Here is a 72,089-nt window from a genome sequence, read left to right as displayed (position 1 = left end):
TTCTCAGTGCTCACCCTGCAGAATAGTCCTCAGCACAGCAGAGCTTCAGAGGCCTCCTCTTTGAAGGAAAGGGGCTGGGGCAATCTGGCAAAGGAGGACAGAAATGAAGCCAGGGCTGAGGACACAGGAATGGTTGAGCTCTCAATGCAGTTCTAACAGGTGGTCATGGATAGTTGATCTCAAATGCAAACGATCTGTACCAGAACAGGAGTCCCTGTCCCTTGTCTTCAGAAGCCACTCTTCTCTCTCTCCTTAGAGCATCTCATGGGAAGCCTACACTTTTAAGAGCAGCAATGGTGCAGTCTTTTTAAAGCCCTCTGGAGGGGAGTTTGTGTGTGTTTGATGGAAGGCACATCCCCACAGGATTTTTGGGTCCTCCCTGCCCCTCAGTTTTCCCTGCCATGTAACATTCCTATGTTCTGTTGACTTTGCCACTCTCTGCTCTCATCTGGGCTGCTGCATTTTCTCTCCTCTCCCCACTCCCTGTTACACAGTGTCTTAGTCTGTTCAGGTTGCTATAACCAAATACCTTAAATTGAGTGCTCATAAACAACAGAAATGTATTGTTCATAGTTCTGGAGGCTGGGAAGTCCAAGCTCAAGATGCCAGCTGATTCCGTCTGGTGAAGTTCCTCTTCCTCATAGACGGCACCTTCTCGCTGTGTCCTCACATGGTGGACGGGGCAAGCTACCTCTCTGCAGTCTCTTTGGTAAGGGCACTAATCCATTCTTGACGGCACCACCCCCATGACCTCATTACATCCTAGAGGCCCCGCCTCATAATACTATTGCATTGGGGATTAGGATCCAACATGAATTTGGGGAGACACAAACATGCAGATGATAGGACCCAGCCTTTACACAGATATCTGATATTTTATTTGGGCAGATTAGAGGATTCTCTTCTCTACACAAAGCTTTCAAATCTCCCCCTGCATGACTGAATCAGGCTCCAAGTCTGTTGCCTGATATTCAGAGCCGTCCCCTCTCTGCCCTCAAGCATCCAGCCTGACTTTGATCTCTCCCTTGCATACACCCTGTGTGCTCCACAGAAACGATCGTGCCTCTCCCAACCTGCTTCTCAGCCTCTTCTCCGTGCCTTTTCTTAGGCTGCTATTGGCAAGAACCTAACCAAATCCAAGGCTCAGCTTAGCTACCTTCCTCCTTTTTCTTCAATGTCTGCTTTTCTCACTGGGAGAGCACTTCCTTCCTTTAGATCATTGTAATAATTAACACCCATTGCACTAGAATTACTAAAATTCGCAGCTTCATGCATTTCTTCCCCCTTTCTCTTACATAATGGATCAGTGGATTTCAACCGGAGTGATTCCCACCTCTACCACAGGGCATACTGGGCAGTGTCTGGAGGCATTCTTGGTTGTCACACTACGGTGATGCTACTGATGGGTAGAGCCAGAGATGCTGCTGTAAACTCCCTGCAATGCCCAGGACAGCTCCCCACACCAAAGAAGCATCTAGCCCAAAATGTTAACAGATCCAAGGTTGAGAAATCCTGTATTAGATTATAAGCTTCCTGGAGGCAGAGACCACACTCCTATTCTTTTTATTCTCCATAGTACAGCTTGGCATAGAATGTTATTCAATTATTTAAAATGAATGACTATAAATGTTTAATACGCATTTATATACCTTGTTTTGAACCTGTAGGTAGAGGCCTACTCCCCAAATAGTGGTGCCTCACCCACATTACCCACATAATCTTCCCATTATCCAGCATGTGTAGCGTCTCTGAGGGCCGATGACTGGGTAACCCTTCATCATTGATATTCTCTAAGGCATTCTCTGCTCTGCTAGACTCCATAAAGCAAAGTCCCAGCTCATGTTCTCTCAGCTCCTTATAGAAATTCCTTCACTAAGCTGTGCTTTAGTATATTATGTCTTCTGTCTTTATAGAGGGTCCATAAAAGCAGCGCTCTGTTGAACGGTGTTTCTGACTCTTTTGCGGAACTTTCGTTAGCAGTATTTCATGCACTCACTGCACTAGAAGTTGACCTTAATGTGGCCCCCTTCTTTTACAAATGAGAGTAAGAGAGTAAGGTTCTCTGTGTCACTCAGTGTCCTTTATCCAAGGACCTACGTGATGAATTTCTACCTAAGTTTCCTACCAGGAAAACGTTTTGTCTCTGTAGATGAATATGTATGCTTTACCTTGTTGGAAAACAAAACTCTGTGCAATCCAATATGCTTCTCTTTTTGGCTTAGCTGTCAGAAAAGTTAGAACCAAATTAAATGCCCAAGTGTTAGAATCTGCTCCACTCAGGTGTCTAAAACCATCTATTTCTTTTGCATTCTTCAGCAAGAGTGTTATCCTTAAATGCCTTCTCTTGCACTGTATTTTAATCTTTAAGCTGCCTCAAGTCTTTTGGAAGTAAGTAGGATACAAATCTTAACTTAAAGAAAAAAAAAAAAACTTCTGAATGTTATTCAAAGCCATCTTCTGTTGTTGAGTGTGAAATGCTTTGGCTATGGAGTGGAGGCAGCCTGGATGGGACTTCTGACTCTCTTACTTCCCATCTCTATAACCTTGGGCTTGTTACTTAACCTCTCTTGAAATCATAATAGCGACATCATAGGCTTGTTGAAAGGATCAAATAGGAAATGATACATCAGTGAAAGCACCTTTCTGTGCCTGCCAGGTGCTTAATACATACATTTCCAATTTCAGTGTCCAGGCTTGTTTATGAAGTGCACAGTTTTGTATTTATTCTGGCTAGTCTCAGCATCAATCACTATTGGGTAGCAGTGACAAGTTTTCACTTTAACACAGATTCTTGGCTAGGTGCAGTGGCTCACGCCTGTAACCTCAGCACTTTGGGAGGCTGAGGCAGGAGGACTGCTTGAGCCCAGGAGTTCAAGACCAGCCTGGGCAATAAAGTGAGACCCCATCTCTACAAAAAAAGTTTTAAAAATTAGCAGGGTGTAGTGGTGCATGCCTGTAGTACCAGCTACTGGGAGACTAAGGTGGGAAGATCGCTTGAGCCCAGGGAGGGCTGCATTGAGCCAAGATCATGCCACTGCACTCCAGCCTGGGTGACAAAGCGAGGCTCTGTCTCAAAAAAAAATTTTTTTAATATGAAAACAAAAAAAACATAGATTCTTATATTTCTCATTAACCTTCCCATTTAAAGGTCATGTAACTGATATAAAATTATCACTCTGTTCCTGTGATTCTAATTATGAAGGTAAGTTACGTAAACGACAGCACAACACTCCACTTTGTGGAAATGGAACCGAGGTTCTTTGATTGGCTGTTTTGGTTGCTATTTTCAGGGCTTGGCAATGTTTCTGCTTCTGCCACTTAGGCTTATAGATGGCTTTGAGATTTCATATTGTAAATATAGGGAATATGGCCCAAAAAAGGCTACTTGCTTTTCTTCTTGCCTTAAGATGGGATGAATTTAGAAACGAATGAGGAATATAGAACATTCTACATATATTTGTCATTAAATGGTTTCCCATTTGTTTAGAAACCCCAGGACCCATAACAGAACAATCGCTTTATAAAACAATCTTAAATTTTTAGAGTGGCTTAATTCTCATAATTCCTTGTGAGGAAGTCAGTGAAGAAACAGGCTCAGAGAGACACCAGGGTGTGTGCCGGTCCTATAGCTGCTGGTTATTGTACCTGCCTCTGCAGGGCTAGTTCCAGTCCTCATCAGACCTTACCCCTCACGTAGGACTCTAGTGCCATGCTCCCTAGATTACTAAAAGGCTCCAATCCCAGAGACATTTACATTCTTTACTGAGTTCAAAGGACAGGAGTTGGGATTAAAGTTAGTAAACCTTCCAGAGCTGTGCTGTGCAATTCAGTAAACACTAGCCACATTTGGCTCTTTAATTTAACTTTTAGTTAAGATAAAATAAAATTTAAAAACCCAGTCTGTCATTTGCACTAGGCACATTTCAAATGCTCAACAGCCACATGTGGCCGGATGGTAATCATATTGGACAGCCCAGGCGTAGACCGTTTCCGTCATTGCAGAAAGAGCTACAGTGCTATTCTAGAGCCATTTCCTACCTGCATGGGGGCAGAGGCAAAACAGACATCATTGCATGTCAAGCATTTCTTACTCCCTAAAGAGATGAAAGGAGGAGGGGCTTTGCCACAAGGGCTCTTGACAGTGACTCACCCCAGGCCTATCTTTTCTGTTGCCTGTACATTTTACACTCAAATCCTCTTACACAGTTAGAGAGAGCTAGTTAGCGCAGGCAGTGACCAGGCCTGGGAGCAATTGGCAACCGCCAATGTGCTTGTGCATTTAGCGGAGTGACTTAGTAACGTTTGGAAAGTGGGGAGCAATCTTAAATACCTTATGGAGAGCTGCACGCAGTGGTTCATGCCTGTAATCCCGGCACTTTGGGAGGCCGAGGCGGGCGGATCACCAGGTCAGGAGTTCAAGACCAGCCTAGCCAACACGGTGAAACCCCGTCTCTGCTAAAAATACAAAAATTAGCTGGGCGAGGTGGCACATGCCTGTAATCTCAGCTACTTGGCAGGCTGAGGCAGGAGAATTGCTTGAACCCAGGAAGTGGAGGTTGCAGTGAACCGAGATCATGCCACTGCACTCCAGCCTGGGTGACGGAGCAAGACTCCATCTCAGAAAACAAAACAAAACAAACAAACAAAGAAAAAAACCTTATGGAAATATTGCCCTTAAAGCATTTACTTTCTCAGATAGAGTTCCCCTTCTTGCATGGCCATGGTGAAAGATTCAGTATCTACCCCTAAACAGGAAGGGCAAGGGATCATTAGGTTTCTGAAAGGCCAAACTTGGTTTCCATTTGCCCCTTTTTATATTGATTTAGATGAATTAAAGTGTTTCTGATATGGTATTTAGGTGCTTATGTGGTTTCTAGCTTCCATGTAGAAACCAGGGAGGTTTCTACATTATGTATCTTGGTATATAAAAACAAACAAACAAAATGCCCTCACTCTTGAGTCTCCTGTGTCTCTGAATCCAGATAGCCTCCTAGCTGACCTTGACTTTTCTTAATTCTCTGCTTCTCTGGAGGATTTGGCTCAGGGACAGATCCCTTGCTGTAGCACCCGCATGGTGCCTTTGAAGCTCAGAACAATCTTTTATTCTGGTCCCAAAATAGCACCTCTGAGATTACCCCTGATACCCAGGCTGTCGTTATCCTATGTTTCTGGCTCTGCCTTCTCTTTATTCAGATAATGTCTGGCACACTGAATGTTGTGGCTTTCTTTTGCCCCTGACTTCCCACTTCTCCCCATGTACTTTGTTAATAATAATAAGCACCATCACCACCCATTGGGCACTTATTCTGTGCCAGAAACAGTAGTGAGTGCTTCACTAGAATTAATCTCTCCACCTCCACCACCACCACCTTGCTCCAAGCTGCCTTCATCTTTCACCTGGAAAGATGCTTGCAGAAGCTTCCTGACAGGCTTCCTTTCTTTTGTCTTTGTTGCCTTCACTCTTCTCTCAACAGAGCACCAGAAAGATAGTGTTAAAATGTGAGTTAGAGCATATTCTTCCCTACTGCTCCAGCATCCTCTCTTTTGACTCAGAGTAAAATTCAGTCTTTGCAATGGCCTATAGTACCCTAAGCAATCTGCCTCTGCACCTGCTGGCATTGCTCTGACCCCACTTCCTACCACTTGCTTGCTTCGTGCTCTGATCCAGCCACATGGGCCTCAGGGCCTTTGCACATATGTTTTCTCTGTCAGATATCCCCAAGGCTTGCTCCCTCACCTCCTTTATGTCTTTATGTCTTTTTTTTACTCTGATATCTCTTTCTCAGTGAGGAATTCCCTGGTCATCCTATTTAAAATTAAACACACACACACACACATGCGCACACATACACACACATACACACAATCACCCATGCACACTATTTATCTTCATAGCACTTATCACCATTAACATGTCATATACTTTACTTATTTATTTATTGACAGTCTCTCTCAACTAAGAATCCAAGCTCCATGAGTATAGAATTTTGGTCTGTTTTGTTTATTGATATATTCCCAGCACCTAGCACAGTGCCTGGCACATAATGTGCTCAATATGTTTTTTTTTTAATAAGTTAATGAATTCTCATATACCCTTAGATTTCAGCTCATTCCTGCTGTATAGGTGGGGAAAGTGAAGGTGAACATTAAGCAATTTTCCTGAGATCACCGGTTCCTCGGACCTCAGAGCTGTGTGCTTCTCCCCAACACACGCTCCCCCCATGATGCTGACCCGGTGCGTGCCCCTCTAGCCACCACTCTGTGCATGCTCCACAGCCCACTCATCCTTCTGGTGGAGGACTTCAGAGTGTGCCAGCCTCCACAAAAGCAAGTTCAGCAAATTCCTAAGATACTAGGCTACCGTCAGGCAGAACTTCTGAAAACGGCAGCATCTCCTTCCCATCTGGTCCAGAAAACCTCAAAAACTACGGCCTTTCCAAAGACCCTGATGCAAACCCACTACAGTCATGGGTAGGTCAATAGCAGGGTAAGATACTTTCCTACCAGACAGAGTTGGGCAAAAACAAGTTAAATATTTTATTTTGATCTAGGATGGGGTAGTGAAGATGACAGCAAATAAAGACTGGACTTTAAGCATGTTTTCTGTTATGATCAGAAGGTTAAATTTTAATTCAATTGTAATTAGAGATGTAGAAAGGAAGAAAAGTGTTTTAAATGTTAGTGAACAGGTATAATGAAAAGTAACGTTTTATTCAAGAATGAGGAACCGTTGGTATTCATTTTTAAGTTTATTTGAAAAAAAAATGTTGGTAAAATATACATAGCATTGGCTGGGTGTGGTGGCTCACACCTATAATGCCAGCATTTTGGGATGCTGAGACGGGCGGATCACTTGAGGTCAGGAGTTTGAGACCAGCCTGGGCAACATGGTAAAACCTCTTCTCTACTAAAAATACAAAAATCAGCCAGATATGGTGGTGCACACTGGTAATCCTAGCTACTCGGGAGGCTGAGGCAGGAGAATCGTTTGAACTTGGTAGGCGGAGGTTGCAGTGAGCCAAGATTGTGCCACTACACTCCAGCCTAGGTGACAGCAAGACTCCATCTCAAATATATATGTAATAAAATGTACCATCTTAACCATGTTTAAGTGTATAGTTTAGTAGTGTGAAGTATTTACATTGTGGTGCAATTGATTTCCAGAACTTTCTTCATCTTGCAAAACTAAACTCTATGCCCACTAAGTAACTCCTCATTTTTCCACCCCTGGCAACATCAATTCTAGTTTCTGTTTCTATGCATTTGACCACTCTAGATACCTGGCATATGCAGACTCCTGTGACATTTGTCTTTTTGTGACTGGCTCATCTCGCTCAGCATAATGGCCTTGAGCGTCATGCATGCTGTAGCACGGGTACTCTTTGAAACCAGCTTCTGTGTGCGCTTCATTTTATTGAGCAGAGTGTAAAGTTCAGAGGCTATTTTTAGAGTTGTTTATTTTCTAATAAGTATTTTGTCTGCATTTATGATATGTAAAAAGTAAGGCTTTGTTTATAACCATCCGTTTCAAACAGAAAGGCTTGCCACAGAACAATGCTTTTCTATTTAATTAAACCTTTCCATTAGAATAAAATCAGTTATTAAAACAATTAATCATCAATAAATAGAGAACAGCACTTACATAAGACACACAATGCAATGCGTGTTTTAGAGCAGTGGTCATCAAACTGCCTCCAGGAGTCCTGGGTCCTCAGAGATGTGTCAGGGGCTGCCTGAGGAGGGGTCTCATGGTGGGGGTTGAATTCCAACCTCACCCTCTCCTCTCAGCTTGAATCAGAGCAGCTCCAGTAAACATATCTCATATTTTGGGTCCTGCATAATATTTTATTTGAATAAAAAAGTGCCACGGTGCCACATTGTTTTGTCATTAGTGCTGTCCACCAATAATTCTGGTTCTTCCCCCTTCCAGGTGCATGGTAGCATTGTCCTTCCTGGCCTCTAATGGTTGGGTGGAGCCATGTGACTGATCTGGGGCAATGAGCACATATCTCTGGTTTGGAACATTTCATTGCCAATGCGGGACCATCCAGATCACCCTCACCCCTCTCTTTTTTGTTTTGCCATGTTTACTGGCCTTGCTTCAAGTAGTAGCCACTCAGCCTGGGTCCCAGGATGAGGATGACAAACAAGGATGGCACAGAGCAGAGTGTTCAGACACCCTTAGATAGATATTCAGCATGAGTTAGAATAATCCTTTTCTGTTTTAACCTACTGAGATTAGGGGTTGATACATCGCTGCCGTATAATCTAGCCTATTGTGACTAATATACACAGCTTTTAAAAAGTGCGTGAAACACCCTTTTGGAGATGTATGAGTGTTTATGTAGATTTGGGTGCCTTTTCCCTAATCTTTGACTCGTCTTAAACCTTGCTTAACTCAGTCTTGTTTTCCGTGGTCTTAGATTAGACTCGAATTTATTTATCTTCTCCTCCTTTTACATGCCTACCCACCATGTTTGACTGGGACTCTTAGAAATTCTGGGAGTTTCACCAGGTAGTTAATTTGTGCAGCTTTTCCGGGGCTGTAGATTTAAACTTTTCCCAAGAAAGGAATCTTTTGATTGCCACAGGTTTTCTCATTTAGCAAATGATGCTGAGTAATCCTTCTTCCCAATCCTCTACCCCCACCTTGACTGTATACGTGAGGAAACCAATTACATTTCCATTTTTCCCCAGCATCATGGTTGAGCCAGAGCTGGGAGAGAGAGAGAGACAGAGAGACAGAGACAGACAGAGACAGAAAGGGGAGAAAGCACGAAGTGGAGGAGGAGAAGAAAGAGATGGGAAACATTGTTTTGCTGCTGGGTTATGCTGGGTTACGTCGCTGGTCTTTTCTTCTAATGATGGCCTCCTTTCTAAGTCAGGGTTTACCAAAGTTTAGTCCTGCTACATCAAAAACAACAACATCAACAACAACAACAACAAAACGTGGTGGGCTTGTTAAAATGCAGGTTACTATTCAGCACCCACTGTGAATATCCAGTGAATATTCAGGTGGTTTCCACATATGTTAGAGTTTGACAAACATGGTTAGAAATCATTCTGGGTTCTCTCTTTGATCACGGAGCATCAAAAACATTCTTTCCCTTTGTAATATTGAGTGAGATCTTGTTTTTTTTTCAGCTTAGTCTTGGTATCCAAATTACTTTCTGCTAAAAAAATTTTACAGTTACTTAATTCTCAGCCTGCTTCAGAATTTACCTTTTCTTATATGTAAGCAGAGTATATAAATATTTAGAAATATAAAATAAAGTGAAATGTTTGTATTTTGTGTGCTTATCCTTTATATCCATTAAACTGTTACATTCTTTCTTTGAAGACAAAAACAAAACAAAACAAAACAAAACAAAAAATACCCAATAACTGATTGTGATAAAGCCAAGTAAGGGTAGGGAACCTGGTCCTGGGCCCCAGGATTGTCAGTGAGGCAAGTCAGTGGCAATTGACATGGATTATCAATTATGTGTCTAAAACCTGACAAGTATTATCTCATGTAAGCCTTGGAACTGACTGCCCTTTGAGGGAGGAATTATTGTTTTTACACGGAAAAGATCTATGCTCAGAGAGGTAAAGTAACTTGCCCAAACCGGTAAGTATCAGTGCCTGACTTATACCCCAAGGCAACTGGCCTTCGAAATCCATATTCTCTGCACCAAGCTGTACTGCCTCTGTGAGGGACTATCTGAGACAGACAAGGAGGAGGACTAGAATGGTGGAGGGAAAATTCAGGCAGAATGGGGACAATGTCCCAGAGATCAACTCCACCAAACCAAATCATACTTAATTTGCAAGAAGGACCGCAGGTTATAGCATGAAAACCTTAGGAAGACTGCACTGCACGCCAGCATCTCCTCTGAAGATTTGCCTGGTCAGGGAAAAAAAAGCCACGTTCAATATAGATGTTATTTCATTTGGTCAAAATAGGTCAGAGGAATTGGGCAGAGTGATCAGTGGTTCTTTATCAGGAGTTGTGTTTGACTGAGGAAATTAAACTCTGATGGAAAGAACACAATGAAGCCACAGTGTTGATGTCAGCTGGGTAATATCAGGACTCTCTATTGAGGCAAGAACATTTACAGTTTCTATATGAAATGTCATCAGGACAGGTTGGCCAACGGAGACTATCTTAGAAATAACTGCCTACATGCAAAAAAAATCTATATGCAGCTGCATTTCTAATTCTATTCCTGCAGGAGTGGGACGGGAAGAAAATAAGCTAGGAGGGTACATTCTCTTGTTCACCGTCATTATAAACAGAAGGTGCACGTTCAGGTTTATTCTCCTGTTACCCACTGGAAATCTCCCTGGACTTTTCATGGCAAGTGCTGGCTTCATGTGCCCCCACAACCAGCCTGATGCATAATTTTTATTAATGCAATTGGCCTTGAATGACACAGGTTTGAACTCCGCGAGCCCACTGAAATGCTATTTTGTTTTTCAATAAAAGTTACATGAATGTGCCTGCCTCTCCTGCCTCCCCTTCCACCTTCTCCACTTCTTCCACCTCTGCCACCCCTGAGACAGCAAGAATCCCTCTTCTTCCCTCTCCTCCTCAGCCTACTCAACAAGGATAAAAACCTTTATGATGATCCACTTCCACATAGTGAATAGTAAATATATTTTCTCTTTCTTATGATTTTCTTAACAGTTTCCTTTCTCTAGCTTACTTTATGGAAAGAATACAATATATGATACATATAACACCTAAAAATGTGTGTTAATTGACTGTTTATGTTATGGGTAAGCCTTCCAGTTAGCGGTAGGCTATTAGTAAAGTTTTGAGGGAGTCAAAAGTTATACCTGGATTTCCAACTGCATTGGAGGTTGGCTCCCCAATCTCCATGTTGTTCAAGGGTCAACTCTTCCTTTCTTTGGATTTTAATTTAGTTGAGTGTAAAGTTCCTTTCTATGTCTATATCCTTTTCAGCAATGGCATGCTGTGGGGACATAATAAATGCTTATTAAACATGATCTTTCTCTGTTGTGACTTTTCTGTACTTATTATGAATTGTCATTGGAGGAGAAATGCTCTGCAATAATATGTGTCAACTTTTTAATAAAAACTGTTATATTGAGTGTCTGCAAAGAGCTATTCCAGTGTAAGTTATTAGGATACCACAGCACTAATTTTTAGGAATTGATATATACTTATGTCGAGTGGCTTAAGAGCACCTGAGCTCCTGGAGCAGGTTGAATTGTAACTTAGACGTTTTGCTACTTGACATGCAGGGATGCTTCTCCATTAGCTTCAAAAGCTTCTCATGGTGTGGTTGCTTTGCTGATTGAGTCATGTAGATCACTCAAATTCCTTGTGATGGTTTACACTTTAATCGTTCTCTCACGGTAATATGATGGTAATTGGTGTCGTTTAATCTACTGTGGTGTTTAATGCCCTGAGACTTCTGGGGATTTCACACAACCCATCAAACATTAACCTATACTACCTATTTACTCCATGAAAGAAAAATCTCCCTTTTCCTCAGGCACCCCAGCTTTTCAAGAAGCTGGCCGAGGTGGAATTCATCCCATTGGTTATGTCTCAAACTGGATAGAGGTTTCATGTGTCCCAATTCTTCTGAGCTTCATGGCTTTTTCACTTTTCCCAAGGAACCCTTAAAGTCACTGAGTTTATTCACTCATGGGCCTTCGCCCTCCCCTCCCCTCCCCCCCCTCCCCTCCCCTCCCCCTCCTCTCCTCTCCTCTCTTCTCCTCTCCTCTCCTCTCCTTTCTTCGAGAAGGAGTCTCTCTCTGTTGCCCAGGCTGGAGTGCAGTGGCACAATCTCGGCTCACTGCAACGTCTGCCTCCTGGGTTCAAGCGATTCTCCTGCCTCAGCCTCCCGGGTTTTTCTTTACTACTATAATTTCTCATTTTCCCTCACTTCAGACTCTACTACTGTTTGAAGGCTGAGATGAGCCAAGCGCAGAGATAAGAGGGCGTTCTGCCTTAAATTAGGGTACATTCTCTTGTTCACCGTCATCATAAACAGAAGTTACACATTCAGGTTTATTCTCCTGTTACCCACTGGAAAGCTCCCTGGACTTTTCATAGCAAGTGCTGGTTCCATGTGCCCCCAACACCAGCCTTACACATAATTTTGTTAATGCAATTGGCCTTGAACAACACAGGTTTGAATTCCGCAAGCCCACTGAAATGCTAATTGTTTTCAATAAAAGTTACACCCAATGTACCTGTCTCTCTTTCGTCCTCTTCCACAGGATCCCACTCCCAGGACCCCACTCTGTTTACGCAAATGATTTTTTAACCCATTGTTTAGAATTTGCCTACAAAACCAACTTAAGGTGCACCTATGGATAAAGGCCTGAGAGGCTCCTCAGCTCTGATGTGTTCCTAAGCTGGTTACCCTTGAACTTGGTCTGCCTCCCTAAGCCCCCATTCCTCCTGCAGTACAAAAATGTCAGTGCAGCACCTCATGAAAACCAATATTGTATGGTATCACCCTCCTGTGGAAATAAATGACCCTAGCAGAATGGGAGAATAAACTCGCCAAGAACATAAATAACCATTATGGGCATCTATGCATGACTGCAAGGTATTGGATCCAGAATCTGACAAAACATTAGAAAGATTTGTAAGTGGTTGTGGCTGTAAAGGTGGGAATCAGCAAACCACATATCCCCAGCATTTTCAAATTTATTTTATTTTTGTCAAAATAGCACACTTAACCTTGATCTTTGCTTTCTTGAATGAAAAAGAAACAAGATTCCAGTGGGTAGCTATACTATCCAGGTGCAGATAGGATGCTAGAGGGGCTGCGGTGGATCAAGGTCCTGTAGGATCATTGCCTTCAAAGTTATTCCCTTCAGATGGAGATATGGGAGAAAAGGGGAAGGAACGGCAAATACTTTAGCAGGCCAGGCTCTCAGTGACTATGCAGAACCTCAGGGAACAGGAAAAGCAAATTGGAAAACCAGCAGCCTTAGAGGTGGGAGTCGGGGGAAGGCAAAGGCCAGCTGTATTAGTCTGTTTTCATGCTGTTAATAAAGGCATATCTGAGACTGGGTAATTTATAAAGGAAAGAAGCACAGTTCCATGTGGCTGGGGAGGCCTCATAATCATAGTGGAAGGTGAAGCCACGTCTCACATGGTGGCAAACAAGAGAAGATAATAAGAGTCAAGTGAAAGGAGTTTCCCCTTATAAAACCATCAAATCTCATGAGACTTATTCCCTACCACAATAACAGTATGGGGGAAACGACCCCCATGATTCAATTATCTCCCACTCTGTCCTTCCCACAACACTTGGGAATTAGGTGAACTACAATCCAAGATGAGATTTGGATTGGGACACAGCCAAACCATATCACCAGCTTTCTCTTAGTCAAAGGCCGAGTATTTCTTACATAGGTTAATCACATTATTTCCTCTTATTTTGTTCCATTCCTGTGTTCCTTTTTTTCCCTGACCATAAACATCACCAAGGTTGGCCAATCTCCTATGCACCTGCCTCATTTCTTCTTCCTACAGCTATCGCAGAGCCTCCTAGTTGACCATGGCTTTCTTTCCCCCTGAGCCCACACATGGTCTCAGCACATTTTTTTCACATGCACTCCAGTGACCTTGACCCTCAGCAGAAACTAGATTTCAGGACGGAACTCATCATCCACTCTGAGTAGGCCCTAGAGAGACAGTGTCTCATAGCCACAGTTTCTCTCTAGCTCACCACGCATAGTAGATGCTCAAAAACTATTTGGTGAGTGAATGAAGAGACATGACTAGTAATAGAACCATAGTAAATTCATCTGGAAACTTACAAATAATCTTGGAAGAGGGAAGACAAGATTCTAAGATAGTTTGAATTATTTACGTGCCCTATCTGTTCCATTCTTTGTTGTGCTCATTAACAAAAACAATAGATAGCTAGCTATAGTTGGAAAACCCATGTATATGTTAATATTGTAAGAAACAACAATATAAGGTTTTTAGAAATGGTATGCAAGATTAATGTCAGCTAAAATAATACTTCTAATAATGTTTTACTGTTCATTATAGAAAATCTGGAAAATAGACAAAAGTAAGTAAAAGAAATCAGAAATCACAAATAATCCCACCCAAATAAATACCATAACAATTGTTAATATTTAACCTTTATGGTCTTTTTTGGATATACAGAATTATAACTTTAAAATGATTTTTCTTCCTTCCTCTTTCCTTCTTTCATTTCCTTTCTCTCTTTCTTTATTTAGACAAAATTAAGATCGTGCTGTGCATAGTCCTGCAACCCACCTTTTTTCACTTAAAAATTCATGCTGAACATCTTTCCAGATAAATGTCTACAATTTAGAGCTCAGAAATGAATTTCTAGTTTTCCATCAGAATGCAATTTTCTCTTTGGGGTCAAATGCTGGATAGCAACAAACCAACATCTTCCAGAAAATGCCTTCGTATAAGGCATGTTAAAAAGAACTATCAAATTTTCTGCTTCCCCACCTTTTCCCAGCCCCCAAATCACTAACAAGTGAAAAATTTCTGCTACCATTGAGATGACATTTAAGTATCAATAATTCTATTGGAAGGAAGTTCGTGGTTGTGTGAAAAAGAGAGCCTCTCAGCTGTTCTGTGAAGGAAATGAACATTTGATTTTCTGTGGGCCTTTTCTAAACTGGAACAATCCTGCAAGCAGGAAAGCAGAGAACAGTGCTCTCTCCTCATGGGGAGCAGCAGTAACTTGGGACCCACCACCTGCTGTGGATGGCAGTTGGCTCTGGGTTTTTTTAAGCACCCCAGGAGGGCTGAAATGGTGCTACCCAGAAACCACATCAAAACGGACCCAGGGCCTGCAGCAGCACAGTCAGTGTGGCCTTACCCAGCATCAACCTCCACCGCAGGTGGCAAGAGCAGTCAGATCTAAAAATCATATCCACTGCTTCAGTAAGTCAGGAAAGAAGAAATCTGCAACCAGAGGATTGCTATGAAGAAGATGCTTCAAAGAAACCAGAACTAATGAATAGGATGATTCCATTCTACACCATTAAGTACAGCCCTGAAGCCTGTGGACAGAGAATACCTGTAGAAGGGACCATGCCTGTGCTCCCTTTAGCTTGGCAATTTCTTCTTTGAAGCCTCACCAGAGTACAGACAGAGGGCCAGGAGTGCCTCTAGCTCTTTGCTTGAGCTGCATGTTTGACCATACAAAGAAACTGCATCTCCACATCTAAGATTACCTCTCTGATGTGCTTGTCTACAGGGAGGGCCATACCTAACTAACCCAGCCCCCAAAAACAGCTGCCCACCCTACTCAGATGATTTCCAAGGAAGGAGGTTGTTCAAAGACTCCTGGAAATCTTTCCAATGGCTCATAACCTGAGTAGGTCATAGCCCTAACCTCTTTGGCTGCTGAGAAATAGTCTCTGGCCTTGTCTTCAGTAAAAGAGAGCATCACCCTTGCAAAACTCTCCCTTTGTACCCTCAACTCAAGCTTCCTTGTCTTGGTGAGGGATTGCTTAATTAGTGGTAACAGAAACCTACTCAAGCTAGGTGAAGAAAATAATAAAAAGTATTAAGATACCGAGTTATCTCACAGAATCCAAGGGCTGAAATGCAGCTGAGTCTTGAATTGCAAATTCCAATGGGGCCTGGAATTTACAATATGTAAATTGGAAATGTGCTTGATGCGAGCAACCAAAACAAATAAAGAAAAAATAAAAAAGAAACAAAACAACGACTAAACCCCAACAACTAGTTATATTGGCTTAAACAATCAGAAGTCTTATTTTTCTCATGAAATAATTTCAAAAGTTGCAGTCATCCATGTCATTAGGAATTCAGGGGTGGAGCTTTTGTCCACCCTTGAATGGTTGCAAGGTGGCTGCTGCTCATCAAAGGAGGAGGTCTGCATCCTAATCTGGAAAAAGACACAGGGACATAAAATGAAAAGGAATGTTAGACACATCTAACCTTTTGGAAAGCTCTCTGAGAGTTTCCACCCAGTGATATCTCATTGGCTAGAATTTAGCCACTTGGTGATCCATGACTGAAAGAAAGATGAGAAAGCTTTTTTTTTCTTTTATTATACTTAAGTTCTGTGATACATGTGCAGAACGTGCAGGTTTGTTACATCGGTATACACATGCCATGGTGATTTGCCGCACCAATCAGCCTGTCATCTACATTAGGTATTTCTCCTAACGCTATCCCTCCCCTAGCCCCCTACCCCCCGAACAGGCCCCAGTGTATGATGTTCCCCTCCCTGTGTCCATGTGTTCTCATTGTTCAACTCTCACTTATGAGTGAGAACATGCAGTGTTTGGTTTTCTGTTCTTGTGTTAGTTTGCTGAGAATGATGATTTCCAGCTTCATCCAAGTCCCTGCAAAAGATACGAACTCATCCTTTTATGGCTGCATAGTATTCCATGGTGTATATGTGCCACATTTTCTTTATCCAGTCTATCATTGATGGGCATTTGGGTTGGTTTCCAGTCTTTGCTATTGTTAATGGTGCTGTAGTATATATACGTACGCATGTGTCTTTATAGTAGAATGATTTATAATCCTTTGGGTATATACCCAGTAATGGGATTGCTGGATTAAATGGTATCTCTGGTTCTAGATCCTTGAGGAATTTCCACACTGTCTTCCATAATGGTTGAACTAATTTACACTCCCACCAACAATGTAAAAGCATTCCTATTTCTCTACATGCTCTCCAGCATCTGTTGTTTCCTGACTCTTTAAAGATCGCCATTCTAACTGGCACGAGATGGTATCTCATTGCAATTTTGATTTGAGAAAGCATTTTTTTTTAGTAGGCCAATTGTGACTTCACATACAATCTGTTTCTGCTGGTAAAGAAGAAAAAGAAAGGGATATTGGGTAGCAGTTATCTCCTGCAGTGCAACAAATGACCTTAAAACCTAGTGGTTTAATGCAACAGCCACTTTTATTTTCTTGTGATTTTTATGGGTCAGGAACTAGGGCAGGGCTTAGGATGGATGGTTCATCTCTGCTCTACATGTCTGGGACTTCACATGCAATGGCTCAAACACCTTAGTCAAGCTGGTGTGGCTGGGTCTCTCCCCTCTGACGGTGTCAGTTAAGGTAGCTAGACTGGCCTGGGGCATCCAAAACAGACTCACTTGCATGTCTGGGGCTTGGTCTTTGCTGTGGGCTGGGACCTTTCAGTTTTCCTTCACATAAATTCTCTCTCAGTACATGGTCTTTATAGTTCGGAAACCAAGGCCATGCATTACTACATTTGATCGGCTTCCAAGAGGGTGAAAATGAAAACTGCAAGGTCTTTTAAGGCCTGCCCTGGAAATCACACAGCATTACTCTCAACACACTCTCTTGGTCAAAGTAAATCATAAGACCAGCTGAATTTAAGGGCAGGTGAACAGACGTCACCTCCTGATGGGGAGAGCAGCATGCACGCACCGGGTTGAGAGGACTGTTGGTGGGCATCCTTGCACAGAATCTCCTTAGCCAGCCACAGACACCAAGGTTGCTCACTCTTTCTTCCTGTCCACATGGCACTTTGCCTCTGCTTTTCTCTACAGGTCTATTCATTCTTTCCCTGCATTCTCTTTTTCTCTGAGCATCCAGCTTAAACATAGCTGCCCTAGAAAGGGCAAACAAACCAAATATCTTAGACTAGGTAGCTTATAAACACAAGTTTATTGCTCACAGTTCTGGAGGCTGGGAAGTCTGAGATCAAGACACTGGCAAATTCGGTGTCTGTCGAGGACCTGTTTCCTGGTTCATAGAAGGCCATTTTCTCGTAGAGTCCTCACATGGCAGAAGGGACCAGGGATCTCTCTGGGGCCTCTTTTATAAGAGCATTAATCTCATTTATAAGGGCTCCACCCTCATGATCTAATAACCTCCCAAATGCAATATCTCCTAATACCATCACCTTGGGAGTTAGGATTTCAATATATGAATTTGGGAGGGTGGTCACAAACAATAAAATCATGGCACCTTACCTTTATGAGTTCTGAATCTATAGCCAAAAAATGAGTTGCTGAATCCCTATTCCTCTAACAAGTGGTGTAGGGGTAGTTAAAAAATCACTAGGTGATCCTCTCCTCTAGATCAGAAATCTCAATGCCCTTAGGTATTTTTTCTACAGCTCACTTGGGAACTAACCTTCAAGAAAAAGGCATTACCCTATAGTAGGTATTCGACAGTGGGTGTGGATGTGGATAATGTTGAATAGCAGCATAAAACCATTTGGAGAGCTTTTAAGAAGCAGTCCATGAACATGTAGTTTATATTTTGATTTTTAAAGCTCTAAATCAAAAGAAAAACCAATTTCTATCAGAGTCCATTGTTATCTGATGGGTGAGGGGGCAATTTTTTATCTTGATGCCTTTCTCTGCACACACACACACACACACACACACACACACACTATGCTCTGTTACCAGGTAAAAGCACTGTTTCCATAAACAGCAAAGAGACAAGCATCAAAGAGGGCATTCACCTTGTTCAAGTGAAGAGGGCTGCATGTAGAGAATCAGTGCCTCTCTAATTCTATACAAACGTCCTTCTGGTCCAAGGATGGGTGACAGAGATCTAGGCACCTCCCTACTTTTGGAAACAACTGGAGTAGGGTTTCTTAATCTGAAGTTCGAGGAAAGTGTGAACTTCCTGAAATTATATACAACTTTTAGCATGTGTGTTCATTTTTCTCCCCTGGTATCTGTAGCTTTTATCAGATTTCCAAAGGGGTCTATGAAACCCCTTTTCCCTCTCTCTCCAATCACCTAAAGCCAAGACCTGTTGAGAATGAACAAATACCCCTCACGGTTTGTGGTGACTGAATGATACATGAGATTTATTGGGGTCACTTTTGAAAAATAAGGGCCTGCTTCTGCTGGGGTGCTTTTCATTCTGTTACGTGAGGGACAGATATAAAAACAGTCATCATCAAATGAGGGCAGTGCAAAGGGACCCAGAGCTCAGTGGAAGCACAAGGCCAGGGCTGATGGCTGAAGATTCTTTTGCTGTTGAAACACACAGAGGTTGGAGAGGTACAGCCTTTTTAAGTTTGGCAATCACAGCAAAGCTTGTCTGCTTCCCTGCTTCCCTGAGCAGGGACAGAGTGGTCCCTTATCTGAGACGCTTTATCTGAGATGCATGTGGATTCAGCCAGTCGGTCTCCAGGCAGAACCCAGCATCTCGCTGGGTCGTTGGGCTCTCCTTGTGTCCCAGAACGGGGTCTGTTAGAAGTGGGAAATTGCTGGACTGTTCCAAAGGCATTCCTCCACCCTGTGATGCCACTTCCTTCTCTTCCAAGTATAACTGGGACATATAACCTAAAACAAGCAAAGGGTATCTCCCCTGACAATAGTCACAGGCTTCCTCTCCTTGCAAAATCCTTCTGCTCAAGGCACACCCCCTGCTGTCCTCAAATCTCCATTTCTCAGTGAGAAACTTGTGTCTCTGTAGCGCATCCCTTGCCCTCCTTTGTTAATGCATCTGCTCCTTCATGCTCTGAAGTGGAGGCTGGATGGGATTCACAAAGCCATCGCCCACAAAGACCCATGAAGCAAACTACCAGCAGAGATGCACAGGACAGTGAAAGTAACAAAGGGGGAAACTCTTCTCAAGAGGATTCGCTTTCTTCCTCTGTCCACCTGCTCCTCTGTCCCTCTTGCTGAGGCTGATTTCCCAGAACTCATTTCTGCTAGGTAAATAGCAACCAGAACATCAATTTCCGTTCAATGCCGGCAGCCTCGACAGTTGCCGTCCTTCATTCAAACATGTGAATGCTCTGCCTAAATTGCACATTTCTCATTTAGCACACCTTGAAAGGCTGTGCTGTCACTCGCTCATAATCTTGGAGCAAGAGTGTTTGCATGAGCCGCGGATGGCACCGGGCAGCTCCGTGGAGGTGTCAAAGCAGCAAAAGGGGACACTTGAGCAGATCAGCTTACTTCACAGAGAGACATCAGCTTCAGCAATTAGATTTCTAAAAACCTGATGACGAGGAACACATATAGATGCTTGCTAACCACTATTGAAGAGAGTTCTGTATGTGTGTTTTAAGATGCTTAAAAAGAGTTTCTGTTGTTTCCTGCAGGAGAGGACTGAAAACAATGGTATATTTGTCATATACCATCTGTAGAGTGACCTTTACCTCTGGATGACTCTAGAGTTTTCAGTCAGCATCTGTTGCTGTTTCCTAGCTCTTAGGGAGGCTGAAGAAGTCTTAGTAAGCTACCTGCCCCTCTGAGGCCCCATTAGACTCTATGGGTACAAATATTTCAATGGCACTTTCACATATATTCTTATAGCTCATTCTTCCAGCAACCCTATGAAGTAGTTATTAAGAGCTCCATTCTTCAGATGCAGAAACTGAGGCTCAGAGAAACTGGGATGCTTGCCCAAATTCACACAGCTAGGAAGGGGCAGGGCCTGGTTCGTTTTGAGGTCTTCCAAAGTGAGTCCTGGGTATAGTCCACCTGACCCAAGGCAGCCCCATTCTCAGGCACCTCAATAAGACTTAAGGTGCTGAATAATATTAGGGTTGGAGAATTTCATTCCCTGCTGTCTTTTTCTTTGGACTTGGCTGGATGCACTGTATTCTTTAGTCTCTTGGCCTGAGAGGAAGTAGACAGTGATGACAGTATTCTGAGACTTAATTAACTAATGTCTTTAACATTCAGCTGCCTTGGGCAAAAAGTTCTATGCTACAATATTCTCAGAAAATTCTATGGACAGAGGATCTAGCTTTTCAATTGCAAAAGTCCTTTATTACAAGGGGGTTGGGGAGGCGGGGTGAGGAGGTCTTCTCTTATGCAGCCAGGCAGGGAAGAGAGTTCGGCATCAGAGAGCAGAAAGCCAGCTGCTGGCTGCCACCACCACGCAATCTCAGGAGCGAGGAATGAGAAGTGACTCAGACCAGCCCTCACTCCCACTCCCAAGGAGAAGTGGCTCTCAAGGTGCCATGTGACGGACAGGTGACCTTGATCAGGATGACTTGCTTCCTTATTGTGCAACAACGTCTCAGTGTGGTGTAGGGGAGCACTGTCCCCTGAGATTTGATGTCTCAGCCTTCATGATAAACACGGCTAAATGAATTAGCAAGAAAAAAATTAATCGAATTTGATAGAGATTGTTTTGCTTATCTTGTCTTTGCTAACAAAACCGAAACAATTCTGGAGTTGTCATGGGCTTTTCTCTTCCCCCTTCTTTTTGACAAATCTCCCACAATACTCAGTGCTGGGAGATGCCCAGGCAGGAGCTTGTACTGCAGATCACATTCCAAGCCTTGCCATTTCAAGGCCTCCTTGGAGACTGCTTTTTATTTGCCACTGAAGCCTGGGGATTACTTTGATATGGGGGCCACATGGCTTACCATTGTTTCTAAGCAGAATCATAATCCAGTCTCACTGATTAAAAAAAGAGGGATGGGGCAGGCGAGAGCTGGAGGTTACCAGGATCAGGTTCAGTAAATCATGCCCATGTCAAAGGGCTACCCTTGAGCACCTAAAATGCCACCTGCACTCTCAGCCTAGGGAAAGCATTCCTTTCAGAGGGGAGGAGAGCAGAAGGAGGCAGCTTCAGTGTGGAGTTTGGGGCTGTTGCTGTAAGGCTGAAATTTCATAGGAGGAAGATGAGCTGATGAGGTTGAAAACAGCTGTTTTCATTTCCTTTAGAAGAGCCCCACACTCTTGTCCCAACGCTCAGTAACCCTGTGACACGCTCACGGGCTGTCATCATCAACATACTTAATGATCCTGCCCCAACTGCGCAGGCCACAAATCACTCTGCGGAGACGCTGTCTGAAAGGCTGCCCAAGGTGTCTTCATTCCTCGACTTGAGACAGGGGAGGAAGACTGGGGCTCAGGTAAGGACTCTCCTCATGTAGTCACTGGATGAGACGACTGACCCTAATGCAAAAGTCGAAGCCGAGAGATAGAGAGAAAGAGAGAGGCGGGGGGAAAGGGAGATAGAGGCATCTGGAACAGCAGAAATGCTTGAAGTACTGCTCTCTCCCTTACGGCCCTGGTGCCTTCCTTTTCTGGAGGGTCACGGGAGTGACTGGAGTGGAGGCTTGATGGGCAGCTCACTGTTGGAGAAGAGGAGGTTAGGAAGTAGGGCTGAGGCAGGAGCAAGGAGAATTGGGGCCTGTGGTTTCCTCTTTGGGAACCTCCAGCCCAGTGCCCACTTGTGATTGCTTTAATGATTCGAGCAAGTTTGCTAAGACCCCTCCAATCTGCCTTTCCCAAGGATCACATTCAGTTCCCAGAGGTTTTCAGGGGCAAGGATGGGAATCTAATTGATGTGTCTTACCGTGAGAGTCCTTTCCTCTTCTCTCTATCAAATAGGGATTAACAGTGTTTGTGGGAGGATTTTTTCCCTCTCACCTCCAGTCACCCCACAGCCACCTTGTTCTCTGCAGCAAGGGAGGATTTTCTGCTGACAGGGAGTTCTGTGGACTCCATTGCAGGTTTTTGACTGCAGCACATTCCATCTGTGACAGTCACAGCAGCTTGAGGTCCTGGGAGTTCTAGTGTGGGATTCTGGGCCTGAGCTCACCAGGGGCATCCAAGCTTGGAAGTGTGAGGCCAGAGTTGTGTGGGGGGAGTGGCGTTCCTAGGAGTGGCCCCTGGCTCCCAAGCGGTGCTGTGTCACTGACTCAGCACACACCAGGGGACACGGGGCTCCATTTTCTCGTCCATTAGAAGTGACTGCTAAATCCTGGCTGGTCGCCCTCCTGAAGTGGTTTGAGATTGATTTTGTAAAGCTGCCAGGCAGGATTAGGCCATGCCACTCAGCAGAGCTGCTAGGGAACACTTACTAGAAATGCTAAAGACGATGAGGCTGATGGGTCAGCCCTGGCCCACGGAACACACCAAGTCAGCAGAGCTGGGGGCTAACGTGTCCTGAACTTTGCCCCATCTGAGAGGCAGGGGTGGCTCAGTGGAATAACATGGGCCTGGGTGGCCAGGCCTGGTTCCCACACTCAGACACAGTTCACTCTGTCCTCTTAATGCCCATCCTAGGCCGGGACAATTGTTCTCCCCACTTTGTAGTCAAGGTCACACTGGGGCACACTGAGGTTAAGGACCTTTCCTATGACTACAGTGTTGGGAATTGGCAGGACCAGGATTTGAACCCAGGGAGTCCAGTTTCAGAACCTGAGGGTTGTAGGAAAAGCCTACTGGAAGAGTGGGGAGGCAGGAAGGATATTGGAGGAGAAGCCTCGGTTCTAGGGCTGACTGCAGTGGAACCACTGAGAGACCAAAAGCATGTCTTTTCACAGCCCTAGACTGTAGGCCCTTTATTTTCCTTTACAATGAGGTTTTTGCGAAGATCATCCCTTCTATCTCTAAAATCAAGAAAACTGTAGTTCAGCATACTTGGGGGTCATGGTGTTCCTGTAGAAGAGCTGGACAATCACCAGAAACTCAGGAGCAGAAGAAACCAGATATTCTAATAACAACAACCACAAGCACAATTGCCACCACAATTGCTCACATTTACTGACACTTGTTAGGTGCCAGGCACTAAGCCTTTCGCAAGTATTGTTTCATTTAATCCTCATAACAGAACTAGGAGGTAGCTACTAATGCCATTCCTACTTTATGGATCCAGTAACTAAGGCCCAGAAAGGTTAATAAAGTCACCGGATATCACACAGCTTATAAGTGGTGGGAACCTGAAGCATTTCTCCCTGCCCTCTCTGCCCACCAAGTGTGTTCCCTCCTGCTACACCTGATGTGACAGCACACCCAAGAGCTCCAGAGAAGACAGTGTTTGGGGTTAACAGAAGAACAGCCTTCCCAAATGCAATTTCCACCAGCAGCTGCTGGTACGCATCTGGCCTCGGAGACTTCCTTTAAGCCCACCTGGGGGCTGAAGATGGATTCTGCGGATGACAGGGCAACCCTGAGGAGACTGTCAGCTTTCAGCTGCCTTCTACCTTTACGTACCTTGGGGCACCAGATGTTGGAAACTCACATCAGAGGACTTTGCCCTTTGCTTTCTTCCCTTTTGATTATATATTGAACTAAAATGTCAGCAGAGGAGTAGAGGACAAATAGGCTTTGTACTGATGCTTAATTGTGGTAAACATTTTCCAGGAAAAATTTAATTGCAGACTAGAAAACTAGAGTAGGTCCCAAAGAGCCGGGAGGAAGAGGAAAGAGTTGATTCCTAAGTGCTGAAAAGGGACAGGGAAGAGTGTGGGTGTAAGACAGTAAAAATGTATCCTTCCGGTCATGAGATTGCACCTGGAGCCAGGTGGACATCTGGGAAGAGGATAAGGCATGCATCTGTCTGTGCTAGGCAGGGCAGGCTACCTGCTGTGACAAATGACCCCAAAGCCCAGGCAGCTTTACTCCCCTTCCCCACCAGAATTTACTTTTCTCTAACCTCACTGACATCACAGCCCAATGAAGTTGGAGGCTGGGGGAGGTGAGGGATGGGCTCTGCTCCATTGAGCCACTTAGGGACCCAGGCTCCTTCCACTCAAGTCTCTGACATTCCCTTTGAGGCCGAGAGAGTTCTTTACTGTATTCTCTGTAACCAGAAGATGAGAGAAGAGAGATCACATGAAGAAGGCAACCTTGCTCCCACCACCCAGATAATAGGCCACACTTCCTCCCACATTCCATTTGTGGGAACTAATTTTATGGGCCCACCCGCATGCAAGAAGACTGCAAGTTGGCTTAGGAAGGCTTCCTGGAAGATGAGGATTGGGGTTGGTGAATTGCGTTCTTCTTGCCACATTCTAGGTTCCCCAGAAGTTGACCCCCGAGACCTTCCTCAAGTTTTAATAGAACCTACTACCTGAAGGTCTCTGAGAAAGTCCCAGTGAGGATCATGTCCTTTTCCCCTGGCATGTATCTAAGGGTGGAGAGAAAAGCCATTTTGTGGTTTTGTAGTGGCAAACAGTGCTGTAATCAAAATCCTTTTGGTCCTTCTGTTCATCATACTCCTGTGGACAAAGTCCAAGATCAGTCTGTGTACTCCAAATACAATGATGTACTTAGTCTATACGTATAATCTCTAGCCGATGGCTGCATGTTAACTCTCTGAGTCTGGCTACTGTGTTATCTCAGCCTATGATGGTCATGTGTGCTTATCTGAAGCCATGCAGGTAGTTTAACCAGTGGTTTTCAAACATGACTGTATTTTAGGATTGGCTGGAAAGCCTGTTAAGGTGCAGATGTTTTCCCTGCCACCACCCCAGAGACTCAGATTTGACAGGTCTGAGGTGGGTCTCTGCACCTGCTTTTTTTTTTTTTTTTTTTTTTTGAGACTGAGTCTCGCTCTGTCACCCAGGCCGGAGCGCCGTGGCATGATCTCGGCTCACTGCAACCTCCATCTCCCAGGTGCAGGTGATTCTCCTGCCTCAACCTCCGAGTAGCTGGGACTACAGGCGCACACCACCACGCCTGGCTAAATTTTTTGTATTTTTAGTCGAGATGGGGTTTCACTATGTTGGCCAGGATGGTGTCGATCTCTTGACCTCGTGATCTGCCTGCCTCGGCCTAGCACCTGGATTTTTAAAAAGCATCTTAGATAAGTCTGATGAACACCAAATATTGAGAACCATTGAATAGCACCATAGTTCAGTTTCTCAATAAGCAGATCATTTGGAATATACTTGAATTCAGAGAACTTGATATAGTTGATGTCACCTCAAAAAATAAGCAAGCAGACATCACACTTGACATAGTACATGCTAATGGGAAACAGTTTTGGCCACGTGTCAGATGACATGGGACCAAGTCTTAACTGTCACTAACTACCCATGTGAACTCCAGTAAGCAAAGCACTTATGAAACACACTTCCTGTTTCCTCTTCAGAAAGTGGGAGCCACGGCCACCCCACACTCTCCCTACAGAGTCATTTGGCTGATCGAATACATTTAAGTGTGGTAGCACTTTGAAAAATATAAATGTCTATAATAGCAGCAGGTAATATCAATATTAGATAAACTGAGGGGGTTACTTACACTTCAATTGAATCATTTGCCTTCCAAAGAGATTTCCTAACATTCCTTAACATTTAAATGCTTGCTTACAGAAAACTAATTGGGAACCAAGGCCAGAGGAATGCACTATTAATGCATTGTTAAGGCACTAAGGTAATAAATCAGATACGAAGGATTCTGAAACAAGCATCTAAGCCAATAGATTGATTTACGAAAGTTCAGTTCATATCCATCCATTGCTGAAAGCAAGGTACAACTATAAGTAGCTCTTCTTCATAATTGTTATTAATGAAAACAGAAGTTTCCCTACCATTTTTGCATGTATAGTTATTTTATATTTCCTTTCCCCCAATTTCTTTCTAAAACCTGCTTCTCAAGAATAGTTTCTTTTCTGAGAATGGCAGGTGGATTTATTTGCCACACTTTCCTTTGTTCTTGCTAATACTGATCCTGTTTCCTAAATCTATGTCCCTAAGAAGTGGGACTGTTCTATGGTGAAATAGCCAGAGAAACAGGCTTTAAAAGCCTCAAATCCTTTCAATTTGCCTCATTTTACTAAGGCCAAGGATGCAGAATAGAGGCTAGAATTTTTGTTCTCAGGCATGGGTTTTAGGTCTGTTACAGCAGGTAAAGATGGTGAGAGAAACAGGCATTTTTAGAAGAAATTGTAAGTCAGGTATAAACGAATGCAATGGATTATGAGCAGGGATGGCTATTAAGTTCCCTACCATCAATTGGCAGTGGCTACCTGGAATACAATGCTGAGGATTCTGAGATCTTATTTGGGCACCCAGGAAGGAATGCCACAATTGATTAGTGATGTCTGCCATGGGCAAGGAGTGAGAAGGAGCACCATTGTGCTATCCTTGACTAAGATGATGGCCAAGGAGTAGGAAGGTGGGGAAGAAAAGAAGAATGAATAGATTTCTAGAAATACACAACTAATTGGAAGAATTTCTAAGTTAGTGTTGTCCAGACTTTCATCCTTCAAAGCCTACTTCGTATATTCTCCATGAAAACAACAAGACATCATACATTTTTATAATTTGTTTCCTTGCCCATTTCCCCACAGCTCAGACCTCCCTCTCTCTATCACCTTCAATCTTGTGAATTCCTTAAAAATTCCCTCTGGTCCCTGGATGTTCCTTATTTTCTTTCTGCCCACCTGAAATTTCATAGTATATGAGGGTAAGATTTTTATTAACTAGTTTTATTTTTATTGCATTATTTGATATTCATTGACTGTGCTTTATCTGTTTTCACAAGCTAGATTTTGTCATCCTTGGGATGTGAGGCCCTAGAAAAAATGAACCTTGCCAAGTGCTGGTCTGTGAACAACATCGTAGAGTGGCTGCTGTGGTACTCCACCCCAATCCCCTTTTCCAGTCCTAGGGCACTCGTTTCCCCAGACACTGGGAGTGTTGGTGGCTGACAGCTCTTAGTGCCATGATGAAGGGTGCCAGCTTCTCCACACAGCCATTAGCCAAGATGGTGCCTTAGATAGAGAGACTGGCATGGGTTCAGCACATCCTGTTGGGTTGAATCTCAGCTTCACAGGTTCTAGTTTGTCCTGCATTCTCCACTTCACTTCCGTCTTCTCTTCTGACTGCCTAACTTTTTTTTTTTTTTTTTTATACTTTAAGTTTTAGGGTACATGTGCACATTGTGCAGGTTAGTTACATATGTATACATGTGCCATGCTGGTGCGCTGCACCCACTAACTCGTCATCTAGCATTAGGTATATCTCCCAATGTTATCCCTCCCCCCTCCCCCCTCCCCACCACAGTCCCCAGAGTGTGATATTCCCCTTCCTGTGTCCATGTGATCTCATTGTTGAATTCCCACCTATGAGTGAGAATATGCGGTGTTTGGTTTTTTGTTCTTGCGATAGTTTACTGAGAATGATGGTTTCCAGTTTCATCCATGTCCCTACAAAGGACATGAACTCATCCCATCAAGCTACCAATGACTTTCTTCACAGAATTGGAAAAAACTACTTTAAAGTTCATATGGAACCAAAAAAGAGCCCGCATCGCCAAGTCAATCCTAAGCCAAAAGAACAAAGCTGGAGGCATCACACTACCTGACTTCAAACTATACTACAAGGCTACAGTAACCAAAACAGCATGGTACTGGTACCAAAACAGAGATATAGATCAATGGAACAGAACAGAGCCCTCAGAAATAACGCCACTGACTGCCTATCTTGCAGACTTCAGGATTGAGCACCAGACACAGAAAAAACAGACTCAGATAAGCTATATAACCAGCTCCAATGATTGCATAGGTCATGTTCCTTTAACAAGTAAATTTCCAATTCTATCTATCTATCTGTCTATCTATCTATCTATCTATCTATCTATCTATCTATCTATCCATCCATATATCTATCTACCTACCTACCTATGTATCTATCAATCCATCCCTCCATTTTTCCATTTACCTTCCCACTGAATGGTTCTCCTGGGACCAAACTCTGGTTGATGCAGTCACCTTGCAGTAATTTCCCCCCACTCGAAGGGAGCTGTTGACCCTAAGGAGACAACATCCAATAACTAGTTGACAGGGGGTTATAGAGGCCTGGACCTCTTACTTCAGGGTAGGACAGCTCTACAGGGACTTTCAGCTCTTGAGCTCACTGTGGAGCTAGCTGGGGTCTCATCACGACTGCATCACTATCCAACTTCTCCCTATGCCCAGACTTGATTCCTCCACTTCCTCCTCTTCCTCCCTGCCCTGCTGTAGGGATTGAGTCCCAGGGCAGTCCCAGTAAATTTCCTGCAGGCGAACTCTTCCTTTGAGTCTTGTTCCTAGGTAACTCAACTGAAGACACAGTTTAGTATCATTCATTTCAGTTTGGCAAACTTTTATTTAGCATGTTTTTGAAGCTGGCGCTGTGTGGAAACTCAAAGTACAAAGATGAATGACACCCAGTTACTGCTCCCAGAGAACACATAATAGTGTAGACAGAAACATGGGCAGGTGATTTCAAGACATAGGCATGTCCAGAAAGCTGCAGTGGTAGCCTATAGCCCATACAATTCAAGAAGGACTTCCTAGTATGCCTGACCTGAGTCTCAGATGAGTAAATGTTTGTCTGGTGAGGTGGGACGTATACTCCAGACAGAGGAGACAGCATGAACAAGGACGTGGGTCCTGAAAGAGCACACAGAGTGCACCTTGGTGTCACAAGAGAGTCAAGTGTGAGGGCTGGAACTTGCACATTATTTTATGGCCAATGGAGAACCATGGAAAGAGTTTCTGCAGAGGAATGACATGGTCAGATTTGTATTTCAGAAACATCAGTCTGGTGACTTGAAGAGGAACATGGTTGTATTAGTCTGAGTTCTCCAGAAAGACAAAACCAATAGGATATACAAGAGGGGATTCATTAGGGAATTGATGCAAAGAGGAAGGGAAGCCCTATAATAAGCTGTCTGCAAAGACCAGAGCAGCCAGTAGTGTGGCTCAGTCCAAGTCCAAGTCTGGGAGCATCAGAACCACAAAAGGTAAAAAAAAGATGGTAAAGCCCCCAGCTGAGGCTGAAGGCCCAAAACCCCCTGGGAAGCTGCTGGTGCAAGTCCCAGAGCCTGAAAGCCAAAGAACCTGGAGTCTGATGTTCAACGATAGGAGAAGAATAGGCATCTCACACCAGAAGGAAGACAGAGAGAGAGAGAGATCTCCCTTCTGCCTGTTCCAATTGGGCCCCCTGCCGATGAGAGGGTGCCTGCCCACATTGAGGGCATGTCTTCCTCTCTGAATCCACTGACTCGCTCTTCAGTCTCCCCTGGAAACACTCATACCCAGAAGCCACACTTCACCAGACATCTAGCCATCCCTCAATTCAGTCATGTGGACACCTACAATTAACCATCACAGCAGTTCACACTCCATGTCTATCGCAAAGTTCTCCTAGGGAGCCTTCCTCTACTGCAGTTCTGCAGCAACTAGGAAGCTCAAAACTACACCTTTAGGGTGTAATTTGGGTTCTGGACATGATTTAGGTTTTATCAACCAGAAATATTTGCCCGGGATTTGGAAGGTGGAAGCGAGGCTGCACCCCTGGGGGTTCTGCTGGTCCCCTTGCTCACAGAGGCGCTGGGTTTTTCTGCCGTGGTTTCATGATCACAGTTTCTTTGAATCATGGCTGTTTCCTAATTGCCATGGCTTTCTGAGCACGCTGGCATCTGATTATGGCAATGGAGGCATGGTTCTGGAGCTGGCAGCTCAGGCATAAACTTCTTTGTTTGACATGCAGCTTCTGGATTATAAAAGAGGCAGTAGATCCCATGCACTCAGTTTCTGCAATGTGGTTCCCAAAGCCATTTTCAAAAGCTCCACCTGCTTCTTCAGCTTTTCCAGCAATTCTGTAAGCCATTTAATACCTTGTAACAAATCACCATCTACTTAAACTGGATAGAGTGAATTCTGTTCTCTGCAACTGAATCCTGATCAACACCAGTGCCAAGACTAAAGGCAGAGAGACCTGTTACAAAGCTGTTACAAATGTCCAGCCAGATGATAAACAGGGTTGTGGGGATAGGGAGGAAGGGAGGCATTAGAAAAATGTGGAGGAGGTAAAATTAGTAGCACTCAGTGATTAATTAGGTGTCAAGAACGAGAAGTTAGAAAAGTGATTGCTAGGATGACTCAGTTTTCTGTGCAGACAACTCAGATCAGATTTTGGGGGAGAAGCAACTTGGGGGGTAGGATGCAAAAATGAAGAGTTCAGGTACCTAGGGGGTGTCCAAGGAATTTTTCTCCTGTTTCATAATTAAATTAGCCATAACTGCACATGTAATTGTGTAATTATTTATTACTATTGATTTCTTCCCTGGATCTATGAATTCTACAAAAGTAGGAACTACATATGCTTATTCATTCCTGGCACAGTCTCTGGCAAATAATAGGTTAGGTGTTCAACAGACATTTGTTGAATGTGGAATAAATGAGTTGGATAATAAAAATTGTAATGATCGTAGTCAGCATTATCAAGATGAGCAGTCTCAGGCACTGCTGCTATGAATAGCTATTAGACACTTGGCAAAATTGTGCTTTTTTGATAATGATGATGGCGATGCTGCTGATGATGATGATGATGATATGTTAGACCAGGAACATCTTTATGGTTGGAAAACCAAGCCAGAGGTATGGAATTTTATCAGCATTCTTCTAAAACCCAGAAAAAATAGGCCAGAATCTCCTACTTCCATCAAACTGTACTTCTGTTACATATTCATTAAGTGACAGCCGTGTGGTAGGCCTATTAGGAAGTTCTCCCAGGTGTTTTGCACGGGAAAAGGCTGCTGTTGATCTGTCGTATACTCAGTGAAATTGCCAGCTCTTGTAAATCAAAGCCAAAGTTGACTCCAGCGACTCAGAGAAAAGCACGCCCTCAGCCAGACTGATTCCTGCAGCTGCTCACAGGGTGAGGCAGCAACTGGATCATTATCTGCAACACGATCATGAAGCCGGGCTGTGCTTGGGGCGGGGTTCCCCTTCTGGTTTTGTGCAGTCACTACTGTACTGTGTATCTGCTGTGCGTATGCTGCCTCCTACACGTGTGCACAGGAGGCAATCATCTGACCTGCCAGACCCAACGCCCCTTGTAAAACTATTTATTGTGCCTCCTTACCTGCCTGAAGTGAAATTCAGAGATAATATAACCTAGATGCATACGTAAGTGCAAACAAATCCGTATCTCTTAACTGTAATAGTTAAGAGAGATATGATCGAAACTTACAATAAGATGATGTGTGCCTCAACATGTGAATGACCACACTACTAGACATGAGGAAGTGCTCCGATGCTGGGACCCATATAAAATCCCCATGAATGTGACAGCTGCGAATGTAGACTCCTAAGGGTATGTTATAATATTAAACAATCCTTTGATAAAGTTCCAGTGCAATGAAGAAAATTCTTCCCTTGATTTACACAGTGGTGACATTCTTTGGAAATTCAGTGTATGTTAAAGTAAACAAACCAAAATAAAACCCCAAAACAAACAAAAAGACCAAAATGTTTGTTAAGGTTCTAGATGATTAAAAACAGGTTTTTCACCTAGGTATTGTCCAGAAGGATAAACAAAGTCGTGTGGGACTCGGCCAATTCTTGATCACGGGGACTGCCCTGGGCAGTGGCCTACTAAATGCCAGTAGTCACTTAATCATTGTGATGACCAGAAAGCTGCTCTCCCAAATTTTCAAATGCCTCTTTGGGCACAGTACCAACCCCACTGAGAACCCCATTATTCCAGCAAGAGCTCCCCTATCAGATCACTCCATTGAGCAACCTGCCAACTTAAAAAAATATAGAGCCAGAGGACTGGAGTTAAGATTCGGGAGGACAACAGGAAGCTACTATGGTTTTGAAACTGTAATCCACCCACAAGGGTCAGCATAATGGAAATTTGCTCAGCACGCATTTTGCAAGGATTCACTACTAAAAAACTCATAAACAAATAGCAATGGAAGTTCAGCAGCCTTCATCTCTTTTGGTTACCTGGAGTTTATGCCTGGGATAGTAGTTCAGCCTAATGACTTGAAGTCATTATCTGGTTAGAAGTATTCAGTAAAAAGGGCCAGGCACAGTGGCTCATGCCTGTAGTCCCAGCACTTTGGAAGGCAGAGGTGGGCAGATCACCTGAGGTCAGGAATTCGAGACTAGCCTGGCCAACACGGCGAAACCCCATCTCTACTAAAAATACAAAAATTAGCCAGGCTATGGTGGCTTATGCCTGTAATTCCAGGTACTCAGTGGGCTGAGGTAGGAGAATCGCTTGAACTTGGGAGGCAGAGGTGGCAGTGAGCTGAGATTGCGCCACTGCACTCCAGTCTGGGCGACAGAGCAAGACTCTGTCTCAAAAACAGAAGTATTTGGTAAAAAGGATCATTTAAAAAACAATACTGAAGATTAGGGAGTAACTACCTCAGTTTGAATCCCGTTGTCACTCACTAGCTGTGTGATTTTGGGCAAGTTACTTTACATCTCAGTGCCTCACAATAGTAATACTGTTTCTGTTACATGCTGTCGAATACATCATAGTGTTCTTATGAGGACTGAGTGAGTTCATATTTGTATTAGAATAGTGTCTGGCATACAGAGTAAATCATCACATGGACATGTTAAAATAGCCTAATACATACATTTTAAAAACAACAAAAAAGTCTCATTCCTATGAAAAGTATTTACACAAATGAAGTATGATAAGCAATAAAAAGGAAGACAGATAAATAATACAACAATTAAAAAGATGTTGCAAAGCCATTCAAGGCTGATTGTCAAATGGATATGGTAGCAATTTGAGAAATTTGGAGGAAAGATGGGTCTCAATGAGCTGATCTGGGGATGCCACACAGGGAAAGAAAGTCTTAGAGTGAGTCCCAAGGGACAGCAGTAATCTATACTGGTGAAACGAAGTGGGTACCAGCCTGAGCCACCCAGGCCTTGGGAAGCAGAGCCATCACAAGAGGCCTGGAGACTAGCTGGGGACTGGATTGTGACAGATCAGCCCCCAGCCCAGGGGGCTGCAAGAAGTCTCACTCCTATCCCTGTTTCTCTCCATCCTGTTAGGTAACTATTTTTATCCTTACACTTTTTCTTTATGGCAATATCAGTACATATTTCTAATTCCCCTCTTTTCTTACACAAAAGATAGCATTCTATATATCCTATTATTTGTTTACTTCTCACTTTAGAAAACATCCTGGGACTTTTTCCATATTGGCATTCAGAGAACTTCTTCAGTTTTTCTTTGACTGCTGCATAGTATTTTGTTGTATGTTGCACCATAATTTATTTAAATAGCCCCCCATCAATGAATATTTGGGTTGCTTCCAGTCTTTTGCCATTACACTGCTGTAATAAATAACCTTGTGCCTATGTCAGGTATGCTGAGTGGATTCCCAGAAGCAGGAGTGCTGGGTAAATGGGTGAATGTTTCTGCAATTTTGGTAGCTATTGCCAGGTTCCCTATCATGAAGTAGTAGCATCATTTTGCATTCTCACCAACCATGTATGAGGATGTCTGTCCCCACAGTCTCACCAACAGAGGATGGTAGCAAACTTTTGGTTTTCTGCTAATCTGGGAGATGGGAAACTTTATTTTACTGTGACTTTTCATTTGCATCTATCTTATTGCCAGTGAGGTTGTGAACCTCCTCACATATTTAAAGACCATTTGCATTTGTCTTCAGTGTCATGTTCTTGGCTCATTCTTTCTATCGAATTTTTGGGATTTTTTTTCTATTTTTAGAAAATTTTTATAATGGAGATTAATGAACTGAAAATATGTTAACCCTTTTCTTTTGCCTTTTTTATGGTTTTGACATTATTTTAAAGAACTACAGTTCACCCTTAAACAACACAAGTTTGAACACGTGGATGCACTTTTACAAGGATTTTTTTTCCATAGCAGTTATACCGAGTATACCTGCCCCTCCTGCCTCCCCTTCCACCTCCTCTACCTCTTCTGTCTCTACCATTCTTGGGACAGCTAGACCACCTCCTCTTCTTCCTCCTCCTCCTCAGCCTGCTCAGTGTGAAGACAATAAGGATGAAAACCTTTATGATGATCCACTTACACTTGATGAAAAGTAAATATATTTTCCTTATGATTTTCCTATAGCACTTTCTTTTCTCTAGCTTGCTTTATTGTAAGCACACGGTATATAATACATATAAAAATTATGTTGTATGTGTTATATATAATACATAAAACATACAAATCAATCAAATGTTTATGTTACTGGGAAGGTTTCTGGTCAAAAGTAGGCTATTAGTACTTAAGTTTCGGGGAAGCCAAAAGTTATATGCAGATTTTTGACTACATGGGGTGTTGGTGTTCCCAACCCCTGCGTTGTTCAAGGGTCAACTGTGATAACTTACTAAAATGATTTATTCAATATGTTAACATTGACTTAATAAATATATTCATTTAATAAATGTATCGAATATATTTAAAATATATTCATTTAATAAATGTATCGAATATATTTAAAATATATTCATTTAATAAATGTATCGAATATATTTAAAATATATTCATTTAATAAATGTATCGAATATATTTAAAATATATTCATTTAATAAATGTATCAAATATATTTAAAATATATTCATTTAATAAATGTATCGAATATATTTAAAATATATTCATTTAATAAATATATGGAATATATTTAAAATATATTCAAAAAATATATTCAAGGGAATCCCACAATTTCAATATATTTAAAATCTATTCAATACATAAAAATATACATTTCATATACTAAAATTTAATAAATATATTGAATTCTATGCCAGCTATTGATGACAAAAATAAATAATTTAAGGGGGATTCTCTTGAAAAGTAACTAGTGCAGAAGATGAGCTCAAAATCTGATCTGGTGCAAGGAATGATAACAATATTTGACATTTGCCCTTTACGGTTTACAAGTTACTTTCACAATTATCATCTTTTTAGTAACTCGTAGATAACTTCTAAGGTTGTATTAGTTAAGCGTTTGTTTCACTGTGGTGAAGGAAAATTGAAAATAACATTGCCTTAAGCAAAACAAAATGTTTCTGTCCTATGCAAGTTTAGATGAGAGGTCTAGGGCTGGTATTGGGCTCCATGGTGCCAAATATGTAGGCTCTTTACGTAACCTCAACCTCATGGCCCAAAATAGTGACATCTATGGTCCAGAGAGCAGGATGGGAGAGCAGTAATGAATAAGACAGCAAATGCATATGCTTAGTGTCTCTTAAAGACAGTTCCAGCTGCTACAAGACCTTTCCATTTATACCAAGTTGGCCAGAGCTCAGTCACATGGCCACATCTATTTGCAAGGAAGGTTAGATTATTCCAGGTTGCCAGGTGCCAGCTAAAGATGGTTGACAAGGGAGCATTTATTACAAATGGAGAGGGGATACTGGGGTTCAACCAGAACTTTCTTCCAGAAAAATACATAGAAAAGGCATCATTATACTCATAATAAAAGGGGAGGAAGGGACAAGTATTTTCTTGTTAAAGACATTTAATTGAGCACATCTCCTTCCCACTGACACCTCACAAAAAGAATAGCAAAGGGGGAAAAGGCATGAACCCCTAACAGTAAAGAGCATGAAGAAGGGGATCCATCAGTGGATGAGTGGTTTTAGCAAATTTCTGACAACCAAAAAGTGCAAGTGAGAAATTTTGATGGGGTTGCAATAAAGGATGAAGTCAATCTGCCTTGCAGAATTTGGGAAAGGTTCTGGTCCTGAGTTGTCAGGCAAGGCAGAGGGGAGGACTGAGGACTGGAACTGAAAAGAGAGATTGATTAAAGGTTTGTATACAAAACAATTGCCCACCCTCCCCCCATACAGAATGCATGACAGCCAGGAAGTTACCACCATTTCTAAAAAGCTTCATTTTTCTCTAAAGAAATTATACAAATGGTCTGGAAAAAACTGGGACAGCTGGTATGACTATTGATATCACAAAAACAGTTCTTCTTATCCTTTCTTTTAGACATCTCCAGAGCAAGAGTCAGTTTCCTGCCTACCCATACTAGAGCAGAGTCTACCAGTCTACAAGTTCTATCCATGTATCCAGAACTCCTAATTCTTAACTCCTTATTCTTAAATATCAATAGACAATCAAAGTTTAAAAGCCTTGAAAACATCACCCTGAAGAAATAGAAATAATTCAAGAATAGAAGAGAAGTTAAAAATAAAATTCAACAATATCTTCAGAGTAAAGTGACCATGTAATTAATTTATTATCTAACCTGGAACAATTTTGAGAATGATATGGGGATCTATTAATAATTATGCCAGGACAGCAATATAAACCATGACTGTCCCCTACAAATCAAGATATATGATCACCCTACATCAGAAAGATTTAAAGGTATTGTATTCATAAATGAACACAGGATGCTAACAAAAAGAAACAGAAGAGGTGACATTGCAGCTGATATCACAGAAATGCAAAAGGAACATAAAAGATTACTATGAACAACTATACACCAACATATTGAATTACCTAGGAGAAATGGATAAATTCCTACAAATATATAACCTACCAAGACTGAGTCAAAAAGAAATAGAAAATTTGAAAAGACCAATAAAAAGTAAGGAGATTAAATCAGTAATAAAATTCTCCCATCAAAGAAAAGCCCAGGTTGGGCATGGGGCACACACCTGTAATCCAAGCTACTCAGGAGACTGAGGGAGGATAATCACTTGAGTCCAGAAATTCAAAAGCAACTCAGACATCATGGCAAGACCCAACCTCAAATTTTAAAAAAGGAAAAGAAAATGAGAGAAAAGCCCAAGACCTCATTGGCTTTACTGATTGGCTTTCCAAACATTTAGAGAACTAATAACAATCCTTCTCAAACTCTTCCAGAAAACTCGAAGAAGAGATAATACTTCCAACCTCATTTTATGAGGCCATCCTTATCCCAATACAAAAGCCAGACTAGGACATTACAAGAAAAGAAAATTACAGACCAATATTCCTGATGAGCACAGGTGCAAAAATCCTCAACAAAATACTAGCAAACAAAATTCAACAGCACATCAAAAAGATCATTCACCATAATCCAGTGGGATTTATTTCAAGGATGCAAGGATGGTTCAATATACACAAATCTATAAATGTGATATACCACATTAGCAAAATGAAGGATAAAAACTGTATGATCATCTCAATAGATGCAGAAAAAACATTTGACAAAATTAAACACCCATTCATAATAAAAAAAAAACTCAATAAATTAGGTATATAAGGAATGTACCTCAACACAATAAAAAGCCATATATGACAAACCCATAGCTAAAATGATACTTAATAATGAAAAGTTGAAATCTTTTATTCTAAGATTAGGAACCAGACATGGAGGCCCACTCTTGTCACTTCTATTCAACATAATGTTAAAAGTCCCAGCCAGAGCAATTTAGGCAAGAAAAAGAAAGGCATACAAATTGGAAAGGAAAAAATTAAATTGTCCCTGTTTTCAGAAGGCATGATCTTATATATACAAAACCCTAAAGACTCTGCAAAAACCCTGTTAGAAATGAATTCAAAGTTGCAGGATACAAGATCAACATAAAATCAGTAGTATTTTATACACTAACAACAAATTATCCAAAAGAGAAATCAAGAAAAGAATCCCATTTACAATTGCTACAAAAAACAAATGTAGAAATAAACTTGACCAAGGAAGTAAAAGACCTGTACACTAAAGACTAGAAAATTGATGAAAGAAATTAAAGAAGACACAAATAAATGGCAAGATATCCTATGTTCATCAATTGGAATAATTAATATTGTTAAAATGTCCATAATACCCAAAGTGATCTACAAATTCAATGTAATCCCTATCAAAATTCCAATGACTTTTTTCACAGAAATGAGTAAAAATTCTAAAGTCCTATGACCCCCAAATAGCCAAAGCAATCTTGAGCAAAAAGAACAAAGCTGGAAATAACACACTACCTGACTTCAAAATATATTACAAAGCTATAGTAACCAAAACTGTTTGGTACTAGCAAAAAGCAGACACATAGAGCAATTGAACGGAATAGAGAGCCTAGAAATAAATCTACACATTTGCAGTCAATTGATTTTCAACAAAAGTACCAAGAATACACAATAGGGTAAGGATAGTCTCTTCGAAAAATAGTGTTCGGACAATTGGATATTCTCATGCAGAGGAATAAGATTAGAGTTTTATTCACACCATATACAAAAACCAACTCAAAATGTATTAAAGGCTTAAATGTATGACCTGAAACTATAAAATCTTAGGAAAAAAATATAGGATAAAAGCTTCATGACATAAATATTATCCCAAAAGCAAAGGCAACAAAACTGAAAATAGACAAATAAGATTACATCAAACTAAAAAGCTTCTGCACAGCCAAGTAAACAATCAACAGAGTGAAGAGACAATCTATGGATTGGGAGAAAATATTTACAAATCATACACCTGATAATGAGTTAATATCCAAAATATACAAAGAACTAAAATAATTCAATAACAAGAAAGCAAATAACTTGATTTTTTAAAAATGGACTTGCACAGACATTTCTCAGAAGAATAGATACAAATGGCCAACAGGTATATGAAAAAATGCTCAACATTACTAATCATCAGGTAAATGCAAATTAAAACCACAATGAGATACCACTTCACACCTGTTAAAATGGCCATTATCAAAAACACAAAAGATGGCCAGGCACAGTGGCTCATGCCTGTAATCCCAGCACTTTGGGAGGACGAGACAGATGGATCACCTGAGGCCAGGAGTTCAAGACCAGCCTGGCCAATGTGGTAAAACCCTGTCTCTATGAAAAATACAAAAACTAGCCGGATGTGGTGGTGGGTGCCTGTAATCCCAGCTGCTCAGGAGGCTGAGGCAGAAGAATCACCTGAATCTGGGAGATGGAGTTTGCAGTGAGCCGAGGTTGTGCCATGCACTCCAGCCTGGGTGACAGGGTGAGACTCCATCTCAAAACAAACAAACAAACAAAACAAACAAACAAAAACCCACAAAAGGTAAGTGCTGGCAAGGGTGTGGAGAAAAAAGGATCCCTTGCACACTGTTGGTGGGAATGTAAATTAGTACAACCACTACAGAAAACAGTATGGAGGTTCTTCAAAACATTAAAAATAGAACTACCATATGATCCAACAATCTCACTACTGGGTATACATCCAAAGGAAATTAAATGAGTACGTCAAAGAGATATCTACACTCCCATATACATTGCAGCATTATTCACAATAGCCAAAGGAGTTCAAGACCAGCCTGGCCAAGCCAAAATCCGGAATCAACCTGAAATACTATACAGCCTTAAAGAAGGAGGAAATCCTGTCATTTGCAACAACATGGGTAAACCTGGAGGACATTATGTTAAGTGAAATAAGTCAGATACAGGAAAATAAATACTGCATGATCTCACATGTGGAACCTAAAAACGTTGAACTGGTAGAAGTAAAGAGTGGAATGGTGGTTACCAGGGGCTGGGGAGGTGGGGATAGGGGGTGGTGGGGAGATATTATTGAAAGGATACAAAATATCAATTAGATAGGAGGAATAAGTAAAAGAGATTCATTGTACAACATGGTGACTATAGTTAGTAACAGTGTGTTGTATTCTTGAAAATCCCTAAGAGAATACATTTTAAATGTTCTCACCACAAGAAATAAGTATGTGAGGTAATGCATACATTAATTAACTGGATTTAGCCATTCCACAATGTATACCTATTTCAAAACATGTTATACACAATAAATACATATATTTTTACTTGTCATTAAAAAATTAATTAATTAGTAAGGTGAAAAAGACAACTACATAAAAAACATGTATATAATATTGTCTTATTTCCAATCGCAAGGCAAGTGAAAATTTTCAACAGAGGAAAAATGACCAGCTAGAGTTTTCATATCTGAAAATGGTGATAATAATCATTTAGGTTTGTTGTGAGAAATAAACTAGTTTATGTAAGTAAAACACATAAAATCGTCCCTGGCACACAGAAATAAATGTTATCTATTAAGTTTATTATGACTAACAGCAAGACACATCAGACCAAAAGATATTTCTATAATGTGTGCCCTGTTCTCCCCAAATTTCATTAGGATTTTAAAAAGCCTCACACACTACATTTTCATCTGTTTTGTTTCTTGGAGACTTGATGTGTGATTATCTGATTTTGTCTTTTCTACATTTTCTGACTATACTGTTTATATTCCTGTTCCATTTCAGTTTTATGTTGCTGATGTTTTAGTTTATATCTGCCTGTTAGTGCAGGCAAATTTTTAGGTATCATGTTCTCCTCTTAGAGGTAAAAATAAAAAGAATGCTATCCACCAGAAAAAAATCAAAATAATTAGTAATTTTTCTTATTGCGATTAACAGGTTTATAGTTATTTGCCTTAGCATTTATGCCTAAGAGAAGGACCATTTATGATATTTTAACACTCATCTGGTACAGCATCACCAACCAACCAGAGCAGACAGAACTGCACAGAATGGGCACTGGCCTTAAATCCCAGTAAGCCTCTCTCTGTCTTGTTTCTCAGCTGAAGATCAGTCCTGACAAAAAGAATTTGAGAAGAGAAAAATGGACTTTTCTTTCTTCTTAGGGGTTTTAGATAGACTTTCTTTTCCCCTACCCAGAATAACTCCATTGTCAATTATTTCTTCCGAAATAGTCATAGGAATTGGAAATCATTAATAATGAAGTAGTGATTGCCATTTCTAAATTTTCAGATATTCTACCTTCTGGTATTATTTAGTTCCCTGCCACATTTCCATGGAAGTGAGAGATAATCAAGCCAGTGGCACGCATATTGGCTCAGAGAGGGACAGAAAAAATAAAATAAAATAAAATAATCAGAAAGCAGGATTCTCAGAAATTAAAAAAATATGATTGCAAAGTTTATATAAATAATGGAATAAAAAGCTGAGGAAAATCTTCCAGAACATAGAGGAAAAAGAGAAAAAATGTCAAAATTATTAAGAAAACAGGCACAAAAGACCAATCTTGGCACTGACTTTGAGGAACTGGCATCTGACTTTTGGGAGTACAAAACAGAGAACAATGAAAACCAAAGGGAATGTAATCAAGGAAATAATAGAAGAAAAGTCTCAGAACTTTCAAAATACAAGGGCTGCCAAATTCCCAGCAAGAAAAAAAAAGAAACAGTTCTTGTGCTAAGACACCCTCACTGTGGAATTTCAGAACACCAGCAATCAGAAGATTCTAAGAGGTTCTAAAGAGAAAAAAGTAAGTCCTCTGCAAAGGAAAGAGAATCGGAGTGATATCAGATTTCTAATTCACAATGCACAGGTGCCAAAATGCAGTACAATGAAGTCTTTAAAAAAAAGTTTTTAAAGCAAATTATTTTAAACTAGAATTCTATATCAAACTAAACAACAATTTAAGTGTGAGTGCACAATAAAGACAGTTTCAGATAGTCAAGAATGAAGTTTGCCCCTATATACCCTTTCTAAGGAAGTTACTCGAATGGATCAACCCCAGAAAAACTAAGGCAAAATCCCAGACAATGGAAGATTTAAAAATAAAAATAAAAGAAATAATATAATTCATCCCGGAAATTCCTGGTTGCCTGTTGTCAGTTGACCTAGCAAGCAATTAGTCTGAATTAAAACAGAATGTCAGTGGAATCCAAGAAGAATGAAATGAATTCCCAGGGCTACAAAGAATGAGTCAAAGCTGAATGTGATAATGAAATAGATGTCTCTTCTATCAATAAAAACAACAACAAAACAATCAGAAATTTCAGGAAAAACAAAAAAGTGTACAAATAAGTCAGTCCAAATAGAAACTAAACTAAAATGTGGCATTTTTCTGAGCAATGGACGAGTAGGGGAAAGAAGACTATTTGTTCCTGATGCTAGAAACATTTTGCACTGGGGTCATAACATTGGAACTATGGAGAAGAAATGTAATCACGGCACATTGCTTAGCTCTGTAATTAACAATATTTACAAAGTCATAACGTAACCACTGTTTTCTGGTTTTCAATTTTTAGAATCAACCTATAAACAAAGCAGGGGAAACTTAATTGTGGTTACAGAGTATCTAGAATTTGGGAGGTAGGAGAGTAGAGAGGTAGAGGAAAAACACATTATGCTTCTATCTTCATCTTACAAAATGAGGAACCAAAGGTATCATTGACTGTTGATGAAACAACAATTAGAGGTTTGTCTACAGTTACAACTGTAACTCAGAAACTAAAATAGCTAGAATTTTCAAAACTTGCAAGGGAGTGGGGGACATGAATTAAAACTTTATCTACCCTAGAAGGAATTGGGTAGATAATGTCTACAGAGGTTGTTGATCAAGACATAGCCAATATAAACATACCATTTGGAGATGGAGTAAGAAACCACAAGTGCTAAAAACAGAAACGGTTTAAAGGCTGCCTTCTGTGGGAAGCAAAATAAGAATGGGGAGACGAGGAGCAAGGAGACTGTTTCTTTACATTACGAAACTTCTGGATGATTTGACATTTTAATCAGGTGCATGAAGCATTCTGATAAAACTTAAATTTAAGTCTTAGAAACCCATTTCACAGCCATGTAAATAGAAAAGTTGGTCACAAAATAAATGACATATTCATAATAAAGTGAGAGAAAGTAGGGGCTCAGATAGGTGAGGTGAATCATCCCAGCTCACACTGGCCTGAGGCTGGTAAGGGGCAGACTTGGAATTTGAACCCAGTTCTTCCAAGACTGAGTGCAGTGCCTGATTCACAGAGCCTTGGAAAGGGTCAAGGAGATCCAAGTGAGAAAGTGTGTTGTGAGCTGTGGAGCACAGTGCAAAGGTTGTGCACTATTTCAATTATTCCATCTGCCTGTACTCACCAGTTACCTACAAGTACTTAGTCTCTTCACTCCGGTTTGAGATTTTGATGGGATCTGTTGTCAGTTGACCTAGCAAGCAGTCAGTCTGAATTAAAACAGAATATCAATGGAATCCAAGAAGAATGGAATGAATTCCCAGAAGTATGAAAAATGAGTAAAAGCTGAATGTAATAATGAAGGTATTTGTCTCTTCCATCAACAAAAACAACAATGAAGCAATCAGAAACTCCAGGAAAAACAAAAATATATATATACAAATAAGTCATACCCTAAATAGAAACTAAACTAAAATGTGGCATTTTTCTGAGCAAACATAAATAGCCCACGTGACTGGCAAATGTGCCCTTTACATGTTTGAAATGTCCTAGGGGATGGTCTGTAAAAAATGCATTGTAGCCGGGCACGGTGGCTCACGCCTGTAATCCCAACACTGGGAGGCCGAGGCAGGTGGGTCACGAGGTTAGGAGATCGAGACCATCCTGGCTAACATGGTGAAGCCCCATCTCTACTAAAAATAAAAAAAATGAGCTGGGCGTTGTGGCAGGCACCTGTAGTCCCAGCTACTCAGGAGTCTGAGGCAGGAGAATAGCCTGAACCCCGGAGGTGGAGCTTGCAGTGAGCTGAGATCGCACCACTGCACGCCAGCCTGGGCGACAAAGCGAGATTCCATCTCAAAAACAGAAAAAAAAATTCATTGTAAATGCAACAGCATTTATAATTAGTATGAGGCATCTCCTGTGAAAAGGAAAGAAGTCAAACCTTCTGCAAAGTGAACAGTCTTTTTGCAATAGAAGCACTCAGCTCCAGTGTATCCAGGTGCACACGTGCTTCCACCATGTTTTCTGAAGCATCTCGTTCACCCTCCGATGGGCAAATGAAATGGACCAGTGCTGTCTCAAAGCCTCCCTCCTGCCTTCTCCTTGACTTGTCTGGCTTACCCTCCTTTGCTTCGCTACCTTAAGACTTCAGCTGCTGGTATTTTGGGGGCTGATTTCTGTCCACTTGCCTAGGTTAGTGATCTAGTCCCAGTACCTTTCCAGAACCATTCACTCCTCAACAGTGATGTGTGCCCACTGAGCTAACCACTGCAGCTCTATGACAAAGACACCATCTCTCTGCCCTCCAGGGATTTAGAGTGGAAGGGAGGTATTGCCAACAGTGCAAGGACCTTCCTTTTCTACACATCTGCTCCAGGTAGGGGACTGAACTGCCCCAACTTCAGTCCTGGGCCTCACAGACTCAACCTCCTTTTTCCCTCCTCCTCCTGGAAGGAACTGGCAGAGGAAAGCCGACTTTGAGTTTCTCATCTGCCCTTAGGTGTTTTGCCTATTAAAGGTGATAGTTCTCATCGTGGACCCAGCTTCTTATCGGAATTCATGGATCCCTGGTTATGCACGAAGGATTAGAATATTGCAAACTTCTACTTCCAAGGAGGGGCTTGACAGAAAGCCTCAAATACTATAATCTGGAAACATAAATCAAATACGTACAGCCATTTACGTAGCTAGGAGGCCATTAGGGAAGAAACACATATTTTCCTCTGGGATGTAACATGCAATCACCTAGGTGAGTACTGAGAGATAAAATACAGACTGACAATGTTTAAGTTCAGAGGTACAGGGTACAGAGGCAAAGAGGTCCTTGCTGCCTCCTCTTCCTAACTATTGACAGAGCTTGATGTAGTTTTGAATGTTGGGCTTGATTTAGATCAAATCAGCCTGGAGGTAAGCAAACTTTGCCCACTGGTGGGGAGTTAGACTGAACTGGTCAGACCACTTATCTGCAGTCATAAGTGGTTGGGTATGTTGGCGACTGTGGTGGAAAAGGCTGTCCCAGCCTTCACTTGGTGTTGATGTGAGTCCTGAGCAGGGAATCAGTTTTCTTTAAGATCTCCCTTGAGAAGCCCTGCAAGTTGCCACGAGAGCCAGTGGAAAATGAGGAATATTCTGGTTAAGGGTCACCAGTCCTGCAGGAGGCTATAGAGTTTGCAGGATACTGGGTGCCCATGTGTGCAAAGCATCTACAATTCTAGACTGAATAATGAACTCATGCATATACAAACTATCATTTTCCACATGTATATATAGATGCTGTTATGATTACTAATACACAAATAATGTTAAAGCATTACTCAATTGACAGTAACACTTTATGTGGTTTCTAAAAGAACATTAAAAATACAGCCATATGTATGCCTGCAGTCCCACCTACTTGGGAGGCTGAGGCAGAAGAATCACTTCAGCCCAGGATTTCAAGGCTGCAATGAGTTACATTCATGCCACTGCACTCCAGCCTGGGTGACAGAGTGAGACCCTATCATTTAAAAAAGAAAAAGAAAGAAAGAAAATCAAACAAACAAACATAAAAGAGCCCTAAGTCTTTTCTTTGCTCCCTCAGCTCCTAATCAGGCTTCCATAGATCCCTGCTTCCCTTCAGAGTACTTAACACAATTTATGATTGTATTTCTATGTGCATGACTGTTTGTTTCATGTTTGTCTCTCCCACTAGACTATAACCTTCATGAGGGCAAGAACTGCTTCTGTTTTTCTCATAAATTATATACCCAACCTTTAGACACATGACTCATACATAGTCAGTGCTCAGTAAATATTTGTTAAGCAAATGAATGAGGTGGTGAGATTGAGGGAGGGTGTCCAAGAAGTTTTTTGATAGTTAAAAAGTTTGAGGCAATACTATTTTATAAATATAACTGAGATCCAGAAAAGCCAAGAGACTAACCAAAGAGACATGTTGGTTCATTACAAATATGGGAGCAATCCCAGCTCAGTGTTCTTTTCAACATTATTGTCAATGTCTAATAACATTTTTTTTGAGCCTATACATATGTAACGTGGTGCTAGGGTAAGATGGTGAAACCCTGTCTCTACTAAAAATACAAAAAAAATTAGCTGGGCGTGGTGATGCGCGCCTGTAGTCCCAGCTACTCTGGAGGCTGAGGCAGGAGAATCACTTGAAGCCGGGAGGTGGAGGTTGCAGGGAGCCAAGATTGCGCCACTGCACTCCAGCCTGGGTGATAGAGTGAGACTCTATCTCAAAAAAAAAAAAAAAAAAAAAACAGTGAGTGTCTGGTGGCTATATTATGCAGCATCTTGTATATTGATTGACACTTTCTTTGAATGATTTACTATAAACTATATACTTAGCTCTCTGGGGTGTATAATGGTGTCAATTGCAAACAACAGGTTACTAAAAAGAGGAAAATCTATTTTCTGCAGCCCTCTCCCCACTCCATATGCCTCTAGTCCCTTCCTGAACCTTAAGTTAGACAGTGCTATGTATGAAATGCCAGTCACTGGGGAGAACAGTTCTAGGTGCTGTGGGGGAAATACACAGGACTTAACAGGCACAGTATCCACTTTAGAGGCAAAACCAAGGAAGTCTACATTTATTTTCCTCTGTAGCTAGAATTCTTTCTCTCCAATGATCTGTTTTAGGCATTTGGCAGCTGCAGAGTTGACCTGCAAATAAATTCAACTACATTCACAGTTCCTAAAAATGACTGTGACCAGTTTACTCACATAGGTGAGAAGAAAATATTTTCAGAGAGAGCAAAGGTATGTAGCAAAAAGCTGCATAAAATAAGGAGAAAAGGCTTGAGATTGTATATATCCAACCCCAATTCTTGGCTATTACGAAGCTACAGTCACTGGGTTAGGAAGGAAAATCTCAACACGCAGCCTCCATGGGACCCTGCCAGCAGCCTGTGGGGCACGGCCCTGCCCTTCTCCAGTGATTGCCCATTGCCATTGCTTGACAAGGAATATTTAAAAACTCTAATGCTACTCTCAATCAACTGGGACTTTCGGTGCTGGAGGTCCCAGCTGGAAAATAGGGTGACCATATTTCAACCAGAAAAAAACATGTTTTAAATAAAATTTCCTCTCCCTTTGTTTGTTAACAGCAGCAGGACCCCTAAAAGGGCTTTTCTCAGGTCACTTAGTTTAGCATACTTGGAGAAAGCCTCGGGAAAGGGAGTGGTATCAGTAATTGGGCTGTTTGTGAGGGTGAAGGTCTTGCTTACCTGGCTATGGGCTGCAATAATTCATCTTTCTGAAAGGGCATTCAGCCTTATCTCCCTCTGCTCTGTGCCAGAAGCTGTACTGGTCATTTTACCTGTGACAACCCATTTATTCTACCCAGCCATCCAGTGAGAGGCTTACCATTCTTTTCGTCTTGCAGATTTAAGAATAAACAGGTTCAAAAATGCTAAAGTTCCTCACCCAAGGTCACACAGCTAGTACAGAGTGGAGGCAAGACTTGAAGCCATAATCTTATCCAGTATTACAAAGCTAAGGTCTACTCACAGGCAAGAATTGTGTGTACATCTAGAGAGAAGCCCTTCTATCCACCATGACAAGGTAGCACTGTAACAGATGTTGGGGGGCACATGAGCTTCTCACTGAGGAGCCCAGGGGGTTCTCTTCCAGGCAGAGCCCTGCCTTGGTTCTTCTGCAGGAGAAAGCAGATCCGTGACAGACACACAAGGTCCACTCTTCAGACCTTTCTGTGGAGCTGCAATATGTTCTGTTGCATGTTTCCCGAATTATTTGTAACAGGCAGCTGCAGTAGGTCAGAATCTCAGAGGTGTTTCTGAGATTCCAGACAGGGTGGGGGCTGCCACCCTGCTCTCTGGATGGGAATAATACAATTTACAAATGTGGAGCATCTGGGGAATTTAGGAGCTAAAAAGAGGAGCTTCTGGAGGGAAGTGGCTAAGATTCTTGGGCCTTCATGGTGTCAGGGAACAGTTTCAAGGATGTTTTACTTTTGCCATTGAGCTAATAATAAAGCAGCCATCTATTGACAGTTATTGTAGGCTCCAGGTACTGTGCGAAGGACCCTTGACGGGTATTAAACTCATACATTCCATCAGTTCCAGTGGCATTTAATCATGAGCCATTTAATCATGGCTCAACCATGCTGAGAGCTAGGGATCAGCAGCCACATTTTACAGATGAGGAAATGGAGGCTCCAGGATAATAACTTGCCCAAGTTTTCATAGCTTTAAGACCAAGTGAGGATTCAGACCCAGGCTATTTGAAGCAAACTTCATGTTTTTAACAACAACAATATGCTGCCTCTAATGAATTTATTCAGACGCTAATAAATATAGTAGAGAGGCTTTTCTCCACCCTATACCCTACCCACCAAATGTTTGGCCAATTAAAATAGTTGAGTTCACTTATAAGGGGAACGGGAAAACAGCATTTGGGCTTGTCCCAGTTACATGAATTAATTCTGTCTTGGGGTTCTGATGGCGGCATAAACCAAAGAGCCCAGAATCCCATGATGAAATTATATCGTTAAAGCCCTTGGCAGCTTAGCTATTATTTTATGTAAAATATATGCATAGCTTCTGAGAATCCCTTTCCACCAGCAAACAGAATGAAAAAAATATATATATATATACATTACTAATGACAGGATTCTCGGCTATCATGCCGTTATTTACGTGACATTATTGATGGGAATGTTGCTTGTTTGGAATCTGGAAGGTAAACAGAGTTTCAAATTTCAATCCTCTATTGTGGAAAATAATAACCTTGGTGCATGGCCATGCAAATTAAGGAACTCTGAAACCTCAAGCCTCCAATCACAGCACTCCAGACACCAACATTCCAAACACGTCTGTCTCTCCAAAGAGAGCCAGGTTCATGCCACAGAATCTTTCCAGAGCCAGCATCAAAGGCTGTGTGAGGCTCAGTATTTGGGACCTCTCCTTGCAGCCGCAGTCCCAACGTGGGGTGAGGTCAGCGAGGGCAAATAACTAAATAGTTTTCTCCAAAACGCCATAGTTGGAATTCCCTCTCCTGGCCCGGGCTCCTTGCGTCCCCTCCCCGGCTGCCACACATTTCCTAGCGTCGCGGAGTCCTCTGGGCCCAGCGCCTGGCCGGCCTCACCCGACCCACCTGCTGCTCACGGCGTTGCCCAGCCCAGGCATTAAAGAACTTTCCTGCCGCAGAGAACCGAGCCCGAGACACGCCCTGGCTATCTATAGAAAATCCCTTTGGGGGTTCTGCTGACAAGTCACTTGAGATCCCTCCTTGGGCCTCATTATGTCACAGGAACCCTGGCTGGAATGCGGAGGATTAAATTCCTAACCCCTCCCTGTCGGCTGGGCCCGGAGGGAGGGAAGCCGGGAGCTCAGCGCCCACCTGGGCTCTCAGGCGCCCCCTATTGAACGTTCCTGTCCCTCTGGCCCCGACGGCTGCAGCGGCTCCGCGCGGGAGTCCAAGCCTGCTAAAGCCCCGGGGCTGCAGGCAGCAGGGAGGACCGAGGTCCCAAGGCCCTGTGCATTCTTACAGCATCCTGGGGACACGGAAGGGAGAGTGAGAACACAGACTTGATCCTCAGGCCGGCTCTAAATCCAGCTCCCCACGTGGATTTGGGCAAGTCGCTAATCCCTCTGGGCCGTGGTTTCCTCTCCCTAAGAGCACCTGATACATAAAATCATGAACTTTACTGCTAGAGGGGGAAGCCAGGGAGCGGAAGCTACGGAGGTTGTTGAGTTCTCAGCAGGTGCTGATGCATGGGGGGGTCACAGTCCCATGCTCCCTGAATGAGGACAGTAAAGAGCAGAGAAACACTTCAGATGCGGGCTAATTCTTTGTAAAAGGCCAGGTTACTTAAACCTAACTACCCTCTGTGTCCTTCATCCCTAATATAGGAGTACTAATGCTACCTACCACATAGGTTTGTTGTGACAAAAATGCATAAAGGACTTAATGACACATGAAAGGGTTAATGCACATAGGGGAATTCAAATGGTGCCTGTAAGCCACCTATTATTTTATTATTATCATTATTATTATTATATTACAAAAGAGTCACCTACTACCGTTCTTATTATAAGCCCTAAAGCTTTTGTAAACACAATGCTTTGAAAAGACCATTAATGTTGGTAGCATTTATTGCACGTTTATTACATGCTAGTCATTTTGCTGAGCACTTTTAGAAATCTATTTTATTTCTAAAACAGCCCTGTGCAGTAAGCACTATCACTTCCATCTTTTAGCAGGTGAAGAACCTGAGCTTTTCGTGAGCTGCCCCTGGTCAAAGAGCTGTAAGTGACTGGGCCAGCCACGGTCATTCCCCTTCCATCATGGGGTGCTGGTTCGGGCTGGATTCCACTCTTGCTCTTTGAACTTGCACACGTCCTTGACCTGTCTGTGTCTCATGTGGAGATAAAGGGCAGGTATTATTTTCTTCATGCTATTGTCGTGAAGAAAGTGCTGTGTAAACTGTGACGTTCCCCCCAGAAATGGGAGGACTTTGATCACTACACAGGAAGACAAGTCAAAGGAGAGAATAGAAAGTCACAGTCCCGGGGAGCCTGTGTCTTCCTGGAATTGTCTTGGTCCTCAGAGAAGTAGAAGGAACTAACTACAGGGACATAGGACACATTTGATCTGAGCCAAGAGCCCAGGGAGGCTCTTGTAGACCTGGGGAGGCCACTTGTGCTCTGAAAACTTGCAGGTTCAGAACCCGTCAGATCTCCTTGAGTCTTTCAATGACACACACATAGACACACACAGACACACACACACACACACTGATGCTGTCAGTAATAATGCATCACTGGACTTCCACCTTAGCAGAGTAAGTGAAACATGTAAACAAATAATAAATTATGTCTGAGCCAATGGGGCGTAGAAGCAGTAACTATAAAATACTGCCCAGGGGGGAGAAAGTGTACTGAGACTGTGATAGAACACCCCAAAGTCATTGCCAACAGCATTATTTCATGACCTGAGTAAGCTGGCAGAGTTGTTACTTCTTGAAAGGAGACTTTGTCTTTTTCCTTTTTCTTAGACATCTGATTTTTATTCTCCTTTAAACAATGCAAATCTTTCCTTCTGAAGGGATCTTGGAAAGCAGATTCCTTCCATTGCTTTAAAGGGAATTCAAGTTGGACAGAGTGAAGGCATTCTGGTGGCAGGGCTGTAAGCAGTGCTGATTTGTCAAGGCAGGCTGTCACACATCATTTCTCTGCAGGCTTGGAGATGCAGCGCAGACCTTGGTTCCTGGATGGAAGAGACACTTCTCATGGTCAAGCCTCCCCGGGCCCCAGGTTGAGAGGTGATGCTGCATAGGGGACGAGAGCAAAGGTCCCCAAAGTGGGGTATCCTCAAGGGCACCACCTCCGAACAACCCACGGGAAGAAAGAAGAGGAAAGAAGGAATTGGAAGGGGAGGGGAGGGGAAGGAAAGGGTGAGGAAGAAAGGAAGAAAGGAAAGGAAGAAGGAGGAAGGGAAGGAGGAAGAAAGGAAAGATTAAAACTCTTTATATTTACTGTAATATCATCATTACAAAACCATTTTTTTGTTAAAAGTTTAAATATATATAAAAGTAGAATCATATAATGAACCTCCCATATACCCATGTTCCCACCATTCAACTTCAAAAATTACCAACTCCAAGGCCAGTCTTATTTCCCCTATTTACCCACCTACTTGTCCCCCCTGCTCCTTTATTTTGTTATCTAAGACAGCAAACACTAACTCATTACATCTGTAAATATTTCAATATATGGGCCTAAAAAACATGCCCTCTCTTTCTAAAACTTGAACCACAACATCATTATAGTCCAAAAACATCAATAATTAGCCCACAATATAACTGAATATCCAATCAGTGCTCATATTTCCTTGATTTTCCTAAAATTTTTTTTTACAGTTTGAGTTGGGATCCAAACAAAGTCCACACATTGTGATACATAAATATGTCCCTCAGGTCTCTTTTAATCTATTGCTCCCTCTCTCAATCTCTCATTCTCTATTTTTGCAAATTTTTTTTTTTGGTTGAAAAACTTGGGTTGCTTTTCTTGGTTAATCTACAGGCTAGATTCTGCTGATTATGTTCCCATGGTATCATTTATCATGTGCCTCCATCCCCTGTACTTTCTGTAAATGGGAAATCAAGAGGCTCCATCAGGTTCATATTAAATCTTTCTGACAAGAACATTTTGCAATTGGTGTTATGGACATCTGTTGGGAGAACATAATGTCTGCTTGTCTCTTTTTTTGTGATAGCAATCATTATCAAATACCTTGTTCACTAGCACTTACAAAGTGTGGTGTCCTATGGTATCCTCATTCTATCTATGTGTCTTCACTTATTAGTTGGAATACTTCTTTAAGAGAATCTTCTCATCGTCTATTTGCTAATCCAGGGACACAATTCTTACAGGAAGGGCAGAACAAATGCTTCTTTTTCTTTACCAGTTTTCAAAGTAATTAGTTGGTCATCTAGTATTCTCTAAAAGTGATCACCAAGGTATCTTTTTAGTATCATAATAAGCATATAAATTTGAAAAAAATACACACACACACACACACCCCTAAAATGTGGTTTAATCAATCGCAGTTTGCTCAAAATGTCCCATGTTTAGCCAATGGAAACCTCTTCAGGTTGGTTCCCACATCCTTTTGACAGGACCCAATAATAATTGATAGATTCCTGGCTTTCTGTATGACAAAATGTTCCAGGTGCACTTCCCAGACTAAAAATTAGACACTTCTCCCAAGACCTAGTTTCTTTTAGTGAGAGACCACAATCTATATTTAGGGTATTATCCTTTAATTTCTATTTTTTGTAGTTTATGTTTTATAATGCATGTAATATATTAATAATATGGTAAATACATATAAGTTAGAAATGGCAAACAAAGACATATATTTTCTGAAAGGGATGCCCGATACAGAAAGTTTAGAGGCTACTTATTTAGTGCATAGGGCTTGGAAGCGTGCTAGAATTATGATCCTGGGCCCTCTTTCTTTCAAGCTGTTTGGTCTTGGTCAGGTTCTTTTTTTTCTCTCTGACCTTCAGTTTCTTCAAGTATACAATTAACGTAGTAATAGCTACTTCATGGAATGTTGTGATGACCAGATAAGATAGATGGATGATTGATAGATAATTGTAACTAGATAAATAGATGACAGATAGATATATACATAGATACATAGATATATACACAGACAGATGGACACATAGATACATACACATCCCGGCCTCACTCAGTAAATGGGAGCGACTCGTAATATATCAACAATGTTGACAGAGCCCTTCTCATACAGAAAGTTCTGTGCCTGCCCTCGAGGAGCTTGCAAACCAGAGGAATAGAGAAGCATCATGCACAGAAAACACAGGTAGCCTCTGTCTTTCCAAGGTCCTAATGAGCAATATGCCAGGCCAGTCTTTTGAAATTCAGAGGAGAGTGCTCTCTGGAACCTCGAGAGTTCTGGAAGTCTTTGTGAGGATGATGGGACTTTAGCTTGCCCTGAAGTCTGGCCTGGGGAGGTAGGAGTGGGATAGGGCATGCAGGGAGGGGATTTTAGGGTGGGGGAGACGGCCAGATCCTGGAAAAAGAGGAGGCAACAAAGCAGCAGTAAAAAGAGAAGCTACTGCCGAAAACAGTTCCAGGAAAGGAAAGAAGGATTGCTCCGCAGTGTCCAGCCCTCCACAGAGGCAAACAGAGGAAGACAGAGAACAGGCCCCTGATGATTTTAAGAGGACCAATTTTGTCTCAGTAGTAAAGGTAAGATGGACTGTAGCTGGTGGGTGGGGGCGGTGGGGAAGTGAAAGGGCTCTTCGTGGTTGGTTTGTAAAAGAGCAAAGCAACCAAGGCACTGGAAACCTGCAGTGTGACCCAAAAACACACAGGCTACCCGAGCGGGTGGCAGGCATCTCTCCACCAGGAGGGAGACGCTGGAGGAAAATAGAGACTTTTAAAATGGCTTTGATGACCCAAACCCCAGGAACTGTGAAGACTAGGTTGGCAGCAATAAAGCAAACACTAGGAATAAATGAAACAGTGCTTGCCTCTAAAAACCCTGGGGAGACCCTGGCTCCTGTTTTGAGCTGGGCTGTGTCAGGAGCTCACATGTTCAGAAGCTGATTATGTGCTAGGCACTGTGTTGAGCCTTTAAAATACATACTTGCATTTAGTCCTCACAGTCAGCCTCGAAGGTAGAGAAAGTGTTCCCATTTAACAGATGAGGACACTGAGGGTATGGGAAGTCTAGAATTTATTTAAAGTTAAACACAAACTGGAGGTGATATGGAAACTCAGGTCTTTCCTTAAAACCCACGCTCTTCCTACTACTACTGACTGCCCCTTACAGAGAGGATAGGATTCACTCATTGAGCACATAGTCCTCAATCACTCATGGTGTGAGCTCCTGTTTACCACACCTTTGGGGTACGCCAGGCATGTTTTATGTTTTTTTACATGTGCTAACTCATGTAATCCTCACATGCCTTATGAAAAGCTCTTCTATTAATATTATTCTCATTTTGGAAATGGAGGCACAGAGAGGTTAAATAACCTACCTAAGGTCACGCAGAATAAACAGTGCAAGGATTCAAATCTAGGCAGCCTGGATCCAGAGCCCACACACTTAACCTTAATACTCATGCTGGACTGGGTGCGGTGGCTCATGCCTGTAATCCCATCACTTTGGGAGGCAGATCACTTGAGGCCAGAGGTTTGAAACCAGCCTGGCCAACATGGAGAAACCCTGTCTCTACCAAAAATTCAAAAATTAGCCAAGTGTGGTGGTGGGCACCTGTAATCCCAGTTACTCAGGAGGCTGAGGCAAAACAATGGCTTGAGCCCCGGAGGCAGAGGCTGCAGCTGCAGTGAGCCGAGATCACACCACTACACTCCAGCCTGGGCAACAGAACGAGACTCCATTTGGAAAAAAAAAAAAACAAAAGCCGAAAACACCAAAGAAACAAAAACTCACACTGTATTCTGCATCCCAGTGGATGTCCCTGTGTGCCAGGCTTCTTCTCCATCCTAATGTTTCCTGTCTAATGTGCCCGCTGGAGAGGCTCTCTGGATGGGAAAGCTGACGCCACTGAAATTTTCTGGGAACAGAAGGCCAGAGGTGGTGGGTGGGAAGCTTTTGTGGCTGTCAGTTCTATGCTAATGACATCTGCTTCTTGGCAGGGGCACCTCTGATCCTAAGGTGAGATTAGTTCAGTCCCTTTCAGCACCTGGTTTTGGGATCTGAGAAGTCTGAATGTTAGGGGTAACAGTGCATGGACCAGGGAGGCAACTCACCCAACTACTCTGCTGTCCAAATAATTTTCTTTTAATTAAAAATTCCTCTTGGGAGGTTATAGGGAGAGCACAAGCAGGTGGTGCTAAGAGTGAGAAAAATCTTCTCTGTCCCTTGGGGAATGACTAAGAGCAATGCCTATTCTACTGAGATTTGCAGTTCAATTTATCTTCCTTAAATGACCACATAGGAAAATAATCACAGCAGCGAAGCGACATTAGAAATGTGAAATGGATAAATAAAGCTTTGGATGAGCGCACCGGCTGCTGAACCCATTTGAAAAATGGAGATCTGAGAAGCACACAGACTGAACTGTGAGAGGCCCTTGGAAGGAAGGTGTAGGAACAAATGTCAAATGTTTATCTGGACTAAAAGATAAACTGATGTGCACAAGCCCTCAGGCCCTTGCAGGTTTCCTTCTTCATGGGCAAGGCTGTGGTTTCCATAGGTCATTTCCCTGCAGTGGTTATAGCTGCTTTTAGCATCAGCCAAGAATCACCGTCTGTTGGAGGTGGAAGGGGGCCTTTGGGGTCACACTGTATAGTCTGACCATCTCACTTTGCAAATGAGGATCTCAAAAGATAAAGTGACATGAGAGATGAAATGACATGGCCTGGTATTCCACGTGCATTTTCTTGGAGGATGTTTATAAAAATCAAACCAGTCATCAGATTGGAATGTAGGCTACGTAGCAGCAGCCACTAACATCAGCAAACTCGACGACGTTCCAGATACTCGTGAGCTTTCTACGTACATGATCTCATGTAGTCTTCACAATGACCTGACGAGATTGGAACTAATATAGCCTGTATTTTCCTAGATGAGGACATCTAGGCCTGGAGAGATTCAGTGGCCTAACCGAGGTCACACTGCTAGGAAATGAGAGAGCCACGTCTCAACCCAGCCCTAGTACCACATCCCATGGAAACCCTGCTCTGCTGCCTTCTAACAAGACAAGAGTAGGAAAATGGTCAAAGGAACCAGATGTCCCTCATGGGAATATTATTCTACAATTCAAAATCATTATAAAATCCATGTACGAATATGGTAAATGTTTATTACTTAGTGTTTAGTGAAAATGCAATAGTCGATGCAAAAATATTCAGAAGAAAAATGAAAGAACACTTAAACACCAACAGTTGCTGACTAGTGTGGAAAGCTCTTTTTTCTTCTGATTTTTCCCTTTTTGAATTTTCTATAATGTGGTATAGGTCTTTTGTAATGAACAAATAAATGTAATCATTTTTCTTTAAACAACTATCACTGTGCTCACAGAATCGATAAGAAAAAGACTAAAATGAATGGTAATATATTTTCCTTTCCTTGGCAATAAAAACTAATAAGTAATTGATTTGCACCAAGAGATAGAAGATCATTTTACAAAGTCCATACACAACACAAGTCCCTTTTCACGTTTCATCAGATGCAACAGAAACTAAAATTCCAAGAATTTAAGTTTTGAAGCTACCCTATTTTTGTGACTTGCGTAGCCTAGTCTATTAATAAAAGGAGATAACCTTGCTATGTTTACCAGCATAGTGACTAATCATTCTTTCCTTCTGTCTGTAGCTGAGTTCCAGCCAACATTAAGACTCATGGACACATTGGGTTGGAAGGTTGCTTACTGTTCACCTTCCACACACTCAGGCACAGAGAGGTGAAATCACTTGCTCAACGTCTTGTGAGTCTAAATATTTAAACGCTGAAAATAAACTCTCAGCTCCTCAAGGGCAAGACCCTTTCTTTATGGTGCCAATCCCAGCACCCAGGGCAGAATGCTTCCTTTACTAGATGAGTTAAAATCTTAGTGAGGGGCCAGGATGAAAAGTCCAGTTCAATACACAGAGGCGATGGAAGAAGTGGCTCACAGTCACTAAGCACTTCATAAGTGCCAAGGACTATGCTGAATACCTTACAGGATTCACTTACAGGGGCTATTCACTAAATAATCCTGTGGTAGTGGTAATATTATTTCTGTGCTGAGAAAAATGTGCCAACCTGAGCCCCTTGCCCAAAGCCATAGAGCTAACTGGTGATGGGGTCAAGATTTTAACCTAAATTTCAGAGCCAGTCTTTTTAGCCGGACTGGGACTCACAGCACCAACTCAAGCCCTTAGGCAGGTTTTCATTCCCAAAGAGTTCAGAAACTTGCCTGAAGGAAGAAGGGGAACTAGACTGAGTGCCAAATGTCTGTAGGCCTGAAACATGACCAACATGTTTGTTGCAATTCAGTAGACCTTAAAATGACCACCTCATAAAAACCAATCCGTGCCTCTTCCACTCTTCTCCATACTCAAGCTTGCCTCCAAGTAAAATAAGTTGTATCAGCCTGTGGTCAACTTGCTCTTAGTTACTTAGGGTGGGCACTCATTTTTAATAGAAATTGTGTTCAAATGTAAACATGCTAACTCAGCATTCATTCAATGTACATATCTCAAGTTTCAGGCCTGTGCAAGGCATGAGGTAAGGATGTGGTAGCAAAGTTCTTTTTTAATATAGCATCTACCTCAAGATTTTTTTTTTTTTTTGAAATGGAGTCTCACTCTGTTGTCTAGGCTGGAATGCAGTGTCACAATCTCAGCCTACTGCAAACTCCACCTCCCAAGTTCAAGTGATTCTCCTGCCTCAGCCTCCCAAGTAGCTGGGATTACAGGCGTCCACCACCACACCCAGCTAATTTTTGTATTTTTAGTAGAGATGGGGTTTCACTATGTTGGTCAGGCTGGTCTTGAACTCCTGACCTCAGGTGATCCACCTGCCTCAGCCTCCCAAAGTGCCGAGATTACAGGCGTGAGCCACCACGCCTGGCTGACCTCAAGAATTTTTAAATCCACCAGCTTTCACTGTGAGCCAGATGGATTCAAAGGAGGCCAACAGGTGATGCCTTTGCTGTTGTTCATTAATAGTGAGGATTGCATGCTCATATGTTTGCCAGAGGAATTATGTAAATATTTATATATTCTAATACCCATCAAGGTGGGCCTCAACTCCCTGCACTGAAAAGGCTGAGTTCTGTTTCCTCTGTTAAAATTAAGTGGTCCTGGCTGAATTCAGGGTACACTGTCTTAACCAGTCAATGTATAGAGCCAGTAAAATTGGCATCGAAGGAAAGAAAGAGAAAGGAACAAGCAGACGTAAGGTAACTGAGAAACACACATTTGGGAAACAAATGGATCAAGAACAGGCTTTGGAGCCAGTCAGGTCTGAGTCAGAATCTTGGCTCCACCAATCCCTGGCTATGTGACCTTGGTATATCCTGTAGTTATTTTCAGACTCCATTTCAAATCACTAAAATGATATACTAATGCCTCACTTGCAAGATTATTCAATTTGTGATAAAATAGATGAAAGGTCTAGCACAGTGCCTGGCATCTTGTAATGCCAATGTGTGGTAATTGTCACTTTTATTTAAAATCACTGGGGATTTCCACTAACACTTGGCATGTCTCAGTTGTAAATTAAGTAGAGGACCTCCCAAAGTGAGGAAACATAATTTCTTAAAGTGAAATCAGCAATCAGCTCAGCAGTATTTATGAAGTGTCTTTTGGTAGATATCACTGGTGTGGACTCGGGGCGGGTGGTTGCAAAGCCGGATGTACTATGGAGCGTATTTTTTTCAACAATGGTGAGAAAATAAAAATGCAAATTAAAATGAAAACAGAACTTAAAAAACTTATTTTCCAAACACTAAGCTAGGCCTCCATGGAAAAAGAAAATGAAATCACCAACTTGGTTTGGCTCCAAAGGCAAACTATAAATGAACACAGGTATCCAATCATCACCAAGGGTTGATCATCTAAGGATGCACTAGAGCAAGGTGTAGTTAATGTAATGCAAGCTGCTGTAACAGACAACCCCCCAAGGTCCAAAAGCCTTAACACAGTAAATGTTCCCTTCTTGTTGCATAAAGTCTAACAAACTGAGCATGGGAGGGATGGAAAGGACCTCTCTGCTCCATGTAGTCACGCAGCTCCCAAAATAAGCAAGTCTCTGCCATCTACAACAAGTGGCTTCCAATGCTGCCCTGGCATTCACATCCAGCCTACAGCTGGGGAAGCAAGACAGAATTGAATGTGGTAAGTTTTCATGGGTCAGGCCTGGAGAGCACACATATTACTTCTGCCTCCACATTTCTTGGCTGAAATTGAATCACACCTAACTGCAAAGGAGGCTGGGAAAACAATCTCTTTGCATTCTTAGGAGGAAATGGGAATCGGTGTTTGGAACAACAATTGATCTGCCATGCAGGGCACTTGCAAACTCCAGGAGCACTCCCCGCAGTGTTTGGGAAACCTAAGACCTGCTCTTCCTTGCCTTCATTCTTAAAACTAATCTCAAGTATCTAGTCCCCAGGTTCATGGTGCTCAGGCATATTTCACACAGCACAGTAATGAAATAGAGGAAAATAAAATATTGGGGGGAAAAGATAACAAGGACTCTAAAAGGGAAAAAAATCAAATAAAATTTACACTAAGAGGGAAAAATAGACATCCACCTTTTCTGCTCACATAAGACTCTGAAGATGAAGGCCGTGTAAAAGAAATTGAGTCGGCATTCATGCCACTGCACTGGCAGATTTTGTCATGTTTTGACAGAGCTAAATTTAAGCCAGACCTTGCTTCTTATGCAAAACAAGAGTGTTTGATTGATTATTTTGGTGTTATGATTCCTGAACGTTGTGACTCGAGCCTACATTGCCAAATAATACCATTCGTAATGATCTTATCTTGTTCTGGGAGATCTTAGTTCTTAGAGTTTATTGACTTCAGAGGTATGGCCTCCTTCATCAGCATCTCTGAACCAAGCACGCACTATTCTCATTGGTCTGTCATTGGGCCACTGCTTCTACTGGGCCCCATGTGACTCAGTCCAAAAGAGGCTGAGGCCCTTGTGTCCTGTCTCACCGTCCACATCCTTCTACCTTCCTGCAAAAACTGCTTTGAGGATTATGTCATCTAAGCTTCCAATTTTTTTCATAACAACCCACAATAAGAAATGCATTTTACATTTTGACCCAGTATGCACACACACATACACACACACACAATTAAAACAAAGGTTTCTCAAACATTCTTTTTGTTAAGAATGATGCATTGGGCCGGGCACCGTGGCTCATGCCTGTAATCCAAGCACTTAGAGAGGCTGAGGTGGGCAGATCACAAGGTCAGGAGTTCGAGACCAGCCTGGCCAAAATGGTGACACCCCATCTCTACTAAAAATACAAAAATTAGCCAATTAGCCGGGCATGGTGGTGCACTCCTATAGTCTCAGCTACTTGGGAGGCTGAGGCAGAAGAATTGCTTGAACCCAGGAGGCAGAGGTTGCGGTGAGCTGAGATCATGCCACTGCACTCCAGCCTGGGGGACAGAGGGAGACTCCATCACAAAAAAAAAAAAAATGCATTGATAATTTCTATTTTGTTCTATTTCCTTCCACTAAAAACAAACAAATGCTCCTTGGGACCCACTAAATTGTTTGATTGTTTGGGCAAACCCCCTTCAGTTGGTTGCCATGGCTGTGGTCTATCACTAGCCTACCTTTTTTTTTTTTTTTTTCCTTTTGAGATGGAGTCTCACTCTGTCACCTAGGCTGGAGTGCAGTGGCACAATCTCAGCTCACTGCAACCTCTGCCTCCTGGGTTCAAGCAATTCTCGTGCCTCAGCCTCCCAAGTAGCTGGGATTACAGGTGCATTCCACCACGCCTTGCTAATTTTTGTATTTTTAGTAGAAACGGGGTTTTACTATATTGGTCAGGCTGGTCTTGAACTCCTGACCTCAGCTGATTCACCCACCTCAGCCTCCCAAAGTGCTGGGATTACAAGTGTGAGCCACCGTGCCCAGCCATGTCACTAGCCTACCTTAATGGAATTATTTCTTCTCTTCTTGAAGCCAGTGAACATCACCTCTGCTCCACTTTACCCATCTTCTCCTAAAACCACACCCTTGGCTTTTCTCTGCTTCACCTTTCAAATTCATAACTCCCATATTTCACCTGGACCTCAGTCTCCTTTTCTCCCAGCTGTCCCCCAACCCTCTTTCTCCACTTTGCCCATACCTCAGGCTTATCAGGAACTTCAGACCTCTACTCTTCCATTGCTTCGCTTATCAGAATCTTCCTGGTTTTGCTTCCTCATTAGTCTACACAGGCCCCATGATTGCAGCCTCCTGATCTGCCCACCAGTTTACCACTTGGCATAAGACATTTTGGTTCTGTCCTCCAGCTAACCAAGCCTGCAGCTTGGCCATCAGCCCAATGGGTCGGCCCAGAAAGTGTACAGATTCGTGTCGGGACCAGGCTTATCATTTAGGGATGACGTCTACCCTGATTCACCACTAGTCATTTATTCCTTAGCCCACTGTAATCTTCATACATCCAATCCCTCTGCACTACCTTATAGACTGTGACAAGTATGCATACTTTTTTAGTCCTTATTTTACCCTCTCTGCAGCCTCTGAAATAACTGACCTCCTTCAAAAACTCCCCCCTCTACTTTGATGCCTACCTTGTCCCTAGCTCTCCTTCTTTCTCTCTCACCACTCTTTTTCAAGCTTCTTCATAAATTCCTCCTCTTTTCTCTACCCCTTAACTGCTGGTGTCCTGGAATTTCTCCTCTTCTCATCATACTCTGCAACATCCCTGGTCAAACCCGTCCACACCCATGATTTCCACTACCACCTCTATGATGATGATTCTCATAAATGTACCCTAAGTCCTCATCGCTTTGTGGGGTTCTTATCTATTGTCTGCTGTACAACCCCCCACATCCTGGATGTCTCATACACCCTTTCAAACTCAAATGCCCCAAACTGAAGTGAATCTTTCTCCCTACTTAATGCTTTCCCATGCTTCCTCATTGCATTTAGAAGAAAATCAATAATTATTGCTATGGTCTTCAAGGCTCTGGGGTTTAAGTGATCTAGCCTCTAGCTCCCTTCTCTGCCTCATCATCTAGATTCCTCATGACTCACTCTGCACAAGCCAAGCTGGCATCCTTGCTATTCTTCCAGTAAGTCAAGGATGCTTTTTTCACAGCACTTTGGCCTGGTTGTTCTCTCTGCCTGTAATGCTATTGCCCCAGATCAGACAGCCACAAACCTCTCTCCTTCACTTCACTTAGGTTTCTGCAGACATGTCAGCTGCTCACAGAAGCTTCTCTGATCAGCCTATCTAAAATACTACCCCCATCACTGTCACTCTCCATCCCCTTACCCTGCTTTATTTCTCTTCAAAGCAATTATCACCACCTTCCATGAATGTGTTCATTGTCTGTTTACCATTCCTGGAATATGTTTCTTTATTTAGCTGAATCCTTGGCACCTAGAACAGTTCTTGAAACAGAGTGAGGGCTCAATAAATAATTGAATGAATAAATAATTTATCTCCTCCCCCTCTCCTACCTCAGCCTCAAACTCTGCTTTCTCCAGGGTCCTAGGTAAAAGATACATGATTCTCCCAGTCATGGCTCAAGCCAGAAGCCTGGCCTTTGGTCTCGTCTCCTCCCTCTCCTCTCCCCACACATCCCATCTGTCACACTCCCAGTGACTCTTTCTAAATCTCTCTCCCATTGCATTTGATTCACCATCCTCACTGCCATGGCCTTAGTTCAGTGTCATGGATCCCCCTGAATTTTGATGAAAGCTATGTATTCACTTTTTAGGAAAACACACACAAATACATTTTCACGCAAGAATTTCTAGATTCTCCAAAGCCCAATGAGACCCTGTGATGGTTAATATTGAGTGTCAACTTGATTGGATTGAAGGATGCAAAGTATTGTTTCCGGGTGTGTTTGTGAAAGTGTTGCCAAAGGAAATTAACATTTGAGTCAGTGGACTGGGAGAGGCAGACCAACCCTCAATCTGGGTGGGCACCATCTAATCAGCTGCCAGCACAGCTAAGATAAAAGCAGACAGAGGAATGTGGAAGGACTAGACTGGCCTAATGTGGAAGGAGTAGATTGGTCTGAGTCTTTCGGCCTTCCTCTTTCTCCCATGCTGGATGCTTCCTTCCCTAGAACATCAGACTCCAAGTTCTTGAGCTTTTGGACTCTTGGACTTAACAACAGTTAAGTCCACAGACTGAAGGCTGCACAGTAGACTTCGCTACTTTTGGGGTTTGGGGACTGACTTCCTTGCTTCTCAACTTGCAGACAGCTTATTGTGGGACTTCACCCGTGATCATGTGAGTCAATACTCCTTAATAAACTCCCTTCATATATACATCTATCCTATTGGTTATGTCCCTCTAGAGAACCCTGACTAATACAGACCCCCTTCTCTGGGTGCTTCTTTGTCCAAGGATAAAAATCTCTGGCTCAAGCTTCATTATGTCTCACCTGGATACCTATAACAGGTATCCCTGCCACTCACCCTACCCCTCTTTTGATCTGTTCTCCACAGGAGCTGTCCAAGTAATATTTTAACAGAGCAGGTTTGTTCATGGTCTTTCGCATGTCCTCTGTAACACCTGTCAGTGGTTCTCCATCACCTTAAGAATAAATGCCTGAATCATCTATGTGGTAACACAGTGCTGCTATCCCCCAGCCTCAGCCCCTTTGCACTCGTATCCACACTTGGCTGAAATCATTCTGAAAGGCCACTCTTTCAGATCTCTGTGCCTTTGAACATGGTGGTCCTTTACCCTTTCTGAGTCCTCACCTACCATCTGCTTGGCTACCTGCCACTCATCTTCCCCCAAACAGCTCAAGGGTTATCATGAAAGTACTCCCTGATCTCCTGGGGCTTAGGGGCCTCTCCTCAGATCACATCGTATTGTGATCATCATCTTGTCAGTTCCTTTGCCAGGAGGTGCATCATTGAGGCTGTCTTGTTAATATCTGTGGCACATAGTAGGTGCTCAGTAAAGGTATGTTGAATGACTGAATGGAATATTCAGGTGAAAGGACAGAGAGGTGATAGCAGCACATCTTGGATTCCTATAAATGGGGCAGTTGTAGCCAACAAGGCTTCCAAAATAGGAAAATCCATATTTACAGGGGAGATAAACTGGACAGTTCTTCCATTTACAAAAAGGATTCACCACAAGGGACCTCTAAATAGCAGGTGCTTTAACTGTTCTGTGTAAGTGTTTGTTTACTGATCATTAATCATTTCACAAAGAGGCCAACGGCTAAAGTGTGGCCAATCAGAGCCTTTAGAACAGAATCACGAGGCTTCTGAAGCTACCCTGCAAGTTAACAGGAAGAAGCATTTGATGTTAAACTATTCAATTAACACATAATTTTTCAGGAACAAGCCAGAGAGAAAAAGAGGGAGGGAAGACAGAAGAGAAAGAAAAGGAGAACAGAAGCAAGTTTTGAGAAGTTCAGCTACATGAGCCAGGACCTGCCTTTAAGCACGGACATCTCCACTCTTTAGCGAGAGAGCAGGGGTCCACATGATTAGAGACTTGTAATTAGGCCCTTACAGTGCTCGGTGAAGGCAAAGCTCTTGATTGATAGAGAAGACAGGGATACAAAAAGATCTCGTTTTGGCCATCATTATGCAATAACAACTTGGATGGATTCACTCTGGCACAAACGAAACTTTAGTTAATTCATCTCTTCACCAAGTATCAATTTATCACCTGGGACACTTCAGGCCCTATGCTAGGCACCAGAGATGAAATGCTGACCAAAGCCAGGGCAATCTCTTGCTTGCAAGAATCTTGTCTTTTAGAGGCAGGAAGCAAGCAATCAATCATCACAAAAACAATTGCTGTGGAGAAAGTGGTGGTAATGGAGTAAGAAGATGCTGCGACAGTGTGGGTGGGGACACCAGAAGCTGCTGTAGAAAGGGAAGGCAGGCGAGGCCTCTCTGAAAGAGTATCATCTGAGCTAAGCCTCATGGTTGAGACTAAGCCAGGTGCAGAAAGACCTGGAAAAGGGACCATTAACATCTAAAGCACTTTGGAGGAAAAGATCTAAGCATATTCTAGAAACAAAAAGGAAGCCACGGTGCCTGGAGTTCAATGGAGAGGCAAGGGTTGAATGAGGTTCGGGGCCAGACTTTGAAGGGCTTTATAAAACCTATAAGGACAGGGGAACTATTCTAAATGCAAGGGGAGGCCGCTGAAGGAATTTCGTCAGGAGATGATAAGATAGATTTACGCATGAGTAATTATTCTGGTGGCTGTGTGGAGAACAGGGTACAGGGGAAGAAAAAAGGAACCAGAGCATCAGTTAGGTGGCTATTGCACAAGTCCAAGCAGCAGAGCATGGTAACTTTGACCAGGATGGCAGCAGTGAGGGCATAGAGGTGGACAGATTCTAGACCTAGAACTAACGTGGGGTGCAGAACTGTTGTGAATGGTGACACGAGAGCTCTCCCTAAGGTCCTGGCAGACATTCTGAGACTGTTACCCATGCACCATGGCTATCAGAGTGGAGCTCTCTGTGGAGGAGATCTGCTAGGCCTCAAAGTTTGGCAGAACTATGCTTGGGTCATTTTGTGGTCATCACAGGCCCAAAATTTTGGGGTGATAATTCTTGTAAACCAATCACTTGGGAAACCCAGAAGAAATCCATTCTGTATGTTCTAAAAGTTCCTGGTCTCAGGGCTGGCTCCACTGCATCCTCCCTCCTGCCCTTGGCCATGGGCACTCCCTTGGGATCCCCTGTTTCAGGAATGGCATCGCTGGCCCAGCCAGAAAAGACAAATCATCTTTGACAATTCAGCTACAAACTGACCAAAGTCAGGTTGGTTGTTCACAATTACGATCTATTTGGTAGCTAATGGGATCTTCCAACTGTTAGAGGAAGGGAAGGACTACAGGTCTGCTCCTAGCAACCTCATAATCAAAGCAAGCCTCAGACCAGATTTTGCCTCACACAGAGACATTTACTAGCAAACGAGTACAAAAGGGTCACACAAGCAGATCTGTGAGCTCAGTGGAATCCCAGCTCCCTATCACATGGGCACGCAAATGCACCTCACACAAAAGGTTCACCTTGCAGGCAATGGGACCATATTCCGCAGCAGGATTCAGTTAATCTAGGCCAATATTCTCCACTGGAACAGATTCTGTCCCCCCGGATTTTGCCCTCCAGGCAATCTCTGGTGCTATTTTTGTTTTCACAACCCAGGGAAGTGCTACTCCTATCTAGTGAGTAGAGGCCAGGGATGCTGCTAAAGGTCCTATGGTGCATTTGGTCTGTCCCCAGGGACTATATGCTCTTCTTCCTAAACAGGTATAGAATCAATCTCTCTCCTCTTCTCCCTTCTACTCTCCTAGTCTGGGGCTTCAGCACTTGAGACAAAGCCTTCTTCCCACCAGCCTTCCAGCCCTCTGGAATTCTCCAATCTCCAACCCCGCCATCAGACTCATCTTCCCAAACCAGGAGTGGTGCAGAATTTTTCTAAATTCTCCAGTGGCTTCTCAATGCACACAAAATGTAAATCTCTGCTTCCTCTCCCATCTCTTCCCCTCGGGCATTTTGTTTCAGCCTCTTGCAGTTGTGTTAATACACCAGGTGCTCCTAAAGCTCTGTGGCTTTGCACCTGCTGTTCCTCCTGCCCGTGTCTCATACTCTCTCCTTGGTCTCCCGCTCTTGAGCCTCAATTCAAATACTGCCTCACCCTTTGGCTCCACTGGATTGGCTTTGGAGCTCCTGATCAACCTTGCTCTGCTCTGGACACATCTCCATTGAAGCAGATGTCACAGGTGTCTTTTTGTATTGCAACCATTTATTTGCATGTCTGCCTCCCTCCTGGACTCTAATGCTTTTACAATGGGGTTTGTGTCTAGCTCACTGAGCCCAGCCTGCTCTGCTACACAGCAAGCAGCAGCTAAACATTTGTTCAATGAATGGTCACTTTCAGTGCCCTGGGTTGCCTATTTTTGACTTGTTTGTTTTGTTTAGTTTTTTTTTTTTTAACAGATTTTAAATACTTAGAATTTTCAGAGGATATGAAGTGATACAAAGGAGATAGTTATGGCTGTGGTTTTCCAATCTCAGTGTGCCTAAGAATCATCTTGGGGACTTATTTCAAATACAGATCCCCAGGTAATTTTGAAGAAAATTAATTCATTTTTAAAAACTGAGATAAATTTCACATGTCATAAAATTCACCTTTTTAAGTGTACAATCCAGTGGTTTTAGTATATTCACAAAATTATGCAACCATCACTACTATCTAATTCCAGGACATTTTTATCACTCCAAGAAGAAACTCACATTCATTAACAGTCACTTCCCATTGCTCCTTCCCCTCAGTCCTTGGAAACTACTAAACTGCTTTCTGGTCTCTATGCATTTGTCTATTCTGAATATTTCCTAGTAATGGAATCATATAATATATGGTCTTTTGTGACTTGCTTCTTTCATTGAGCATAATGTTTTCAAGGTTCATCCATGCTGTACCATGGATCAGTACATCATTCTTTTTTATGACTGCATAATACTCCATTGTATGGATCTATACTGCATTTTGTTTATCCATTCATCAGGTGACAGACATTTAGATTGTTTCCACTTTTTGGATATTACAAATAATGCTGATACGAACATTTTGAGTGAGTTTTTGTGTGGACTTGTGTTTCCAGTTCAATGGTATATAGCCAAGAGAGTGGAAATTGCTAGGTTATTTGCTAACTCTATGCTTAACTTTTTGAGGAGCTGCTCAAACTGTCTTCTGCAGCAGCCGAAACATTTTGCATTCCCACCAACAATGTATGAGGGTTTCAACTTCCTTGCATCCTCATTAACACTTGTTATTGTCCATCTCTTTCATTATAGCTACCCTAGTAGGTGGGAAGGGAATATCCCTCCGTGATTTTGATATGCATTTTCCTAATGACTAGTTGTGTTGAGCATCTTTTCATGTGCTTATTGTCCATTTGTATATGTTCTTTGGAGAAATGTTTATTCAAGTGCTTTGTCCATTTTTTTTATTGGGTTGTGTGTTTTTTGTTGTTACTGAGTTTTAGGTGCTCTTTACATGTTCTGGATGTTAATCTCATACCAGATATATTATTTGCAAATATTTTATCTCATTCTGTGAGTTATCTTTTAACTCTCTTGTTAGTGTCTTTCGATGGACGTGAGCTTTTAATTTTGATGAAGTCCAATTTATCTATTTCTCTTTTGTTTCTTGAGCACTTCATATTATATCTAAGAAACCATTGCCTAATTCAAAGACATGAAGATTTATGTCTGTGTTTTTTCCTAAGAGTTTTATAGTTTTAGCTCTTACATTTAGGTTACTGATCCATTTTGAGTTAATTTTTCTATATGGTGTGAGGTGGGGGGGTCCAACTTCATTCTTTTGCATGTGAACAACCTATTATTCTAGCACCACTTGTTGAAAAGAATGATCACTTTAGATAGTCCTGACTCCCTTGTAGAAAATCAATTCACTGTAAATATCAAGGCTGATTTCTGGACTCTCACTTCTATTCTACTTATCTATATGTCTATCCTTATGCCAGTATGACACACTCAGGTGCCAAGGAACCACTCTTAGGAAAAAAAAAACCCTGTCCTATATTATAATTGCTGTAAAAAGGAGCTAACCCAGACCAATGGTTCCCAACCAGACTGAACATCAGAATTATCACAGGGTCTTGAAAAAAACCCTGACCCCCTAGATCTCCTTCTCCCCAGCTCCCCCCTCCCCTCGGGGTTTGATTCGGTAGAATGGTAACAAGGCTCAGGACTTACTGTTTTTAAAGAACCCTCTGGTGACCATCCAGAATTGGCAATTACTGGTCCAAGTGATCATATAAAGTCTTCTCCAACATAAGAGACCTATCATGTTGGGAAAAGAGAAAATATAAGGTGGAAGTTTGATCCAAAAACATCTTAAATGAGCATTCTATGAGCATTTGGTTGACAGAAGGCCATCTCTTTGATGAAAAAATGTGAAGATGATCTGTGAAAAACAATAAAAGTAGAAGGACCAGTGTAGCTCCAAGATGTCTAGATTGGGGAGGAGATAAACCACATTTCAGTGTTCATCTGTGGGACCCACCCCAAGGCCGGCACAGCACCCTCCACACTGCTCCCATAAACCCTGTGCTCTGTTGGTGGCGTGTCTGTCTCCCTACTGGATTCTGAGTCTTTTTTAGCAGACATGGGATCTTTTCCTCTTTGGATCCTCAATCCCCATCACTGTGCCTGGCCCATCACAGGTGTTCAACAAAATGTCAAATTAAATGAAACATTTTCTATGTTTAGTCAAATGCATAGCAAATGCATAGGTCAAATAGCAGGCTTTATGTAAAAATGCTAGGTATGTGGTGCTTTAAAAACAGAAGTGGAAGGGAATTAAGCAATGGAATTTAGAAGATCATTTTTTTAAATGTGATTATTTTTGAACCATGGTTAGCATCTCTGTCCCCACCCACCTGCCTACCAACTGTATTCCTCAGGGTCCCAGCAGGAAACAGATGGCTCACCAGCATTGAATGAAGAAACTGTTTGCAGAGGAGTGGGCAGAAATAAGAGGACACCAAGGAGTGAAGCCCCTGGGACTAGCAACAGTGAGGTGTCCTAGCCTTCCTTAGGCCTGAAGGGACAAAGGGACAGAGCAGGGTGACCAGAACCTACCAAGATTTGGAACCTTACAAAATGGCTTCCCAGAAGACGATAGCCATAGCCAGAAAATAAGCAGAAAATTCCTCTGGAAGGACAAGCGGAGAATAACCAGCACACCCACCCATAAAGGACAGGAAGATATGGACAGATTCAACAAAGAAAGTAGGGTGCTGAGGTACAGCAAATCAGTTACACTTCTTAGTCTGTGGTTTGTCTGACTTTCTGGGGATGTTGTGCTTTCATTAATTCATTCATCAAACACTTATTGAGTTTTTTCATGCTTTGCACACTGTTTTGGGCACTAGAGCTACAAGGATAAATAAGACACCTTTTCTGCCTTTAGGAAGTTCACACTGGGGAGTGGTGAACATGGACAGGCAGGTCATTACAATAAAACACAAACCACAATGATGGGTGTGTCTGTTTCCTAGGGCTGCTGTCACAGAGTACCACATGCTGGTGGCTTCACAATAGAAGTGTATTGTCTCCCATTTCTAGAGGCCAGAGCTTCCTTTTAAGAGCTGCCAGGGAAGGCTCTGTTCCAGGCCCCCCACAACTTCTGGAGGTTTGTGGGTCATCTCTGGTGTTCCTTGGCTTGTGGAAGCATTATCCCTTCTCTGGCTTTATCTTCCCATGGTGCTTTTGTAGGTCTGTGTGGGTCTGTGTCCTAATTTCTCCTTTTTATGAGAACACTAGTCATATTGGATTAGGGCCCACTCTACTCCAATAGGACCCCATCTTAACTAATTGCATCTGCAATGATTCTATTTCCAAATAAGGTCAGTCTGAGGTTCTGGGGTTAGGACTTCAATACACTAATTTTGGAAACAGAATTCAACCCATAACATAGGGGATAGGCTCAGGGCATTATAGGAGCATTTACAAGATGGTCAGGGAGGAGTGATGAAGAGGGTACAACTTACCTGGTGTTAAGGATGAATAAGGTTCCACCAAGTGAAGAGATGAGTGGGCAGGGAGGAGGAGGACGAGCCACTTTGCGCTGAGGGGAAAACCAGAGCCAGCACCGGTGATTTGGCACTGCAGGTGCAGAAAGCACAAGGCTGCGGAGAAGGAGCAGCAGCTCTGGCCCCAGAAGACCTCCCACGATCTGCATAGAGTCCAGACTTAAGGAGGTGGTAGAGGGACGATGAAAAGGTTTGAAGCAGGGACTTGGCAAGACCAGTTTCATTGTTCAGAGGGGTCACTCCAGCAGCTAGGAAGAAGATGGTAAGGCCTGCAAACAAGGCAAACATCCAGGCAGCTGTGGATGGAGGTAAGATAACAGGGAGAGAGGGAGACCTTTAGGAGATACTTAGGAGAGAGATTTGGGAGGACATGGCAATTGAGTGGATGCGTGTAGCGAGCGGGGAGTGCGGTAGCAGCACCCCCACCCCTGCAGGGGGCCACAGTGCCGTTTAGCAAGGTGGGGAGAGTGGGCAGTTTAACAGGAAAATGACTGTGCTCCCACTGCCATTTTGGGAGTGCTGGCTTTGTGTTGCCTATGGGAGAAGCTAGGGCAAAGAGTTCCATTGGAGACAGGGATTTGAGAGTAATTTGCATGTCCCACGAGAGAGGATGAGCTTCTCCAGGGAGTGTGTGTGGCAGCACAAGAGGAACAGTGAGTTAGAAGAGAATCCTGGGGAACACCAACAGGCACGCAGCAGGCGCGGGCCGGGAAGACGGGCCCCTGCAGACAGGCAGTGCAGAATCGAGAACATAGCATATGGAAGTTCAGGGCTCAGGAAGCTTCAAAGAAGTAAAACCATGTTTTCAAATGCCACAGAAAGTCTTAGTCAGGAAAGGATTGAAACGAGTCTATTCAATTTGTTATCAGGGAAGTTGGTGGTCACCTCAGTGACAGCAGTTTTAGGAGTATGGTGGGTGGGAACAGAAGCCAGATTCCAGAGAGCTGAAGGGCGAACGGACGTGTAGGCAGCAGGAAGTTTGGAAGAGAATGGGAGGAGGGAAGCTGAGCAACAGCGAAAGGGAGATACGGGGCACAAAACTCAAGTATAGTCAAGGGAGATGAAAGCAATTTTAAAAAATGACTATCAAAGTCTGTAGTAGACATCAAAGGATAGAGCAAAGGACACGAAAGAAAGAGGAACACACCTCAGAGACTGAAGGTGAGGATGGGGTGGGTGCAGAGGTGTT

General features: G+C 42.5%; 1 long non-coding RNA gene across 1 annotated transcript; it reads left to right on the top strand.

Moving 5' to 3' along the window:
• The first annotated feature begins 21,653 nt into the window (after nucleotides 1-21,653).
• LOC107974442 (uncharacterized) lies at nucleotides 21,654-56,755 on the top strand. Its single transcript, XR_001717232.3, has 3 exons — nucleotides 21,654-21,833; nucleotides 36,432-53,870; nucleotides 55,589-56,755. It is a non-coding gene; the product is annotated as an uncharacterized LOC107974442 (long non-coding RNA).
• Nucleotides 56,756-72,089: the final 15,334 nt, after the last annotated feature.

Source organism: Pan troglodytes, chromosome 3 (genome assembly GCF_028858775.2).
Source record: "Pan troglodytes isolate AG18354 chromosome 3, NHGRI_mPanTro3-v2.0_pri, whole genome shotgun sequence".
In the NCBI taxonomy this organism is placed as follows: domain Eukaryota; kingdom Metazoa; phylum Chordata; class Mammalia; order Primates; family Hominidae; genus Pan; species Pan troglodytes.
Note: the sequence above shows the minus strand (reverse complement) of the source record. Positions and strands in the feature narration are given on the sequence as shown.